Source organism: Scomber japonicus, chromosome 2 (genome assembly GCF_027409825.1).
Source record: "Scomber japonicus isolate fScoJap1 chromosome 2, fScoJap1.pri, whole genome shotgun sequence".
Lineage (NCBI taxonomy): Eukaryota > Metazoa > Chordata > Actinopteri > Scombriformes > Scombridae > Scomber > Scomber japonicus.
The window spans coordinates 4,762,446-4,825,556 of NC_070579.1; the positions used below are offsets into that span (position 1 = coordinate 4,762,446).

Genomic DNA, 63,111 nt, shown 5'->3' on the forward strand with positions numbered 1-63,111 from the left:
AGCTATTTAAGGTAGGTGGGACTACCTGTGGCGGACGGACACGTTCACCAGCCAATCAGGATTGGCGTAATGAGATAAATGCTTCTGAGGGCTGCAGCGAGGCGTGCATCCCATAGTGAGACATCTCACTCATATTACTCAGAGAACCGGGGTTATGTAAATAACCTAAAGTTTTTTTCTCTTTCAATTTGAAGTGCTGCTTTTGAATTTGATCTACAGAAGTTTTAAATGAACTCCTTGTACATTATATATTTCAGGTTGGGTTTTTCAGCACCATTCAGCCAGAGGCAATAAAGGCTCTGGACGGAGACACTGGGATCAACATGACTTTAATTTACAGCATCAGTTCAGGTAAATGACAGTTTAAAAAAATATTGAATTCAGCTCAAACTTTTGAGGCAAAACAAGTTTAAAGTTCAGTTTTATTGTCATTATTAGTATTTCACAATGCAATCCACTCTAAATATGTGTTAAAATGCTAACATATATACACCATGTTCCATGTTTGACCAGTGACTCCAGAAAAGTATCTTGCAAACTTCAACATTGACTCCATCAGTGGGGTTGTGTCTGTGGTGACTGTCATAGACAGAGAGGAGATGAACAGCAGCACAATCTCTGTTAACATCAAGGTACTGACAGTATGAATGGGACTTTTTTATTCTATTATGCTTTTCTTCATTTTCAGTCATATTAGTCAATGTTACTAGGTAGAATGTTCATTTTCAATGTGGCCAAAATGTCAAATAATAAGTAATCCCTGTCAGCAAAAGGCACCAGTTTTAGTCAGCTCTGAACGCTCAGTCTCCAACAGAAACCAAAGTGACTCTGATACAGCAGGTTTCCAGAAAGCTGGCCAATCAGAACAGAGTGGGCTCATCAGGAGGGGGGCCTTAAAGAGACAGGAGCAAAGACTGCCTGTTAAGAGATAGAGGCTGATTTGAGGGAGCTGCATAAAGGGCCAGTATGAGTCTTTCGAAGTGTGAAACATGCAAAGTAATTCTCGTAGAGTCTCAGAAATAAAATACAGTCGAAATTATCTGAGAGCAAAGGGTGAACAGAAATTTCACCCATTGCATCATATAGTGTCATTTTACATGTCAGTTGATGCTTGTCGCAGAATCTTAACATACAGACAAACTGGTGAAATATAAGCTGTTCTGGGGTCATAAGTGCATTCACACTGAGAAGTATGGAAAAATGCAGCACTATAAGTACCTGGGTGGTGCACTCAAAATGGTCAAAAAGTTGAGTGTGGAACTATGGACACTTCTCTCCCTCAATAGTCACCATCTTGGCTCCATAGCAGAAGGGGAGGGACCACTTTTCAAACAGCTGAAGACATTGTAACCATGGTAACATAGCATAACAAAGCACCACTATACTGTTGTCACATATAAGCCATCAGTAGATTCATTGGGTTAATTTAGCAGTCTGTAATGATTTGCTACCACAAACGATAATGCAAATGCTAACACTAGCTAATGCTAGGTTGCTAGCTATCTAATCATCACTATAATAACAGGTGCAGCAGGGTGCAGACAGCAGTATTTAAATGAGGGTTTTGCATGTCTTAATGGAGTAGAAAGCCTGCAAACACAAACATTTCCCATTCAAATTCCCTAATTTTCCCATGGCATTAGCAGACATCCCAACTCTCCCACATATTGATAATGGCTCCCATGTGGTATATTTTCTTCCTCCTCACAGGCGGCCCAGTCAGATGATCCCTTGAAGACGGCTGATGCTGTGGTGTCTGTTACTGTGGAGGACATCAACGATAACGCTCCCATGTTTGAAAAGTCTGAATACTCTGAAACTGTCCTGGAAAACTCTCCTGTTGGTACTGTTGTGTTAAATGTCACAGTCACCGACCTGGACCAGGTAAATTATCCTTAAAACTCCACTCACAGATTAATTACCTAGTGATGAACAAATCTCTACCCATGGCAGTGTCAATATCATGTCTACATATATAGATTAGTGGTGTAATCTAATTTCATTTCATTCATCTTTTTATGGTTTTCTTTCTTTCAGGGAGGATTTGTGGGAACCCTGCGGATCGTTCCAGAATCTGCTCCTTTCTCTATCAGCTCTGATGGGACAGTAATCGTGAAGAACTCCACAGCTCTGGACAGAGAGACCACAGAAAGCTTCACATTTCAGGTAAAAAAGAGATGAATATTAACCATCAACATCTGTTGCAACCCTACCATCTATAAATCACACTTCTGTCTTAGCTTTAATGTTTTGGGCAAATGAAATGTTGGTGAGAAACTGTCAGGGCCAATGCCGAAAGTGCTGTTGCAGCAAAAAAGGTGTTCTAGCTTTACTAGCTAGCATTTGAATCTAACTATCGGCAGAGTGCATCGTGTTATTTACATGCTGCATCTTCGTACATGAGACAAAAACAAAAAAAGTGACTAACAAAGCTGGAGAGAATAAATAAAACATTGCAAAAATAAATACACAAAACCAAATTATTGATGTATTTCAAACAGACTTTAAACTAATAGATTTAAAGACAGATAGATTTAGACTTTTAAATTAAAATGTAATAGATGAGTCATGTTTTAATATCCAGATTGGACCTTGGCACTGCTGCTTTATGATAATAGTGGTTTATTGGGACTGTAAAGGTACAATTTACAGATATTATTGGGATTACAGGTACAACCACTATTTTCCACAACATGACATTTTATCTCCTGGTTATTGATGATGTTCAGTTCTTGGAGGAAAAAACACACAATGATGTTGATCATCTGATACATACATACAATTCTTTTCACTTCTCGCTTCACATTTTGATCATTTTTATGAAAATCAAAAATAACCCTGAAAAAACAGTTAAACAGCTTAAACTGTGCAAGATGTAACATGTTGTCTTATGAAACAAACATAACTGCATAAAATAATATCTCAGAGACAAAATTGTGTTTTTGTTCAGCTGAGTTCACATATTTGTGTGTCTGTATCAAGGTTCTGGCGGTGGATCAGATGACAGACGGTCTGACAGCCACAGCTCAGGTTAGTATCACCATCCTGGATGTCAATGATAAAGCTCCACAGTTCCCAGATATCCCAGATCCCCTTCACATCTCTGAGGAAGTCTACTCAGAAGTAGTTTGGGGGAAATGAGCCTCAGTATTGGTACTGTGGGTACTAATGCAGTCTTGACCTGAAGACACTAAGGCCTTTCTAATGGTTTACTAATAATCTGTAATCAGTGAAGGGTTTATTCATCTTTTTTTAAAGCATTAATTAATGTCTATAAACCATTTTCAAAGAACAGCTTATTAGAAAGTGGCTCCCAAATTTCTGTTATCCTGTTAAAAAAATAAACAAATAAAACCGGACTGTGAACATACACTAGGGGAGAACAGGGTTGGTAGTCACACTTTCCTTTCCTTTGAATTCCTCATAAACTGTATACTGAATCGATTTCCTTTTTAATTGAAGTCTAAAGTGTCAGGTAGGAATAGAGAGGTCTTACTCTCCTTCAGCTGATTCTGTTCAAAAGATATGGGCTATGAAATATGTCATGTGCACTTGTGACAACCGTCCCCATCTTTGGGTTGGTAGTCCTTCTATGGGGTTGGCCCTATATATATGCATGTCATATATATATATATATATACATATATATATATATATATATATGACAAGCATCCCCAGCTGGGATTGTTTGCTACCAGCAAAGCTAACATGTTTTGGCGTCGCTCTCTCTTCACACTTTTTAATTGTAATAATTGTCCAGAAAGTGACGTCTCGCCAAAATTCTGAAACTTTCAGTGCCAAAACTTTTTAACTGCGCCCTCTAGGCACTGAGATCTGATGAATGTGACAACCAACCCCGTTCTCCCCTAAATCTGTTACTCTGCAGTTGGAACTGATCCAGATCTTCTCCTCTGTGTGTTCACCTACTTTTTCTTTCTGTCTCTCAGGTCAGAGTTCAGGTGGAGGACGTGAACGAGGCACCACAGTTTCCCCCTGAGGTTCACAAAGCCTCTGTCTTCAGCACCGACCCATATAAAACCCCTGTCATTCTAGTCAAGGTAAACACATCCAGTCATCTGCTCCCGTCTGTCAGAAAATGTCTGATGATGTTTGATGGTTCATCTAGTGTAATTTTTATTGACTTTACAGTTTTATTCAATAGACGTTTTTATCCAATGAGGCGTACATCTGAGAGCAAACAAACAGGAAATAGAAGTGTTCATAGAGGCATGTTTCTTCTCTGTAAATGTTACAACAAAACAGTCTTCCTCGGGTGATCCACAAATGTTGATGAAATGGGTGAAAAATACTCTAATGTGTAATTTGCAGGTAGAGGTCGAAACCATGCAGATTGCAGGTTTAAAGTCCAACGCTTAAAGCATTTTTAAATTAACATAATTTTTGCAAATTTAAAAATATAACACGTTATATTGTAACACATCCACAACAATATGTCCTCAATTCAAGGTGATAAAAGCCTTTTTAAATCATGTAGTTTATTTGTGCATGCATCCTCCCAGAACTACCTGCTTTCATTTCAAATAATAATAATATCAGTTTACATACAGTCGTTGAAATGGATCCTGAGGAGCTGACAAAAAGAAAAGCAAGTGGAGATTTTTTATGATATGCAAAGTAGTGGACTGACTTTTAAGTAGGGTGTGGGTCGGGTTTCGGTTCTATTTAAAGCGGGTCAGGTCAGGTACGGAATTTAATTATTGATGCTGTCAGAGAACGGCTCAGGTGCAGTTTTAAACACAGGGGTTATGGGCAGGGGCAGGTTTACAAAACAGGACCAGTGCAGGACTCTGCAACAAACATGTAACACAAACTTTATTTTTTCCCATAAACGAACAAAGTTAGAACATAGAAACTGAAACAGAGAATTAATACAGAAGGTTGATTGGATTTATGTCATTTGGATGATGAAACTAAACATTTTAATAATTTTGTCAAGCAGCAGATTTTCTAAACAGTTTTGTCATTTTGTTTTGACCTTTGTCCCATCCTCCTCTCTGCTCATCCAGGCGTCAGACCCTGATGTTGGAGATGAAGGTCAGCTGGAGTACAGTTTGGTTTCAGGCAGTCCTTATTTTGATGTGGATGCATCCTCTGGTCTGGTGTTCGTGGTGTCAGTGGTGGACCTGAGTGGACAGGCGGCTGCAGTGGAGGTGGAGGTCACAGACCCCAAAGGACTTAATGCTACAGCAAAGGTGGAGGTGAGTGTGGAGGAGCGATGGAGAACTTTAATGTGGTCATCAGCCAACAGACAAAATCAAATCAAGTCAAAATAAGCTTGTTTTCTTTTCATATGTAAAGTAATATATGTAAAATTACTGGAGATTGTTGCTTCAACTTGACACATAATGAGGTCCAGTTTATACTTTCTTTAGTCTGTGCTTTGAAAGGTACATAATAATAATAAATGAACAGTTGGACCTTGTTTAGGGGTTTGGCTATCAGAAATAATTAATGATTATCAAAGATGATTATTATGAAAATCAATAACATTATTAATAATTAATAAAAGTGGGGCACCATCCTGGATAACAGGGAAACGATTTAGTTTAGTCAGTTCATGATCTGTTCAGTCATTCATTTGGAAATCTAGTTAAAGTAGCTGTATGTAACAAATATATTCCAAGTAATCATAAAATTGCCCTAAATATCACCAGACATTAAGGAATCATGTTAATTTCAAACACTGATATCACTGACAGTCGTAGTCCAGCCAAAATATTCACATTTGAAAAGCTCAGTTGCAGCCCTCAAGTAATGTTTATGTTGTCATTCTGTGTTTTGGCCTGATGTGCCATCCACCACCTATCTACCAATCACCAAGTCAGTAGTGATGCGCCACCCACCACCTATCTACCAATCACAAAGTCAGTACTGATGCTCCACCCACCACCTAGCTACCAATCACCAAGTCAGTAGTGATGCTCCACCCACCACCTAGCTACCAATCACCAAGTCAGTAGTGTTTCAGCAGCCAGGTTGCCAGTTGACACTGAGCTGCAGCTAGGAACACTGCAGATAATGTCTGATGTTACAAAACCAAAAAAACTCATTATGACTCTCAAATACGTCGTGACAATTTGAGAAACAAAACAAGGGGATGTATATGAGACGCCTTTGAAACATGGAGACGGTTACAGTGTCATACATCACTCAGCTGCATCCGCTGATACGGAGGAGGATATGCAGGATCACTCTGGCAGGGAGGGGGCGAGGAGTAACAGCTCTCTCCAGTGTTTTGAACGTGGGCCACAGTACCATTTCTAAATACTTGGTGTCAGAGTTACATACTTCAACTTTAACTATTAACTAGATTTCAACAACTCGTTAACATTGAAGGAATGTAGAAAGCATGTATGTCATAAAGCAAAACACACAATCTGGAATCTTAAAAAAAGATAAAATTAAATATTTCAAATTAACTAAAGAGTATAACATACAATGAGTCTAACTAAGTGTATCTATGTACAGATGTGGATGTGTATGAATGGAAGACAACAGTAATGTGGCAGACAAAGAAGGTTACATATACAAAAGGCCAGACCATGTGGGTTAAAACCTCTTCAGGGTCTGTGTTTAAAGCCAGCTGGTCTGGTGTAAAGGTGACAGGTTAAGAAGATGTTAGTTACATGTAAGGCCTAGTCACTGGATGTAACATCTGTGAAGCATGCTAACATCAACTTAGCAGTGTGGCTGTACAATAGCTAACTATGAACAGACATTATAGTAATAACACTAAATGAACAATCTTAGATCAAATCAACACTTACATTGACACTGATCTAACTTAAACAGTCTTGTGCTTTAGCTATGTGCATTACTGAGTCCATGGAAGGAGAGGAAAGCTTTGTGTAGTGCTGCTTCTTAGCTGGTGAATCAGTGGTTCAGTCAGACTGAGAAGAGTTTGGCTCTGAGGCTGATTGATGCTGGCTTTGTTGGTAGTCAGTGTTCAGTCGTGCAGATCAGAGGTCCAGCTTACTGAAGAGGCCACTGATTGTCCCTTTGTTATAAAAGTTAGCAACTCAATGCTAACTTGCCTTTGCTGTTGAATCACACGCTAATTAATCTAAGTTGTCTATAAAATGTCAAAATTGCCAAAATGTTAAAATGTCAATCACTGTTTCCCAGAATCCCAAGATGCAACTTAAGATGTCCACAACATAAAGATATTCATGTTTACTGTATCAGAGGACAAAATAAACCATAAAATATTAGCTTAATCGATTAATCGACTGATCAATCTGGTCGAGTTATTGGTTTCATGCAGTGTAATTTTACTGTAGATGTATATTTACTGTAAATGTTATGTAATATGAATGTATTGCTTTTACGGTTTCCTGTTTACTGTGTGTTGTTTAGGACTTTCTGCCATTTGGATGTTCATAGGTTTATGTATTTGGTGTAATAAAGAAATGTTTAGTAATATGAGTGAAATTAAATCTGACGGACGGTCATTTGATCATGAAACAACATTTCAGGACAAAGAGCGACAAACGCAACAGTGATGACAGAAACAGATTTGCTCTTTAATCTCAACACAGCAGCTTTCAGCAAAACTGTACGGAGTCTTCAGTGTGCCTAAATTAAAAACCTTTATTTATGATAAATTCATTAAATTTAAGGAAAGACAAGTTTATTTGTATATATCTGTAGATCTTACAAGATTAGAACTGTGTGTTTTGTTAGGTTTTTTTAAACTTTTTTTATACTTAAAAAAAACAATCTTTTCTTGTAGCACCCCTAGCCGATTGCCGTTAGTGATTCAGACTTAAATAAAAAAAAACTAGTTTGTTTTTCTTAAGTGTCTTATTATATGGACAGTGAAAGAGGTTTTCCTCACTGTAATCATTCCTCCTGTTCATACTGACTATTAAAAGATCTCGTTCAAATGTTTAGTAATATGACTGAAATTAAATGGATAAATGTACCAAACATGGTGCTCCTCTGCCCCCAGGTGGCGGTTCTGGGAACTACAAGCAGCAGCGAGGTGGTGACCATCTCCCTCAACCAACCTGCCAACGTTGTGGAGAGAAAAGTTCCAGAAATGGAGAAGTATGAGTTCATCTGATGATTGAGATTAAGTCTTTCTCCTGTTTGTTGTTTTAATCCAGTTTTTCTCTCTTTCTCTCTCAGGTCTTTAGGGAAAGCTCTGGGCTGGACTGTGGACATCATTGAGGTGTCCAACTCTACCAGAGGATCACCCAAGTCCAGAACACTGACAGAGGCTGCAAAGAGTCTGGTCAACTTCATCGCTGTGGATAAAGCGGAGGTTGTTTCCTACGAGGAAGTCGTGAAGTAAGAGTTTGATTTGTGAACATGGTCTCATTCTGGTTGATGTCTCCACATTACTGTTGACTGCTGATGTCCCTAATAAATGATTAAAATGCTGACTTGATGATCAAAGCTGTTGTTAATCTTTGTCAGTCTGATTTAGAATCTGTAAATTATAGAAAAAAGCTACTTTTACAGCATTGTTCAGTGTCTATTTTTCCTTCAAACTGTCAAAAAGGTTCTAATTAAGACTGATAATGTCAGGGAGTCCCGGGTCACTTAATTTATACAGAGTCTGATCATTGTGTTTGATCCAACAGGAAGCTGCAGAGTGAATCAGCTGCAGTGACGGATGAGCTCACCAAAGTGTTTGGAGAGGATGTTCAGTGGGCTATCAAGGAATGGCCCAAAGACCCTGACTCCGATAACCTGGCTCTGATCATCTCTCCGAGCGTCATCGTGCCGGTTGTTCTTGTGGTATTGATTATCGTGTTGGTCAGGTGAGATGAGCGACTATAAACAGCAACACTTTGGAGTCAAAGTATTTTTTTTTGGTCATTTTAAATTCTACAAGTAAGTGAAGGGATTATGGAAGATCATTAAGGACAAATAAATTATTATAGCTGTGAGTAATTTTTTTTTTTTTAAATCATCAAACGAGCCTGTAGTTTTAAAAATGTCATAGAAATATTAGAAAAATCACATAACTGTCAAAACGCATGATATTTAGTTTTCAGATGGCAAATCCTTACAAAGAAGGTGGGGGGGGGGAAATAATTTTTGATCACTTTTCTCATAAAAGTTTTATGGAGGATGTTTTTGGTCATAACTAAAATTAAAAGCCCAAATAAAAAATTAACATATAAAATCAAAAAGATTATTTTTACTACACTACTATGAATAATCAGGTTATAATTGTACTTAAAAAAGGGAAGTTGAAAAATCTCATTTAAAAAGGCAAAAATGATATTGTATATTAAAATTATTTTAAACTATAAAGTAACATTGACAAAATTGTATGACGAAATGCAAAAGCTCAAACAGAATGCTACAATTTTAAAGATGAACTTAAAAATGGCAACAGAAATCTGAAAAGGGAAACATCAAATATGAAACTGAAAATTGGAATGAAAAAGCTTAAATTAAAAGCAAATATCTCCTCCATATATTTTGAGTCTCAGAATTTACTGTCATTATGTGTTTAGTATCTGGTACAAGAGGAAGGCCAAAAAGGGCTCCGACATGGAGCGTGTCAACATGGACGCAGTGTTGCCAACTTGGCGACTTTCTCGCTAAATCTGGTGACTTTCCAAACCCTCATAGCGACTTTTTTCCTCAAAAGCGACTAGCGACAAATCTAGCGACTTTTTCTGGTGTTATTGGAGACTCTGAAGTGGAAGCCCGTATCGTTACTGTCCTCAACGAGTAGTGGGTGCTGCCGTGAGCCCCTCCCCTATCCCAAAGCACTCACAGGCGGTCAGGTTCACAGTAGCCTCACACAGCTGCAGTCAGAGCAGAGAGGAGACCCACACCACTCCGCATCCACCCTGCATAACAGTCTTTTGATTCAATTTGATATTCTAACATTTAACAATACAGAACAAAATTGATTTACATTTAATACAAACAAACCAAGAATCAACATAAGAAAGCTCATTTGTAGTTCTTAACATATTTAGGGTTTTTTAACTCACTTTTTGTCTCTCCCAAGATGTTATTTCTCTCTCCTAAAGCGTCCATTACAATAACATGCAAATGGTAATTATGCAAATTAGGCGATGACGTCATTTAGCGACTTCTAGCGGCTTTTAGGACAGCCAATAGCTACTTTCCTTACTGAGGAGTTGGCAACACTGCATGGACGAATCTAATGAAGGTTACAGGTAAGTCCTCTTGATGAATTCTTCAAAGTGCATCACAGCATGTGAAGCTAATTTTAATTGAGACTCTGTTATGTTTCAGGAACCCTGCCTTGAATATCTCAGAAACCTCTGTAGATTTCGACAGACGGTTGCTTGATCATGAAACAACATTTCAGGATCCTGACAGACGGTCGCTTGATCATGAAACAACATTTCAGGATCCTGACAGACGGTCGCTTGATCATGAAACAACATTTCAGGATCCTGACAGACGGTCGCTTGATCATGAAACAACATTTCAGGATCCTGACAGACGGTCGCTTGATCATGAAACAACATTTCAGGATCCTGACAGACGGTCGCTTGATCATGAAACAACATTTCAGGAATTCGACGGACGGTCGCTTGATCATGAAACAACATCTTAGGATTTCGACCGACGGTCGCTTGATCATGATACAACATTTTCAGGACAAAGAGCGACAAACGCAACAGTGATGACAGAAACAGATTTGCTCTTTAATCTCAACACAGCAGCTTTCAGCAAAACTGTACGGAGTCTTCAATGTGCCTAAATTAAAAACCTTTATTTATGATAAATTAACGAAATTTAAGGAAAGACAAGTTTATTTGTATATATCTGTAGGTCTTACAAGATTAGAACTGTGTTTTGTTAGGTTTTTTTAAACTTTTTTTATACTTCAAAAAAAAAACTTTTCTTGTAGCACCCCTAGCCGATTGCCGTTAGTGATTCAGACTTAAATACCTCGGAGGATGAAAAACCAGTTCGTTTTTCTTAAGTGTCTTAAACTCGCAATAAGGTGTCCATATGGACAGTGAAAGAGGTTTTCCTCACTATAATCATTCCTCCTGTTCATACTGACTATTAAAAGATCTCGTTCAAATGTGCTTTCATTTGTGATGACTATGATTGCTTGTCAAGGGTTCAAAAATGTCTGTTGGTTTCGATAATGACCAGGCCCGTCCACACTGAGATCGATTACTATAACAACGATGTGAGCGTCCACACACAGAACAATAACGTCCTGTAAACAGCGGTGACCAGTACGCTCTGCGCACTCCAGCTGTGTCTGCAACTAATTATTGATGAGCTGTTACTGCTTTAGTTTGTTGTAAGGAGAAATAAAAAGAAAAGCAGAAGAGTTCAGAGATGGGTGCTGATTCAGTGTGTTGATCAGAAGTATTTCAGACACCAGTTGCTGTGATGTTTCAGTATTTACAGACCAAACTGACCTGCAGCACATGTTGAAGAGCACTGTGTAAAAGTGTAACGCCGCAGCAGTGACACACAGTATGAGCACAGATCCAATAACAAAGATCCACAAACTTTGTTTTAAAAAAAAAAAATTATAATAGAGAAAATAGTTCCAGCATCTTTGTAATAATAAAAACCTATCTAAATAAACCACCTCTATCTTCCTGCTCCAATTTACGACGTTTCAGTCCGTGGTGAGAGAGGAGGAAAAGTTGCATTCAAATAAATAAATAAAAAATAACATTTTGATTGACAGTCAGCGTTTTTATCATTCATCAAATCGCTCTGAAAGTGAATCCAATTATATTTTTCTTCTCTATCTTTATCGTTATAGTTGTGGTGCGAGACTGGCCACTGTTTGATTAAAAGGATGTTTTCGTTTTGTAAAGCTGTTCTTGTTCATTAGAAAGTCTGGTTACTGTGGAAGTGGGTGGAGCACCCACCCCATGTGATGAGGCTACAGTCCTTACTGCAGTTACCCCGGTTCGGATCCCGCACCGAGCGGTCCTATCCTGCGTGTTATTCTCTGCCTCTCTGCCTCCCACTTCCTGTCTCTCTCTGTACTAACCTATACATTAAAAATAGGCAAAAAGCCAAAAAAAAAAAAAACTTTAAAAAGCATCGGTATTGGGCCGAAATTGGAAAATTAAAAAATAATTATTTATTTATATTATTTTATTTATTGGCCGGAAAATAATAATGAATAAGTGTCTTCAACAAGAGTCAAAACGAGGTGGAATGGCACCTTTTACATGATGGAAAGCCTCATTGAGCAGAAACGGGCACAGCAATGTGTAGAGGGTGGGAACAAAGCCTCTTATTAGAAGTTATTAGAAACTGATATGCCTCCTTATTTTTTTGTAATTTTTAATTTATTTAAAAAACATGAATAATTAGTTACTTTCTAAATTAGACTCCCAAACATAACATATTGTTGTTATTCCCTTTTTTAACAATAGGTGGCACTTTGATACCTGTTTCAGTAAGAAACCTCTTAATCAAGCCCAGGCAGAATAAAGTGGCACTTGATTTAGTCGCACACTGCTGAAATCATGTTGTTTCCTACTGCTCCACAGCCTTCCATAACCCCTAGGTTTGAGGCCAGTAACAGTCACGACTCACATGTCACCATGGCAACGTATATTGGTCTCTGTAAAAGATGTTGTAATATATTTGGGGGTGGGACTCAAAAATCAGGCAGAGGATTGAAGTCAGAAACACATACTAACTTAGCAACTGCAGGAAATGTAGGGGTGTGACAATACACTCAGCTCATGAGATCGAGATGAGATTCACAAAATGGAAATTGAATTGAAATGTTTCAACTAATCATCTTGTAATGTATCACTTTAGTTCTACTTTCTAAATATATAATTATCATATGCAGTATGTAAAAGGTTTCCCCATATAGATATGTTATATGGAAATAACAACTATAAATACAAAAGTTAGATACAATCACAAATACTAAAAAGTAAATTATAAAAAATAGAAACAATTCTAATATATAAATTAAATAAAGAATCCAATTATCAAATTATAACATATTGCTAATAAAAAAACAGAAATAAAAGTAAATTGCACAAATCATGTATCACATAAATAAACAAGTAGAAAATCATATAAATTGTGTTATAATTTGGTAGTGTGACTCATTTTACTTTTGGCATCATTAGGCTTCCATAGGTGCTCCTACTACCTCAGGCTCTCAGCGTAGAGACCTGAGGTGAACTTACTTGTGCTCCTCACCTCATCTCATACTTCTGAGATCTTCTCAACATGTAGAAGCTGCAACAAGGTTAATGATCCACACTTGACATTATAAAAAGAAGACATGACGTGCAAATGAGCAATAGATAACAGATAGTCTTTTTTTGTGCACCCCTTAATTATAGCTTCGTGAGACAAAATTTACTTTGACGAGAAATATCGTGCCACAAGATCTCGTCACACCCCTACCATAGAGGTTTGAGGAAGGCGTGACAAAGCTATGTCATAGTTTTATGCCATGAAGATGAGAGCCCAGCGTTGCATCTGTAATGCTGCCAAAGTTGGAACTGATGATTTTGGCCCCAGTATGGCCAACAGAGGCTTGTGATTGGTGAATTTCCTGTCATACAAATATTTGTGGAATTTTTTAACTCCAAAGATGATGACAAGTGCCTCTTTTTCAATCTACATCCTTTCAGCATCAGTTAATGTTCTGGATGCAAAAAACCACAGGTCATTCCTCACCATTTTTCATGATGTGGGAAATTACAGCGCCTACCCCATAAGGTGAGGAATCACAAGCAATCTTTAGTGGCAAACCTGTCTTACAGTGTACAAACACTAACGCAATAATTGCTTAGCATCCTTCAGATCAGTTTAGTTCAGTTCAGTTCAGAGCTTTATTTTCCCTCGAGGGGAAATTTGGTTTGCAGTGACAGTAACAAAAAACAACTAACACAACAACCATAAATAGATAAATAAACAGTGACAAAACAAACATCATCTCATCATAGAGCACAACCAAACTTGATAAGAACAATCTCAATCCGAATAAAAATAAGAAATGTTGTTTAGGGGTTGTACAGGTTAACTGTGTTGATGCACGTGGGACAAAAGAAAATTTGAACCCGTTTGTTCGTGCTCGAGGTTTAAAGGTCTGTCCAGATGGCAGCAGGGGAATGAATTCCTCCAAAAGTGGATGATCAGTGCTAGACAAGATTAACCGTGCTTTTTTTAAGACAAGCCTGTCAAAGATCTCAGAGAGAACACTGCTGCATGCCAATCCTTAAATGCCTTGACGCAGTCATCAGTCCAAACCCATTTAGCATCTTTCCTCAGCAGGTTATGCAGAAGCTGGAGAACAGTTGATGGGTTTTACAGGAAGCAGCTGTAGTAGTTCAGGACCTAGAAAAGATTTCAGCTCTGTAACATTTATTGACCCGGGTGCATTTGTTATGGCTGTCACTTTTCCCCCATTATGGTCTACAGACCATCCTTGTAAATGCGATGTCCCAAATACTCCACACTGTTTTGCAGGAATTTGCATTTGGAGAGTTTTACTCTGACACCATGTTTCTCCAGACGTGTGAACACTTCATCCAGCCATTTTACATGCTCCTCCTGAGAGGATGCAGTGACGAGGACATCATACAAAAAACATGTCACATGATCCAACCCTTGGAGTATCTGGTCTGTAACAGACTGAAAGATTGCAGGAGCACTTGAAACCCCGTAGCTGAGACGCTGGTACTTGTAGAGCCCCTTGTGAGTGTTTATGGTCAAATATTTCTCTGACTCTTCATCTAACTACAGCTGCTGGTAGGCATGAGAAAGGTCAAGTTTGCTGAGTGATGTTCTCCCAGCTAAAGTAGCAAACACATCTTCAGTATTTGGTAGTGGGTGTGTCTCTTCTTCTATGCAATGGTTTACACTGACCTTATAGTCGCCACATATCCTGATTGTAAATCACTTTTGCTTCCTCCAATCTGTCTCTTTCTCTACAGCTTCCTTGAGTGCAAAAGGAACTGGATGAGCTTTGCAGAAGATTGGTGTGGTGTCAGGTTTTGTGCAGGTTTTGGCTTTGAAACCTTGGCCCCACAGAAAACACATAGTACTTTGAATGGCTGGAGAAACCAGACTTTTCAGGAGCTTTTAAGTGTCTGCCCCAATCACAGAAAAAAAAAAAACACACAGGCTTTTTTTTTGGTCATATTCAACATTTGCCAACATCCACTGTTTCAGACACTCCAAATGAGACACAAAATTCTCCTTTGAATCGTTGTATTCGTCAACATGACCTACCTGCATGGCCATGTTAGCTTGTCCGATGCTAGCTGGTAGTTCGACATGTAAAGCGTTCCTCACAGAAGCAGAAGGCAAGGAACAGCAATAGAGCAGAGAAGGATCAGCCAATGAGCGTACAGCTCCAATCCACTGGCAAAGAGTCATTCTAAAAAACAGCATTATGAAATGAAATATAATACAATTAACTATGTTATTGTGAAAATAAGGAAGATTAAAATATGATAGGATTATAATGGATAAATATCTAATAATAATAAATGTATATATTTCATAATAATAAACATATTTATTCATTGAATTTTGAATCAGTTGGGGCTCCATAGTAGGTATTACAACGTGATTGTAATTTGCAAAACTAAAAACAATGACTTTGTCTCACCTCTGCCATTGTGATCTCTGAATGTTGATTTTCATTTTTCTTTCATGTTTCTCTCTCCTCTCTATCCCAACTGGTCGAGGCAGATGTTCTCCCACTCTGAGTCTGGTTCTGTCTGAGGTTTCTTCCTGTTAAAAGGGAGTTTTTTCTTGCCACTGTTGCCAAGTGCTTGCTCATTAGGGAATGTTGGGTCTTTTTAAATTAAACTTAAAGTGTACAGTCAATGTTGACCTGCTCTATGTGTGAAGTGCCTTGAGATGACTTTTGTATCATTAGGACCAAAATCAAGCCCAAAGGTAGATCTTTTAATTTTAGTTCATGATCCAGGTCCCAATGCTGCTTGGGCTGTTGTTTACCTAGAAATCATCAAGGTCCAACATGGAGGAAACACAGAATCACTAAAGCAAACAGTCATCTGAATACGTCTGCCTATCTATCTAACCTGTGTGTGTGTGTAACAGGGTTATAGATTAATGAAGTTCGTCAAAGCAACATGGGTGTGTGTGAGGGAATAAAGGAGTCCAACAACGTTGTGGATTTTGCTCATAACTTTTAATGTGGTCTCAACACAAGTTAACATGCAGTCATTACGTTTTTCGTCTCTTCTTCGCCTGTCTCTCCTCTACTCCACATTACTCCCTGCAGTCTGAACAGCGCCGCCAAGTGGCTGACACTCACATGCAATAAAATCACAGTGAACAATAATTCAATAACACCACAGTATACCCATGTTTAACTGAAAAACATAACTATTACCCATAAATCTCATTATTTTCTTGTGAAACAACTTAATATGTTGTGTTTATCTATGCAAGGCTCCTTTTATTTATTGTAACTAAGCGCCCTCCTGTGGCCAGTGGTGGCAAATACAACGACCGGGAAAACGCTGTTCCTGACGTCAACGGCAACAGCGTCTGTTTGTCCCTGTTGCCGTTGACGACCGCAGGTGTGGTATGTACTGTAACAGCTCCGTGATCTTACCAGATATTAATCTATGAAACTGCCTTTATATAAGTTTTGAGTACATGTTATGTTATTTGAGTTGTTCTGTCACTTTTTTGACTATCAGTGTCACCGTTTTATTGTTTATTATTTCTGTCTTTTCTTTCTTTGAATGAAGCTGCGCTAGCTTGTTGAGTCATGTCAACCGTTGTGCCTCGCACAGTACTGTTGGAGATGTAAAATGTAACTCATGTAAAACAGCGACTTTTTCAGTGTGTTTATTTTAATTATATTTTAAAGTGTAGAGCAAGGAGCTGTACGGCAGATTGTCACCACCGGCCAGGTTGATGTATATTTTTTTTAAGTAATCAACAGATTGCTACACCGACAAATAAACGTGCTGTGAACCCAGAGAGAAAGGGGCGGACATCCTGTCTGGTTCATCAACCAAAAAGTCAGATAAAGCAACACGAACAGCCATCAGCAGGGGGCGCTAATACGATAATTTGTTTGCCAAGTGTAAAAAAAAACCAAAACAACTAACAAAGAAGAATAAATGATTAGTTGCTATGATAATGGCAAGCAGAAAACGTCAGGAGAAAGGTGGATGGGAGAAGTTAAAAGAAAAGAAAGTCTCTCCAGACTGATGCATCTAAATGTAAAAAGCTCACTGAGCTTTTTGGCTGCAGTAATACCAGCAGCAGTAGTAATATGGTCCTAGACGCCAAAACACTGAATCACCCAGCAGTAGTGTTGAGGATCAGGTAGAAGTTGAACCTGATGAACATGATGAGAGACAGACAGCAGAGGGACTGGTAAGTAACAGGGACACAAAACAGTAGACTACATTTATTCAGGTTACCATTGACTACGATTTCATGTCGTCGTTATAGTGAGCTCACTTCTGCAGGTAGATAGAAGAGCATGCTGTTGAATGAAACTGGAAAACCTAAAGCATCCTTTGGTATCACTGTTGACATGTGAGTGAGGAAAGGGGCTAAATAAAGCTCCACATTCAACCAAAAGTTTGGGGAGTTAAAATCTCACTGTCCTCCATCTGAGTAATGTTTGTTTCTCTGTTATTTGTGTGTTGAGCACAGTTATGAGCTGACACTTAGTCTAACAGAGACTACAAGCCTGGGGTTTGTTTATAGGCTACAGTTTCATTAATATAAGGAAGAAGTTGTCAGTAATTAATCACAGCAGAATTGTACAATGAATGAGTTATTTGTTTTCTCATTTGACAACCTTAATATGAAGCAAAAGTGTAATATGGCATTAAATTATTAAATAGGATGAACCAGGCTAATTCCTTTACACAAAATAACACATGTATTGTGAATAATAACCTACAACTTATCTTTTCACAGTGGAATCTGTAACACACAACATCACTGCTGGTAAATAGTGTGAGGTGAACTGTGGACACTTCTTAACAAGTGTTATTCAGGTGATTGATTCAGTGTTGGTTTTCAGGTTTGGGGAAAACATAACTGGGCCCACATGGACACTGGCGGTTTGATTTGGATTCATTTCTTCCTCATCTCTGTGTGTGCGTGTGCTGTTTCTGAAGGTCCTATAGGTGAGTGAAGCCAGAACGATAAGAAAATAATTACTGATTTTTTTGTCTTCATCTTCTACTGAACTTATTTCCATCCACCTAAAAAACATATGAACTTTAAATTATTCTGTTATATCTGTATAATCACAGCTCACTGAAAATCATTTAGATTACATTTTTGCTGTTCTAAAGTCCAACTTTAGTGCTGCATGCAATAAATAATAATGGTTGTTCCTTTGACTGCTCGTATTGGCCGACCTGGAAGAGTTTAACTGAGTTTGTTGGTTTTCTTACATGGACTCGTCTTTTCAGGGAAGTCCACATATTTTCAGTGGAACTTGTGAACTTGTGCTTGATGTAGTCATCCAAAAACAACTGTTGATGTGTTTTATATGATCACTGTCAGCTTGGGACATTCAGTAATGTCCAAGATTAAACTTTATTTTTAATTTATTTTTCGTGTTGTGAAGAATTGTGAGGTAATCTTCCTCCTTCCTTTTTCCGTCCACTCTCTAGAAATGTACCAGTTCCACACAATTCTCTCCTCCAGGAAGTGTATTGTTTGTCTGTGTGATCAGTAACACAGTCCAGCTTTAAAGTGAGCTTATATAACGTTTACTCAACAGCAATGACTTTGGCCACGAGTGGCAGTCAAACAGCTAACTGACTTTACTTTGTTACTCAGATATAACTACCTAAGGGTCACTAACATAACATTAGCCACAATACGCTACTGATCATACCAGACCGACCAAGGTTGTATCAGCAAAGCCATGGAGTGTACTGAATTGAGGAAGTGTTTGTTATTTTTGCTTATATTACATTTTTATATTATAAGAAAATGTATTATTTCTTCTTTTAAAAGTCTGAGTCTTGCTTTTAAAGAGCAAAGTGCATTTAGGCACAAGAGCTTCTTTTTAAGGGCAGCTCAACAGTTTTCCTCAGCCTCAAAATCACAGCAGGTCTGATTTTGGCCTGATGTGTATCAGAGTAATGTTGACCAGTCTTTCAGTCAGGTCCAGATGTAATGAACCTGTGTACAAACATTCATGGCCCCCAGAGGATGAATCATACTGATTTTGATGATTTTTCCTTGAGCACACCAATGTGTCAGATAGTTTGGTTTATGACCAAATACCTGCTAAACCAATGACATTCTCATCAACCATTGTTTTACTTTGTGTTTAATCCTTATTAGGAAGTGTTAACATGTCAACAAGCTAACAAGCTAGGTTTAGATGACATCTGACCATCTGGCCTAATTGTCAGTTGCACTTTGGGTTTTTTATGAACTTGGGATAGAGACCATAGTACTTTTGAACAACTGTTGTTCATTGATCTCAGGCTCAGAAGTTCACTATAGAGATAGACCCACATTTTTATTGAGCTCTGGTGACTTTCCAATTTTACTGTTTTTGCCAATCAAACCCCCCCAAAAAATAGAGAAAACTTCTTTTTTTGTTGCAAAGAAGTGCAAACATTCAAACAGTTGTATGTAAACATTTAACCTCAAATATATCTTAAAAAGTTGGCAAAAAACCTAAAACATCCTTCATGGGAAGATAACAGTTGTACTAAGAAAGAAAATAATTTTACTGTGAACCAGCTGTGATCTGTGTATTCTCTATTAAACTGTGTTTTTCTGTCCCTCAAGCTACTACAGTCATAAATTGTAATGAGGCAGGGAACGAAGAGTTTGGTCCAGTGGACGAAGGACTTTCAGGTAAAGTAGAAACAACAGGCAAATCTCGTTTGATTAAATAATATTGGAGAATTAATTGTGTTTTAATTTGAAATTGATTTCATGTTTAATCTAGTAAGTCTACCTTACTATACACACTGTACTCTGTTAATTACTGTTAAAATACAATTAGATATATAGATGTATAGTATATGGTAGATATGTTTATCTCTCCCTCTACATAAACAGGGGATGTGGAGTTGGTAACTGGCATCACAGCAGGAAGTAATGTGGAGCTGGTGCCCTACATCTTCCCCACACACCTGGAGTTTCTGGAGCTGAACTTCACTGCTGGAGAAACCAGTGCAACCGTTCGCACCAAGAAGCCGCTGGATGCAGACGTGCTGATAGACGTGAGTTTGGTTAATGCCATCTCTTCAAAATTGTTCATGAGCTACAAACTAAACTCTTTTTTTTCCACCTGCATTATGTTTTCTTTCAACATAAATAGGCTCTAATACAAGGTTTTAGCAGTCTTCTTTAAAGGTACAGTCTTCATTAGTACAAATACACTCTTTGTGTTTTGCCAGAGTTTGTCCACCTTACTGAGCTGCAGGGACAGAAACATTATCAGTCAAGGTCATCTTTATGAATACTTTAATTTAGTGGTGCAAAGTAAATAAGTACATTTATTTCAAGTACTGTACTTAAGTACACTTTTGAGATACTCTAACTTTATATAACTTTTATATAATGATATATCACTACTTTTACTGTAATGATGCATACTACATCACTCATAATACTGCAGTACTTTAACTGTAATACTGCATACTACATCACTCATAATACTGCAGTACTTTAACTATAGCAGGATTTTCCATTTAGGATTTTTATATGTAACAGAGTATTTTTACATTGATGTGTTGGTACTTTTATTTAGATAAATGATCTGAATACTTCTTTCATTCCTGCTTTAAATATAATAAAGATGTCCAAAATCACTGCACCAGTCCTGTACATCATCTCAGACCTAAAATCCACTGTGTTTTTGTCTTACAGTCTAACAGCACCTTGTATTATTCTATCATGTGTGATGGTGAAATTAAGGTGGGTGAATGTCAACATTTCTGTACAGTTTCAGTATCAACTAACATCTCAAAACTAAATATTTCAAGTTATGATTTTACCTTTGCAGTACAACAACACTCGGACGCTGAAAATCACCGACCTCAATGACAACAGTCCGATATTTGAACAGCCATCTTACAGCAAAACTGTGTCTGAGGTGAGAAAATCTATTAGGAAGGGAGACGCTTTTTTGGGATTTCATAAGCGTAGCACAAACCAGCAGCAAAACTGAGTAGCACATCAAGCCCTCTCAATCCATGATTGTTGTATTGTAATGTAGAGCTAGTTAGTCTTTATATAATAAGGAAGTACAATAAGGAAAAACACAAACTTAGACAAGCAAGGCAGAGATAACCATTTCTGCTTCATTGTTCAGATTTTCAAACGTTATGTTTCACTTTTATAGTTACAAGCATAAAAAGGAGAAGGACTGATGTGTTTGGTGAATGTAGAGCTATCATGGATAATGACTTTGGGTCAGACATATCATCCAGGAACATCTTTCACACAGTGGGGAAATACTACAAAAATGTGCTTGTGTAACCACTCTAACCAAACATAATAATGAAGTATGAAATGCCCCTGACCTTGGAAGTAATGCTTGGCTACTATAAGTAGATACATTAGAACAGTACATGTGCTCTTGTGTTTTTGATTTTGGAACATAAAAAACATGCACACCAGTAGCCTGCTGGAGGTCATTTTGTAGACTCTGTCAGTGCTCCTCCTGTTGCTCCTCACACAAAGGAGCAGATAAAGGTTCTGCTGCTGGGTTGATGCCGTTGTGTGGCCCTGTCCAGCTCCCCTCATGTAACAGCTGGTCTCCTGGTATCTCCTCTGTGCTCTTGAGACTGTACTGGGGACACAGTAAACTGTCTTGCAACCGCATGTGTCAATGTACCATCCTGGAGGAGCTGGACTACCTGTGCAACCTGATTGGGCTGAAGATAGCGCCTCGTGCTACCAGTAGTGACAAGGACACCAGCAGAACACCAAAGTAGAGAAGAATGAGAGAGGAAGGATCAGGAGAGGGCAATTGTCTGGACACCACATGTAAAACATTCCCTTTTAGGGGCTAGTCTTGATTTTGTCTCTCCATTGCACCTGTTGTCACTTTCATTTGCACCAAACCAGCTGAAATTATTCACAATCACTCGTGCTTCCTAAATGGAAAGCATGACATCCCTGAAGTTTAATTGACATGGTGTTATATATATATATATATATATATATATATAACTTGAAGAAACTAGACAGGCTTGCTTAACCAAAATGCTCATAAAAGCATTTGAAAAACATTCAGACAGAGGATAAACATGGTAACAAATTTTAACTTCAGGCTAAATGTTTGACTTGTGGAGAAACTGAAACTGCATCCATTCATTCAATTTATCTCCTTTCAGGCAGAACCTGTGAACACCATAATTCTTCAAGTGAAAGCGAAGGATGCTGACATCACTCCAGCGTATAATGAAGTCACATATTCCATGGTAAGAAGATCTAATTATCTCTGGAAAAGCTGCAATGAATATTTCCATTTACACCAATACTGAGAGTACTTCAAATGCTCACCTCCAAATCACGACAATAATATGTTAACATATCAAACGTTTGTTTCCATGTTCATATCTTATGTTTGTCCATCTGGACATAAATGATTATAGATCAGTGTTGGTGGTGATAATGAAAAGTAGCAATGAAAGTTGACCTTTTGTCATCCATATTTATACAGTCAATGGTCAGTACACTGTGACATCACTGTTTAGGGTGATAACATGTGCAACAGAGCACAGACCATAAAGTGTAGTAAAGGTTTTCAGCCTGGTGATTATTTACTCCCAATACAAATGTAATTGAATTCAATTGTGATAAAAGTAGGTGAATCACTTTTGCCACTCTAGGTTTCCATACGTTGAGTAACACTAACCTGTACAGAGATGTAATGGTAACTTTAGTGATGTCTGTCTTTCATAAGGAATCAGCCTCAGAAGACTTCATGATGACCAGCTCTGGAGCTCTTATTTTAAAGAGACCCTTGAACCACACTTTAGTTCAATCATACAGCTTCACTGTGAAGGCACAGGTAAGTGACACTGTAACACCAAACTATTGACTATTGAACATTCCACACACCATCCATTTAAAAATATCATTTTTCTGCAGTGGGGGGGGGGTTGTTCTCTGAAGTGAGATAGGTTGCCAAAGATATGTCATCCCACAAAGCGTTATTGTTTCAATGGAGAGGGAATCCTTCTACATACACGTCGCTCTTTCTGTTGCTCTGGTTTATTTAAGGAGTAAAAGGCGCTGCTCTGCCTGTCTTTGGGTTAATCACAGACCGGGAGTGATCATGATGCCACCAACATAAACAGCCTGTTTCATCACTTGTGTGTGAGGTGGGTTTGAACGTGCAGAAGAATGATCCAAATATTGGCCCACACTGAGCAGACAGATCTCTGTCCATACAGCTTGTTTTCTGCATCTCTATAACCGTACATGTTGTTGTACAGTAGTCTATGTGATGTGCAGAAACAGTCACAATAAGTTCTTCCATTGTTAAATGTGTTTCGGGCTATTGAAACACACTTAAACACGTCAGACGACTTCGGTGGCAACGAAGTGCGGCCACGAGCTTACATGGAGATTGCATGGCAGCTTGCCACAGAAAGTGACTCTGATACAGCAGGTTTCCAGAAAGCTGGCAAATGAAATGTTGGTAAGAACCTTCAGTGCCAATGCAGAAAGTGAAATATTTGTCATGACAAAAACAATTTAAAGCATTTTTAATCAAAATATATTTCTGAATTGTATTTTGTGCTTCAAAAATAACCCTTTAAAAACAGTTTTGGACAACAGCTTAAAATTTGAAAGATCTATTTTTTTATTTTATGGAACAAACATAACTGTACACAATAACATCTCAGAGACATGTGAAGCAATTAAAATTGCTGAGTTCATATATTTCTGTGTCTGTATCAAGGTTCTGGCGGTGGATCAGGTGACAGTCGGTCTGACAGCTACAGCTCAGGTTAGTATCACCATCCTGGATGTCAATGATAAAGCTCCACAGTTCCCAGATATCCCAGATCCTCTTCACATCTCTAAGGAAGTCTACTCAGAAGTAGTTTGGTACTGTGGGTACTAATGCAGTCTTGACCTGAAGACACTAAGGCCTTTCTAATGGTTTACTAATAATCAATAATTAGTAAAGGGTTTATACATTTTTTCCCTTAAAAAGCAATTAATTAATGCCTATAAAAGAGCAGCTTATTAGAAAGTGGCTCCCAAATTTCTGTCAATCTGTTAAAGAATAAATGAATAAAACAGGACTGTGGACATACAGTAAGTTTGTTACTCTGCATCCTGAACTGATCCAGATCTTCTCCTCTGTGTCTTCACCTACTTTTTCTTTCTGTCCCTCAGGTCAGAGTTCAGGTGGAGGACGTGAACGAGGCGCCACAGTTTCCCTCTGAGGTTTATAAAGCCTCTGTCTTCAGCACCGACCCGTATAAAACCCCCGTCATTCAAGTCAAGGTAAACACCTTTTTTTCAGATTATTGGATTGAAATCATTTTGGATGGTGAAACTAAATATTTTAATAATTGTGTTAAGCAGCAGATTTTCTAAACAGTTTCATGTAATTTAGTTTTGACCTTTGTCCCATCCTCCTCTCTGCTCCTCCAGGCATCAGACCCTGATGTTGGAGATGAAGATCAGCTGGAGTACAGTTTGGTTTCAGGCAGTCCTTATTTTGGTGTGGACGCATCCTCTGGTCTGGTGTTCGTGGTGTCAGTGGCGAACCTGAGCGGACAGGCGGCTACGGTGGAAGTGAAGATCTCAAACCCCAAAGGACTTAACGCTACAGCAAAGGTGGAGGTGAGTGTGGAGGAGCGATGGAGAACTTTTATACAACGGTCATCAGCCAACAGACAAAATCAAATCAAGTCAAAATAAGCTTGTTTTCTTTTCATATGTCACATGTAAAATAACCTTTAAACTTCACACATATTAGAAAGAAAGTTCAGTTTTCAGTTTCTTTATTCTGTGCTTTAACAGGAACAGAAAATAATAAATGACTAATTGGGCCTTGTTTAGAGGTTTGGCTCTCAGCAATAATTAATGATTATCAAAGATAATTATTATGAAAATCAATAAAATGAATAATAATTAATAAAATTGGGGCACCATCCTGGATAACAGGGTTTGGCTCAGTCTGTTAAGTGTACCAAGCTATCAATTTGGAACTCTAGTTAATAATTAACTCAATAACTAAATGACCATTTCAATAACTAGTTAACATTGAAGGAATTTGGAGTTCTTTGCAGAACAGAGGTTGATAAATCTCATTCTTGTGCAACATCAAACAGACAACATGTATGTTCTAAAGCAAAAAACAAAGTCTAACTAAGTGTATCTATGTACAGATGTGGATGTATATGAAGGAAAGACAATAGCAATATGGCTGACAAAGAAGACCACATAAACAAAAGGCCAGACCATGTGGGTTAAAACCTCTAACATCAACTTAGCAGTGTGGCTGTACAATAGCTATGAACAGACATTATAGTAATAACACTAAATGAACAATCTTAGATAATATCAACACGTGTACATTGACACTGATCTAACTTAAACAGTCTTGTGTTGTTCTAAGCTATGCCCAGTACATTACTGAGTCCATGGAAGGAGAGGAAAGCTTTGTGTAGTGCTGCTTCTTAGCTGGTGAATCAGTGGTTGAGTCAGACTGAGAAGAGTTTGGCTCTGAGGCTGATTGATGCCGGCTTTGTTGGTAGTCAGTGTTCAGTCGTGCAGATCAGAGGTCCAGGTCAGTGAGGAGGCCACTGATTGTCCCTTTGTTATAAAAGTTAGCAGCTCAATGCTAACTTGCCTTTGCTGTTGAATCACACGCTAATTCATCAAAGTTGTTTGTGTCTATAAAATGTCAGAATTGCCAAAATGTTAAAATGTCAATCACTGATACCAGAAGTCCAAGATGCAACTTAAGATGTCCACAACATAAAGATATTCAACAAAATCGATTAATCGACTGATCAATCTGGTCCGGTTATTGGTTTCATGTTGAATGTGTAATATTTTGGTACAATCCTACTGCAGTGTAATTTTACTGTAGATGTATATTTACTGTCAGTTGTATCATATATCAACGTGCTACTGTTAGCGTTTCCTGTTTACTGTGTGTTGTTTAGGACTTCCTGCCATTTTGATGTTTATAGGTTTATGTATTTGGTTTAATAAAGAAATGTTTAGTAATATGAGTGAAATTGAATAAATTAATGTACCAAACATGGTGCTCCTCTGCCCCCAGGTGGACGTTCAGTGTGTGAGCAGAAGCGACGTGGTGACCATCTCCCTCAACCAACCTGCCAACGTTGTGGAGAGAAAAGTTCCAGAAATGGAGAAGTATGAGTTCATCTGATGATTGAGATTCATTCTTTCTCCAGTTTGTTGTTTTAATCCAATTTCTCTCTTTCTCTCTCAGGTCTTTAGGGAAAGCTCTGGGCTGGACTGTGGACATCATCGAGGTGTCCAACTCTACCAGAGGATCACCCAAGTCCAGAACACTGAGAGAGGCTGCAGAGAGTCTGGTCAACTTCATCGCTGTGGATAAAGTGGAGGTTGTTTCCTATGAGGAAGTCGTGAGGTACGAGTTTGATTTCTGAACATGGTCTCATTCTGGGTGATGTCTCCACATTACTGTTGACTGCTGAAAATGAAAAATGAAACTGAAACTGAAAATGATTCAAATGTTGAATTATCAAAGTTATCGAAAAAGCTCCTTTTATGGGCACAGATTTGAACACTGAATAAACAAAAAGGTAGTATTAAATTATTTTTTCCCTCAAATTATGCAAACCATGCATTGCCATGCCACTTAATTTGCACAAGGTCTGATCACTGTGTTTAATCCAACAGGAAGCTGCAGAGTGAATCAGCTGCAGTGACGGATGAGCTCACCAAAGTGTTTGGAGAGGATGTTCAGTTTGCTGTGGTGCAGAGGCCTAAAAAGTTCAACTGGCAGTCTGTGACCATCCCTGTGAGCGTCATCGTACCGGTCATTATTGTGGTATTGACTATCTCGTTTAAAAGGTGAGATGAGCGACTGTAAACAGCGACATAATGTAGCGGTGTATGTTTCAAAATTCATTCTAGCATTGATTACCTGGTTTTTTCATACTGCAACACTTTGGACTTTTTAAATTCTTCAAGTAAGTGAGGGAGGTATGGAAGATCATTGAGGTCAAATAAATATATGATTAGAGTTGTGATTAATATGAAAACTTTTAGTGGTGAAATTGTTTTTTTAAATGATCAATCAAGCCTATGATTAATAAAATGTTATAAAATCTTAAGATATTCAGCTTTCAGAAAGCAAATCCTTAAAAGGGAGCTTGAAAAAAAATCATTTTCGATCATTTACTCACAAACATCTGGTTTCATGTCCTTCAACTATCAACTTATCAACAAATTGTTTGAGCACCGTCTGATATAAATAAGTCTATTTAAAAATTCAGATTTTGAGAACAAAATTGCTGTGTCCAAAATTCACTTCCCATTCCACTTTCAGAGCACGGTATGTTAACTCTAATTTTTAAATGGAAAAATGATGTAATGATGAAAATGTACATAAATAGAACTAAAAGTCATATTCAAAGCATGAACATGACTTTTAGTTTAAAAAAATCTGATAATGTTTCAATGCTCGTCCTATAATTTACAGTTACAGCACTTCTTTCGTTCAAATGTGCAGAATCAGTTTGCTGTTTCCTGTTCGTCGTGTCATCAGTAAACAAAAGAGCGACTTCAGATGCCGCTCTGAAGATTTTCTTTAAAATGATGGAATCTCTTTTCAGACGTCAGACTCCATTCTGATTACGTTCTTGAAGATACTTTGAGACATTTAAAGTATGTCGTAATTACACTTTTGTATCATAATCACATACAATAGTAGTTTTCAGTTTCATAAGTTGTTTTGGGGCTGTGATGATATCCAAATGGACTGGTTGTTTAATTGTAATGTTTTTAAGTAAATATGTAACCGAAGCCTGGAAAAAGCGTCAGGATGGTCTATATGTTCAGTTTCTATAATGCCTGTTATCTGGTTATCTCGTTATCATTTGTTATTATTTGTGCTTTTCTTCTTTTGTTTTAGTGTCTTGTAAGCTGGGCACTTCTGGCGCAAGACACGTAAATAAAAAATCAATCAATCAATAATCATAAGTAAGAGAAAGTAATCAGAAAAATAATCCTCAGTAGAATGCACAAATTGAAAAAGTTCATTTAAAATGCAAAAGCATTAAAAGGAAAAGCTCAAACTGAAAGCTAAAATTAAGGACCATTATTTATGATCCATTAATGAATCTGTAAATTTAGGCCTACGTAGAAAAATAAAATGCATTGTAATGACCTTAGCAACTGTGATGCTAATAGCTTCATAATTGATTACAACAACAACAAAAAAGTTCTCTTCCTGTTCCTGAGTTTGAGATGAAACTTTTCAATGGAACAGAAATAAGAAAAAGAAAAACATCAAATATGACAATTAAAATGCAAAATAGAAAATCTTAAATGGAAGTACTTACAAGCAGGAATGTCCTCCATATATTTGAGTGTCAAACTTTAATATGTCTTTGTGTGTTTGCTGTCAGGTTCAAGAGGAAGAATGAAAAGGACACTGACGAGGAAACTGTCGACATGGACAAACTGACTTATAAACAGAGGAAGTGCAGAAACTTGTTTGAATGTTATATCAATTTCAGAAAAGACCAAAGACCAGGCGGTGAAGATGGACGGCATGAAACAGGACAGACAAAGCAACGGTGATGACAGCCACACATCTACTCTTTAATCTCCACACAGCAGCTTTCAGTCAAACTGTACGGAGTCTTCACAGTGAAAAAGTTAAAAACCTTTATTTATGATCTATACATTTAGGCGTATGTAGTGAAATGCATTGTAATGATCTTGGCAATTGTAATGCATTGTGATGTGATGTAAACAGCTTCAGAGTTGATCAACAAAAACGTTCTCTTCCTGTTACTGGGTTTGTAATAATAGCAGGGCTTGAAATTAACACTCACCACTCGCCATTTGCGACCCAAATTCCTCAAGTGGCAAGACAGATTTTTAGCTGTCTCGCCACTTGGCTAGAAGACTGAATAGTAGGGGTGAGACGAGATCTCGTGAGACGAAAGCGCGACGATATTTCTCGTCGAAGTGAATTTTGTCTCGCAAAGCTATAATTAAGGGGTGCATCAAAGAAAAAAGACGATCGGCTTTCTATCGCTGATTTGCACGTCATGTCTTCTTTTTATAAAGTCACATGTGGATCATTAACCTTGTTACAGCTTCTACCTACTGAGAGGATCTCAGTCAGTAGTATGAGATGAGGAGAGGAGCAGGTTGACCTCAGGTCTCTACATTGAGAGCCTGAGGTAGTAGGAGCACCTATGGAAGCCTAATGATGCCAAAAATAAAATGAGTCACACTACCAAATTATAACACAATTTATATGTTGTTCTACTTGTGTATTTATGTGATACAGGATTTGTGCAATTTACTCTTATTTCTGTGTTTTTTTATTTATTTTATTTTATGTTATAGTTTGTGATAATTAGATTATTTATTTAATTTATATGTATATATTAGAATTGTTTCTACTCTTTATAATTTACTTTTTAGTATTTGTGATTGTATGTAACTTTTGTATTTATGGTTGTTATTTATATAAATACCAAAATGATCCATCTATAAAATGAAAATAAAAATAAAAAGTAAGTTAATTTCAAGCCCTGAATAATGGCAAAAAGCAGCTTATCATTTGTATATTTTTGTAGATTTGTTGTTGGTTTTTTAAAAATATTTCTATGGCACCTAATTCATGTCTTTAGGATGTTCTTGACTTCTGTTCAAAGCATTTTGTGCCTTTTTTTAAGCATCTTGTATATTTGTGTGTATTAATTACTTTATGCTTAAAGTAAGTTGTATGTATCAAGTTGGCACACTTTGCTAATTAAGAGGATTTAACATATTTATAAGAAGCATACAAACATTTAATAAATGGTTTATAACACTAATACTGGTCTGAAGACATTTAAGTGTTTGCCTAAGCAGGGAAGCCCAGAGAGGATGCGGTGACGAAGACATCATCCAAAAAACATGTCACATGATCCAACCCTTCAGTATCTGGTCTGTAACAGACTGAAAGATTGCAGGAGCACTTGAAACCCCGTAGCTGAGACGCTCTTCATCTAACTACAGCTGCTGGTAGGCATGAGAAAGGTCAAGTTTGCTGAGCGATGCTCCCCCTGCTAAAGTAGCACACAGTAACACATCTTCAGTATTTGGTGATGGGTGTGTCTCTTCTTCTATGCACTGGTTTACACTGACCTTATAGTCGCCACATATCCTGATTGTTTTGTCCACTTTGGGCACAGTGACGATGGGAGCTGCTCAATCACTTTTCTCAGTTTTTGAAATCACTTTTGCTTCCTCCAATCTGTCCAGCTCTTTCTCTACAGCTTCCTTGAGTGCAAAAGGAACTGGATGAGCTTTGCAGAAGATTTGTGTGGTAGTGTTGTGCAGGTTTTGGCTTTTAAACCTTGATTACAGCCTTGGCCCTCAGAAAACACATAGTACTTTGAATAGCCGGAGAAACCAGATTTTTCAGGAGCTTTTAAGTGTCTGCCCCAATCACAGAAAAAAACACAAGCCTTTTTTTTGTCATATTCAACATTTGTCAACATCCACTGTTTCAGACACTCCAAATAAGACACAAAATCCTCCTTTGAATTGTTGTATTCGTCAACATGACCTACCTGCATGGCCATGTTAGCTTGTCCGATGCTAGCTGGTAGCATGTAAAGCGTTCCTCGACAAAAAACCCCAAAACTCTTACCTTTTTTCTTGCACGTACGACCAGTGGACAGTCTCACACAGTCCTTTCACGCAGTTGAAACTTCTTAAATCCTCGTCGCCATTGTAATATATTTGGGGGACTCTAAAATGAGGCAGAGAGTTTAGGTAACTTCACCACATGTTGTAAATTGGCTAGATTGACAGAGGTTCAACCATGAAGCACCGTAACAACAGCAGTTTACCATTTAAAACCACAAGGTGGCATCAAAACCAATTTATCACAGACGTTACACACCGTCTCATGGCGCCTTCCTCCAAACAGTCACCGGAGTCAGATGATGTGAGGTGCCGGTGAAATAGTCCGAGACAGAGAGAGTTAGAGAGAAAGTTAGAGGAGCTTTTAGTCCCTCGTTCAACTCAATTCATTGTAAGCGACGGACGTTAACCGGAAGGATTAAACTCGACGTGAAAGAGTGACAGACCTGGCCGTTAGTCTCCTACTACTACTACTGCTGCCGCCGACTTGTTACCATAGTAACATTGGCTGAGTCTACTGCTGCTGACCGACTTGTTACCATGGTAACGCTGGTTAACCGCCGAAACGAGAGATACAGTTCTTCTGACTTCACATACTGTGGAGGTTCAAACATGACTATTTTATGTTTGCTGGTGAACTGGAAAAAGTTTGTTTTATGTTTTTTTTTGTCTGAGAAGTGACTTCAGAGACTGTTTAGTTTAGGAACTGGAAAATGGAAGTGCTGCTGCCACCTTGTAATAATACATTCACATTTATAATCAGGCAGTCTGTCATTCTACATTGGGAAATGAAAATACACATTATTTTTTTATCATCTTTCATTGCTGGTAACTTTTTATATTATTTTGATAGTTAAAATGAAATGAAGCATAATATTATTAAGCTTTCTCGTGTTGTCGGCTTCATTTTTTCCTTTAGTGGAAATTATGTTTCACAGTCAAGAGTTTTTCTATGGCGAGATTGGCAGTGTTGGGTTGATATCAGTATCGGCAGAGTTATGGTATCGGACCTGACAAAGTTTTGATAATGACCATTAAAACTAATAAAATAATAAAATACTTTAAATGCATTGCTAGATTTTCCTGCATCTGTTTTCATGTTGTGCTTTATATTTAATTACCAGTGCTTGTAATGTGATAGAATTATATATATGCTAATCATTTAGTGTATTTTCCAAACATCTTGTATTTCTGACTTTATGCTTACAATAAGTTTAAAGTAATAATTTAGTAGTTTTTAGTAACACTTTGTTAAGTAAGGGGAGTTTCAGTATTTGTAAGAAGTATACAAACATTTAATAAATGGTTTATAACACTAAACTGATATGTTATTAAGTTTATGTACAGTGTTTGTCAGCAGCAGTTTTATATTATCACAACTATGTTTTACTACACTGTCTTTCATTATCTGTTATATTGAATATAAATTCAGATTTAAAAACTTTGTCCAGACTTTCATGTTGTCTAAACATGACGAGCTGAACTGACCCTGCTCTCACACACTCACCAGCATTTTTAATCCTTGTGGCTTCCCGTAGGACTTCACAGCAGGAACGTTGCTCTGCAGCCTGCGGACGGACTGAACAGAGGGAGAGAAAAAAAACCCTCACAGCTCCAGATGGATTTCAGTTCATAATTCTTCATATTAAAACTGTTTTATTAATTTATTCTCTATTAAAATAAAATCAGAAGAAAATCATGACACAGCAGAAGAAGCGAAAATAAACAATAGATTATGGAATGTACTTCAGTAAAGAAAATAAAAGCTCCAACTGGTCCAACATGGGGGCTTTATTTTAACCACAGTCAAATAAAGCACCGCTTTTATATATTCATATATATATAAAGATATTTATATATATATTTATATAGTTTTCATATACACCTTCAGGCAATGACTAGAGAGGATTCTTTACAGAATCAAGTTTCTTGTGGTTCTCTTAATTTACAGGTAAACTTAGTTTCTGGATAATTAAACCACAGAAAAAGTCAAGGCAACTTTCTTTTGCCTCGTTCATAAAGTACAAAACTGGCACAGAGGACGACCATTTTTATACACAGTAAAAATGCAATAAAATTAAATTACATACAGAGGAGACAAAAGTTGTGTAAACCTTTCCCCGTTACAGCAAACCTAAAACAAATAAAATCACTTTCCAAAACAAATTATCAGTATAAAACACACACACAAAAAAAAAAACCAAAACAAACTTTTTTTGCCCTTTGAAAAAAATGTGCTATAGCTTGTACGACTTTTTCTGTTTTTCTTCTTTACTTGTCAAACGAAGGGTCGGCTGTGCGTGGAGTCAGTTTTATAGAGCGGAAACGACACGGCGGGAGCCACTGAAGCTGGAAAACCGACCGACTGAACATCAGCAGAAGGCAACGAACAGCAGCACACAAACAGCAGAAGAAGAAGAAGAAACTGAAACAGGAAAACGTTTTTTTTTCCTCTGAGCAGATTTCAGATTTTCAAAAAGAGAAAAAAAAAGTTTTTGTAAAAGATCTCATGGCGGCTATGAGTTGATGATGTCATGAAGAGGGCGGGCCTTTAACGGACAGTTTGGTAACTATGGCGATGGTGGCTTCCACCGTCCTGTACAGCATGTCCAGCATGTCAGGTGGGGGGCCGGCGCTCGGGAACACCTGGGAGGAGGGGGCGTGGCCTCCGCAGCCCTCTGACCCCTCCCCCCCCAGCCCCAGGGCTGATGGGAAGGCGGCGTCCTCTGAGAGGGGCGGGGCCGAGCTGCCGCCGGTCTTAGAGTCCGCCTCCTTCTCTTCCTTCACCTCCTCTAAGGAAGCAGACGCCGCCTCACCCGCCTGCGTCACGTGTCTCGGCGGCTCCGTTTCCTCCGCCTGCACGAACGCCGGCTCCGTCTCCTGCAGCAGGGAGGAGGAGGAGGAAAAAGAGGAGGATGATGATGAAGAGGCCTCCATCTTCTCCTCTTTGGGGGAGGAGTCCAGGTTTCCAGAGGAGGTGGGGGCGGGGTCAGGGGAGGGCGGGTCCTGCTCCGTGCCCGGGTCGATAAGCGAAGAGGAGTCACGAGTCTCTGTGTCTGATGTGCTGGTGGGCGTCAGCGCCTCCTGGTGGTCGGGCTTCGGCTCGCCGCACGGCGGGAGGGCCGAGGAGGAAGAGGAGGAGGAGGAAGAGGTGGAGGCCACGCAGAGCGACGCCGCCGCATCACCGGCTCTGTCGTCATCACTGCTCACCCTCCGCCGCTTCACAGGGGTCGCTCCTTCGTCCTCAGCTAACACACACACACACACACACACACACACACAGTTAATGGTTTTGAGTCATTTTTCAGCTTCTTAAATGTGCACTGTCCCTTTAAGAGTATCTAAAACACTAACATCTCTAACATGCATCGCTGACCAAGAAAAGCTATTTATCACAAAGTGTTTAAGTCTGGCCTGTGTGTTTGGTATCCCAGCATGCATCAGATGAACGCTGTTTATATATCTGTATGTGTGTGTGTGTGTGTGTGTGTGTGTGTGTGTGTGTGTGTTGTACCTTTGGCCTTGTGGTCCTTGGCCTCCAGCTCCAGAGCGCTACGCTGCTGGACACAAACACGACAGCGTCCCAGCAGCTCCTGCAGGGCGGGGCAGAGAGCGGGGTCGACGACCTGAGGCGGCTGGACGGACAGCAGCAACACCAACGCCCTCAAGTCCTGAGAGAGAGAGAGAGAGAGAGAGAGGGAGAGAGAGAGAGAGAGAGAGAGAGAGAGAGAGAGAGAGAGAGAGAGAGAGAGAGAGAGAGAGAGAGAGAGAGAGAGAGAGAGAGAGAGAGAGAGAGATGAAATATGATAAAAACATCTGGAAAACATGAGGATCGTTGTTTGTTCTGAGTTTTTTTAAAAGAAGTGTGTTCGTACAGCGTTGAGCAGGCCGCTGGTCTTGCTGAGCTCCAGCCGGTGAGCGGCCAGTTCAGGCTGCAGGCTGCTCTGCTCGCTCAGCAGGTTCGTCACCAAAACACCAATCAGGTTGGAGCAGCTGGGACCGGACAGCACCTGGACCTAAAACACACAGACACAGTTAAAGTTAGACCCAGGCGAGGAGTTTCAGAAGTCCTCGTAGAAGTAACTTAGAACTGCATTCTATCAAAAGGCCACCAGGGGGCGACCGTCTCTATACAAGTCAATGGAGAATTCACCAACTTCTCACTTGATTTCTAACCTCAGTAAACGTTTTCAAAATGTGTTTATGGTCTCAATCGCTAGTTTAAAGCCTTCTTCAATGCAGTATGATGTTCATTTGGGACATTTTGGCCTCCCTGATTTTATATGTGACGATAAAGCAGGGTATGCATTAGGGCGTGGCTACGTCCTGATTGACAGGTTGATTGACCAATGTCCTCGAGATCCAGCCCTCGCAACCATAGCAACCTCCCCGCTCCGCCCACGGCCCCGCCTCATGCCCATATAAGTAGAATCCGTGTTTTTATTTTTCCCAGCATGCACCTGAAATTTTCAAGATGGCGCTGCCTAGATTAGAAACTATTGGCTTCCGAGCAGCAGTCAAGAAACCAATGGGTGACGTCACGGATGTTACGTCCATTTCTTTTATACAGTCTATGATTAGACCTAAGAGACATTATCATTTCTTTAGAGTCGTGTTTCTGTCCACCTGCTGAACGTAAAGTCTAATATCCTCTCTCTCTTTTAGCTGTTTTTACTCTCTACCAACTCCTGAGGGAAACATCTAAATGCTCCACTATGTTCAGCAGCTAGTCTACAGATAACTGATTGACTCTCTGTAGATTCATCAAACATGTTACACACTAAAAACTGCAGGATTCAGGAGTGAAGGACTCAGTTTAAGCATCAGAAATGTTCTTCAGATGGTGGAACAGCTTTGGAAACTGTGTTATAGACACTTTAACACATTTCACACTGACCGCTCTTATTTTTAACTCTAAAAACAACGCTATGAGAGTGCTGAGAGTGAACAGACAGCTAAACAATGAACTGAAACTCAATGTTAGAGCCATTTTTTTGTGTCTATGTATATGAGTTTATTTCGTTATCCCTTGTTGCCACAGTAGGTGGTGTACGGGAAAGGTACAAATAGGAGGAACAGGTTATGACTCTGCAGGTGTGCTGCTTATCGGAAGAAGTACAGTTTTTTGACCGTCATGACGTGGCCGAGCATTGAGCCTTAGTTTGCTTTTTATGAATCATTACTGGAGATTGTAAATAATTTGTACCTTGTGCAGGAAGCAGGTGAGGAAGGAGTACGCCATGTTGTTGTTGAGGAACGTCCTCTCGTCCATCAGGATGCACTTGATGTACTCGCTGAAGGCCGGATCTTCACACAGCAGCTTCACACACGTTTTAGCCAGAACAGACTGAAAGAGGAGAGTACAATAAACCAAAAAATCTGACTCTGAATGGATGCACAGAAACGGTCTTTGTCTTTAGTTGAAATAAGAAAAAATTAAAAAGTCAAACCAACACAGTGACGTAAATGTACCTGCGACTGACAGAGCTCCGTCCACAGTTTGGGGAAAAGAGCGAGGTGAAGAGGAAGTCCTTCATATGCTATCAACACACCTGAGAGACAAAAGCAGAGTTTAGTGATGACAAGTATGAGGTATGTATGTATATATGGACATCTTCCATTGTTCTTATTGTCTTTTTTCTTAATGATTTGTCTTTCTAAAAATGTAGCATCTTATATATTTGCTTATTTGACAGTTTCTTAGATAAATATATTCAAATAAAACATGTTTGATGATGCGTACTTAGTTTGACGAGCGTGTCTGTGAATTTCTCGCAGTTGATGGCGACGCGACACAGCAGGTGGATGAACTGGTGGTAGGAAAGGAAATAATCCAGCAGCATCCGGTCGTACACCTCGTCTTTACCCTGAAGAGATGGAGACAAACGCAGAGTTAGATCGTATAGAGAGGAGACGACGGGAAGGTCAGAGCTACAACGTCATGTGACAGAGAGGCAGATGGATGTACCGCACCTTGCTGCTCTCCACCATCGAGGGCAGCAGACACATGTTGAGCTCCGGTCGAGGAGGTCGGATGTTGTTTTTGGCTCCCATCAGCTTGATGTTCTCTCTGCAGGGCAGGTAGGGGCCGAAAGACACTGTGGACGACACACAGGAAGCAGGAAGAATTAAATCTGACGTCAATATAAAGGATTGGTAATTTTAAAAAATGCTAAAAAAAATGTTTCTTTGGCTGTAGTTTCTATTTAATATGTCTGAGAGTCCGACTGAAACCACATTCAATCCTCCAGTTTTGCCTTAAAGGGTTAGGGTTAGTTAATGTCTACATAGCAGCAGATTTTGGGGAGTGTCAGTGTTCGTGTTTGATTGACAGCAGGAAGCAGGCTATTAGTGTTACGCCACATGAATAGAGACGTTAAGTGTCATTTTGCAGGTATGTTCACACGCTGTTCAATGTGTCATGGCAGCATAGCAACAAATTACATTGAAACTTTAGCTGGTAAAAAAGGGATGTGCCATTAAAACTGATTAACTGAATAATCATTTGTCTAAATTCAATCTTTTTGTGCTGTGGTTTTGTTTTTTTTTGCCACTGAAATACTTGAATCAAGAGTTGAGCTGTGTGGTTTAGTGTGAAGGGTCATTAACAGCTGCTGGGGAGTAATTCTCACTTTCAGCCACTAGGAGGAGCTGTAAGCTACTTTTATTTGGTAGCTCATTTGGTTCATGCTTGTAAGTTTGTAAGTGTAAGACTGTAGCGCTAATGGAGGTTAAATGAGGTTTCCCAAAGTGTGTGGCTCTAGTGTTGTAATAATAATAATAATAATAATAATAATAGTAACTTTATTTGTAGAGCACCTATTAAACAAGAAATTACATATATATTCATATTATAATAAAAGACCCTAAAAGAGGTATTAAAACAATATTAGAAAAGAACAAAAAACAAAGGGGAAAGAAACAGTAACACTGATGTAATATAAAATAGAAAAATAAAATAGTAAAAATAGTATAGAGTAAAAGCAGCTAAAAAATAAATGGTGATGAGTAGCAGGATGCAATCAGGCTCAGTGTGACCGTCTGCTCTGCCTGTGATAGAACGATACGTTATTGTTTTATAAAGAGTTAGGGTTAGGGTTAACTTTATCAAAATAAGAACTCCAGCTACGTAAGGGGATGGTAAGAGGAGTATTTTATCAATTTAAGGCAGAGGAACACAGAAAAGTGATTTACAGAGCAGTTAAAAGTAGTAAAAACAGAGCGAAACACACATTTTTGTACTTTTATCTGTTTCAAATGTAAAATTATGGAGAGCAGAAGAGCTGATGATGATGAAGATAAAGATGAAGAGACTCACTGGGGATGTTGCTGTGGTGGTAGGTGCAGTGGTTGTGCTGCAGGAAGGGGACCAGAGTGTGCAGGAAGTCATGTGGACTCAGGAGAACAAGTTCCTTCAGCACGTCTACGGGAAACAGGAAATAAAACAAACATCTCAACACACGACAATCGACCGTCATCAGTCAGGGAAAAACACATTTAATCTATTTAAATTCTCTTTTCATTGTAACTTTAACAGATACAGCAAGTAAAATAAACCTGCAAACTTCTGTAACAGGCACATGTAATAAAACACTGAAGATGTGTAGATGAGTGTTACCCAGGCAGGCGTTGCGGAGTTCAGGTGGGCTGTAGGAGTTGAGGAGGGTGAGCAGCTTGTGGGCGAAGTCGATCCTCTCCTGCCACTGAATCAGAGCCTGCTTCACATCTGCAGAAATTATATAAATCCAGTGTTACGTGTGAATTTTTTTTAGGTGTTGTCAATCATTTATTTACGGTTGAAAACGTCTGGTGATGTGACTTAGAGATGTGTCATTAAAACCCAACAACTAAATAATTGAATAATTGTTCGCAGGGTCTAATTTGTGCTATGGTTGAAAAGCTTTAATGAAGAGTTGAGCTGTGTGGTTTAGTATGAAGGGTTTATTAACAGCTGCTGGAGAGTAATTCTCCCTTTCAGCCACTAGGAGGAGCTGTAAGCTTGTGTAAACCACCTCCATCTTGTGTTGAAGTAAATCTGACACGGAGTGAATTTTTACTGCTGCCCTCAGCTACTTTGACTCGGTAGTAAGTTAGCCTGCTAGCTAGCTGACTGGATTGAACATGATGCAGACGAAGCCACACAAAAGTCCAGCGTGGTTTAAAAACTTCCAGAAAGTAAAGGATAATGTTGTCAGGTGTGTAATATTTGGAGCAGAGTTGAGCTATCGTGGTCTCACATGGACAAAAAGCTGATGTCTGTTGTGACGGTTACTAAGGGAGACGGACCTGACGCTAATCACCAAACTAGTACGTCAACGGCTCCTCGAAAGTTTGACAAAAGCCTCAGAGAGAAAACTAAAGTTACGTCATTGCTAACATGATTATAAAGGAAATGCTCAGCGTTGTTTATGAGCATATGTATAAAATGTACCCGTTATATTTTTAGGGGTCTGTAAGCCTGTAAAATGTGTTCTTTTAATGAATGTGTTTCTGTAAAGAAATGAAGGCTGATTATCATTTAATTAATACAAGTTTGTGCAGTTAAAGCTTGTTTGTTATGAATATTGAAACTTATTTTTTGATGCATTATCTATTTAGCCGTTGTAAATATCGGCATGCAGCGAACCCACCGGTTAGTCGACCATGAAAAAGTGGGTTCATGCATAACCCAGATGTGAATACAAACAATTTTAATGCTGTTCTGTCTATTCTCTTATCGTGTAATCCTGTGTGACTTGTTTTTTAATGACTTTCAGGTGTGGTGGAGAGGGGGACGGACCTTTGCGCTGCAGGTACGGTCGAGTGGCTTTGAGGACAGACAGGAAGATGGAGAGCAGCTCCACCAGGTCGCCGGTGACGTGGCACGCCGTCGCCTCGTGGTACATCATGTGCAGAGTGTTGAAGGACTGCAGAGGACAGACAGACAGACAGACAGAGAGCATGCTTTTATTAACCAGGTAAGAACTTCACAGTGATGAAGGAAGCAGCTGTTGCATCATCAATGTAACGTAATGTAAGTATTTTAGCTAAACATCAAAACCTTCTGAATATGCAACTCTGCTCTAAAGTTGACTAGGGATAATATGAGGCGTGATGCAATGAACAAAAATGATAAAAAACATATTTAAATTATATAAAGCCTTCCCCAGTTTTCTATTTTCATGTGGTATTAGATCCATCAAGATCTGTAGCTCAGGCTTGTGTGAGGTTTAATGAGAAACTTAAAGCCTAGTAATTAGCTGATAAATCATTGCACTCTGAATATATTGCAAAATAAACCAGATATATCTTCTTTTCTTCCTTAAGGCCAAAATGAAGCTTCGGTTTTGTCCAAATGAGTCAAATCTTCATCTTCTATGTTTCAGCGTTACAGTGTTTTTAGTACCAAAGTCTTTTTGTTACTATACTTCCACCACAGAGAAACAGGAAACACTAAGAGGGGATTTTATACATGTGTTACAAGTACGACATGTGTGACATCTTGATCTTACTTCAGTCATGAGGATGAGTCCTCTGTTGAAGACGACCAGCAGTCGGTCCTCGTCGTTCTCCAGCAGAACCCTGAAGGCACTGAGAGGAACAACAGAACCAGAGTGTAAGGACTCAAGATAATATGAACTCCTAAAAAAGGTAAATATTGTGTCATGTTCAGTTTTTAGTTAAATAAAAAAATCTTAGAATATTAAATCAGCTCTCTCGGATAGATTACAACCATCCTGAACAGTCAGATGATGATATAGTGTGTGTGTGTTCGTGTCCGGACCTGATCAGCGTGGTCCAGCAGGAGCGTCCGTCCAGGCAGCGCAGGTAGCAGCTGATGGTGGTTTTCTTGAACTGTTTGACGTCCTCCAGCTCTTCTTCTCTCATGTCGGCTCGCTGCGCCACGAACAGCTGCATCAAGTTAAACAGCTCCTCCACCGCCTGCCACACACACACACACACACAAATATAAAATCAGGGAGGCCAAAATGTCCCAAATGAACATCATACTGCATTGAAGAAGGCTTTAAACTAGCGATTGAGACCATAAACACATTTTGAAAACGTTTACTGAGGTTAGAAATCAAGTGAGAAGTTGGTGAATTCTCCATTGACTTGTATAGAGACGGTCGCCCCCTGGTGGCCTTTTGATAGAATGCAGCTCTAAGTTACTTCCTGGTTGGCCTCATTTCAGAGGACCAGAACTCCCCGCCTGGTTGTTTGGTGAAAAATGTTTCCATCCAAACTCTAAAATCTAACATTCAACACTGACACTTGAAAGTTTAAACCCCCAGCATTTCAAACTTTACCAACTCAACCCTTCATAAAAACCCTGATCTGATGAACCCGACCCTCCACTCACCCCGGGGTATTGGCTTGCGTGTGGCGTCAGGTTCTTGAAGGCCCACTGGATGTTCTGGTGCGACGCCAGCTGGCGGGTGAAGGTGGGCGACTGCTCGCAGCACATGCGCAGGATGCCGTAGTAGGCGGGCAGCATGCCGCGGTTGAACAGCACCACCTCCTGGTCGTCGTGGTCGGCCAGGATGTAGTTGAAGGCGATGTTCTTGGTCACCACGGGGTTCTGCACCACCAGACGGACGTTCTCCGGACAGTCCACGCACACGTTGTACCAGAAGGAGAGCAACGCCTGCTTGTTGTGGTTGGTCGCGATGGCTGGTTCGGACAGTTTGGGCTGAAAATGGAAAAGAGAGTTTAAGAGTCAACATGACTGAAAGGTGTCACACTAACAACGATAACTATAAAGATATTAACTTTTTATTCAGGAAAAACCACCTTAAAATCCATCCATCATCTATCCATCCATCCATCATCTATCCATCCATCCATCTATCCACCCATCCATCTATCCCTCTATCCATCCATCCATCCATCCGTCTATCCATCCATCCATCTATCTATCCATCCATCATCTATCCATCTATCCATCATCTATCCATCCATCCATCCATCTATCCATCTATCCATCATCTATCCATCTATCCATCATCTATCCATCCATCCATCCATCCATATATCCATCTATCCATCTATCCATCATCTATCCATCTATCATCTATCCATCCATCATCTAGCCACCCATCCATCCGTCTATCCATCCATCCATCTATCTATCTACCCATCCATCCATCCATCTATCCATCAATCCATCCGTCTATCCATCTATCCCTCCATCCATCCATCCATCCATCCATCCATCCATCTACCCATCTACCCAACAACTATAACTATAAAGATAACTTTCTATGCAGGAAAAAGCACCTTAAAACATTTCTTTAAGGTTTTAAGTCACATTTCCTTCATGGTTTAGTCTCTGCTGTGTGTTTGTGTCCCAGTGTAACCAGTCTAACCAGCATGATTCCCACCAGAGGAACAAAGTCTCTCAGGAACAGACTGGAGTCTCTGTAGCAAAGCTCACATTGAGTCAGATCATCGTCCTGCAGGACTTCTGACACAGAGTGAAGCTTGAAGCAGAGTTTATAACCCAGAGTTTGAATAATTTTTTGACTGTTCATTCTTTCCTCCCTTCCCTCCTTCTTTCTTCCTTCCCTCCTCCTCCCTTCCCTCCTTCTTTCTTTCTTCCTTCCTCCCTTCCATCCTTCCTCCCTCCCTCCTACCTACCTACCTACAGATTTTGTTTGTGCTGTGTGGTTTAAAGGAAGGATTTTAATTGACTGTCAGCTTTTATATCGCTCTGAAAGTGATCCGACAACATCGTTCACCACTGTCGATGTCGTCATAGTTGTGGTGTTTTTTTTCAAATAACTAGTCTAAATATGAGAAACAACCTAAAGTGATGTGTTCAAATACCTTTTTATGTGTTCTTAATGTAATAAACGTACCTGGAAGAGGTTCCAGAGGTCCATGAAGTATCCGGAGAACATGAGTTTCTCCGTCTTGGAGATGAGGCAGTAGGTCATGAAGCTGAAGTACTGCACCAGCTTGGTGGTCCCGTGCACGCTGGCGTCCACGTAGAGCTTGGCGCGTCCCAGCAGCCCCAGCAGCAGGTTGTAGACCTGGTGGAGGACGACGGTGGTGTCGGGGGACAGCGGCAGCTCGCGGGTCGGCAGGTGGAGGGAACGGGTGGAGCGGAACATCTGGCGGAAGGAGTTGCTGGGGATGAGAGAGACGAGGAGGTACGCCGCCGCTGGAGGGACGAGAGAGACACGGCTGCTGTTAGGATCCTGTTTCATTTCATCAAGATAAACGGTTCAAATCTGATCTATACATCCATCCATCCATCCATCCATCCATAAATCTATCCATCTATCTACCCATCCATCTATACATCCATCCATCCATCCATCTATTCATCCACCCATCCATCCATCTATCCATCCATGTATCTATCCATCATTCCATCCATCCATCCATCTATCCATCATTCCATCCGTCTATTCATCCACCCATCTATCTATCTATCCATCTGTCCGTCTATCCATCCATCTATCTATTCCTCTATCTATCTATCTATCCATCCACCCATCCATCCATCTATCTATCCACCCATCTATTCATCCACCCATCCATCTATCTATCCATCCATCTATCTATCCACCCATCCATCTATCCCTCCATCCATCTATCTATCTATCTATCTATCTATCCCTCCATCCATCCATCTATCCATTCCATCCATCTATCCATCTATCTATCTATCTATCTATCCATCCATCCATCTATTCATCCATCCATCTATCTATCCATTCCATCCATCCATCCATCATCCATCCATAAATCTATCCATCCATCCACCCATCCATAAATCTATCCATTCATCTATCTACCTATCTATCCATCCATTCCATCCATCCATCTATCCATCTATCTATTTATCCATTTATCCATCCATCTATCTATCCATCCCTCTATTCATCCACCCATCCATCCTTCTATACATCCATCCATCCATCTCTCCATCTATCCATCTATCCATCCCTCTATCTATCTATCCATCCATCTATCCATCCCTCTATCTATCCATCCCTCCCTCCATTCATCCATCCATCTATCCATCCATCTATCTATCCATCCATCTATCCATCCATCTATCCATCCATCCATTTATCATCCATCCATCTATCTATCCATCCCTCCATCATCCCTCCATCCATCCATCCGCTGTATCTCACATGTGCGGACTCGTGGGTAGTTGTGTGCCAGCAGGAACCGTTCCACCCAGTTCTCCATGTTCTGCAGGACCCAGCTGTGGGCCAGCTTGTTTCTGGGGGTCTGAACGGCGAGCCAGTCCAGACACTGAGACGGGTTGTACTCGATCACCTGACGGGAGACACAGCACCCAATGACATCATCAATATCAACGACATCATCAATACCAACGACATCATCAATATCAATGACATCATCAATATCAACGACATCATCAATACAAACACCTGATTCATGTTGACTTCCTCCCTCCCTCCCTACTTTCCTTCCTTTCTTTCCTCCTTTCTTCCTCCGTCCTTCTTTCTTTCCTTCCATCCTTCCTTCCATCAGTACTTCCTTCCTCCCTCCCTCCATCCTTCTTTCTTTCCTTCCCTCTGTCCTTCCTCCCTCCCTCTCTACTTTCCTTCCTTCCTCACTTCTTTCTTTTCTTTCCTTCCTTCCTTCCTTCCATCAGTACTTCCTTCCTCCCTCCCTCCTTCTGTCCTACCTCCCTCCCTCCCTACTTTCCTTCCTTCTTCCTCCTTCCTTGCTTCTGTCCTTCCTCCCTCCCTCCCTACTTTCCTTCCTTCTTCCTCCCTTCCTTCCTCCCTCTATTCCTTCCTTTCCTTCCTCCCTTCTTTTCTTTCCTCCCTTCTTTCCTTCCTCCCTTCCTTCTTTTCTTTCCTTCCTTCCTTGACTCGAGGACAACAAGAGGGTTAGGGTTACAGACACAAAGGACTCAAGAAAGGAGGAAAGAACTGTAGTGCTGCTCTTAGTGCCCAACACGTCCCAGCCTATCAGCGCATTGTTGCCATGGAGACCAAAATACACCCGGTGAAGGACTGGAGTCACACATCCATACCAGCGATAAAACAGATATTTCCGACTCGCGTGAACACTTGTATTTAATAATAATATTATGCAAGATTTTTTTCTTCCTTCCTCCCTCCTTTCCTTCCTTCCTTCCTTCCTTCCTCCCTCTCTCCTTTCCTTCCCTCCTTCATCCCCTCCCTTCTTTCCTTCCTCCCTCCTTCCTTGACTCGAGGGAGTTAAGATCTATAGGTTTCTAGACTTGAGCATCTTTCTTTCAGGAGAGGTCTGAATGAGTGGATGATGTGTATTTACCTCCCAGATCCTCTGCAGGATGTAGGAAGCGAAGGAAGGCATCCCCGGCGGTCCGCCAGCAAACTCCATCAGCATCGTCAGCAGCTTGAAGAACGGATTTGCAGCCTGATGCCATGAAAAGATTTAGTTTAACTTTGAAAGACGACAAACAGCAAACAGCATCGTCAGTGTTTCATCTCATGATTTAAAAAAGGAGCTAAATAGTTACAAAGGTTTTTATAAATGTCAAATAATCACTAAAGTAAGGCTGAGGGAAGGAAGGAAAGGAAGGAAGGAAGGAAGGAAGGAAGGAAGGAGTGAGGGAGGGAGAAATGAAGAAAGGAAAAGAGGAAAGGAGGAATGTAGGGGGGAGGAAAGAAAGAGAGGAGAAGGAGGGAGGAAGGAAGGAAGGAAAGGAGGGAGGAAGAAAGAAGGTAGGAAAGGAAGGAGGAAGGAAGGAAGGAAGGAAGGACGGAGGGAAGGAATGGAAGGAAGGAAGGAATGAAAGGAGGGAGGGAGGAAAGGAGGGAGGAAGGAAGGAAGGAAAGGAGGGAAGGAGGAATTAAGGAAGGACGGAGGAAAGGAAAGAAGGAAGGAAGGAAGGAATGATGGAGGACAGGAAATAAGGGAGGAAGGAAAGGAAGGAAGGAAGAAAGGAAAGGAGGAAGGAAGGGAGGGAGGAAGAAGGGAGGAAAGAAAGGAGGGAGGAAAGGAGGGAGGGAAGGAAGAAAGGAGGGAGGGAGGAAGGAAGGAAGGAAGGAAGGAAGGAAGGAAGGAAGGAAGGAAGGAAGGAAAGGACAGATCTGCTGCTACTTTGAATTAATCATGTTCAAACTTGAAGATGAAGAAGATGATGATGATGAAGATGATGATGATGAAGAGTTAATGTTTAGCTCAAGTGTTCGGAAAAACTTTATCCTCCCGTCACAATGCCGAAGATAAAGTTATTTAAAGAGCGTGTTTTATATAGAAAGACACAAAATGGAGGGAGGGAAGGAAGGAAAGGAGGGAGGAAGAAGGAGGAAGGAAGGAGAGAGGGAGGGAGAAAGGAAAAGAGGAAGGTAGGGGGGAGGAAAGAAAGAGGGAAGGAAGGAGGGAGGGAGGAAGGAAGGAAAGAAAGGAAGGAGGAAGGGAGGGAGGGAGGAAGAAGGGAGGAAGAAGGAAGGAAGGATAGAGGAAAGGAAATAAGGGAGGAAGGAAAGGAAGGAAGGAAGGAGAGAGGGAGGGAGAAAGGAAAAGAGGAAGGGAGGAAGGTAGGGGGAGGAAAGAAAGAGAGAAGGAGGGAGGGAGGAAGGAAGGAAGGATGGAAAGTAGGGAGGGAGGGAGGAAGGAAGGAAGGAAGGAAGGAAGGAAGGAAGGAAGGAAGGAAGGGAGGAAAGGAAGGAGGGAAGGAGAGAGGGAGGGAGAAATGAAAAGAGGAAGGGAGGAAGGTAGGGGGGAGGAAAGAAAGAGAGAAGGAGGGAGGGAGGGTGGGAGGGAGGAAGGAAGGAAGGAAGGAAGGGAGGAAAGGAAGGAAGGAAGGAAAGGACAGATCTGCTGCTATTTTTAATTCACCATGTTCAAACTTAAATATAAATAAAAGTAGATTACCTCTGGAAGGAAGGAACGAAAGAAAGGAAGGGAGGAAGGAAGGAAAGAAAGGAGGCAGGGAAGGAAGGAAGGAAGGAAAGGAGGAAGTAGTAGATTACCTCTGGAGTCAGTTTGGCGATAGAGGTGAAGAGCATGGACACAATCTGCAGAGAGAGAGGAAACACAACAGGAAGTTAATTATAGGCTCAGAAGACGCTTCACTCTTCACTCTTCACTCATCGTAACCCGACCCGTCTCCTCTGAACCTACGTGCTCGGCCAGGCGGTTGTTATAGCGACAGAGGCTGAAGATGAGGTTGCAGGTCTGTCTGATGTTGATGCCGTCTCTGATGTGCTGGAACAGGAAGGGGAATCCTTTGCCTCCGGTCAGAGCCGCCATGTCGCTCTGAGACAGCGTCAGATGTCTGGAGGAGAGAGATGATGAAGAAGATGATGAAGATGATGATGATGAAGATGATGATGATGAAGATGAAGAGTTAATGTTTAGCTCAAGTGCTCGGAAAAACTTTATCCTCCCGTCACGATGCCGAAGATAAAGTTATTTAAAGAGCGTATTTTATACATCTGTCCTTCCTCCCTCCCTCCTTCTCTCCTCCCTTCCTTCCTTCCTCCATCCTCCTTTCTTCTTTCCTTTCCTTCCTTCCATCTGTTCTTCCTCCCTCCCTCCTTCTTTCCTTCCTCCATCCCCCTTTCTTCTTCCTTCCTTCCTTCCTCCCTCCCTCCTTCTCTCCTCCCTTCCTTCTTTCCTTCCTCCATCCCCCTTTCTTCTTCCTTTCCTTCCTTCTTTCTTCCCTTCCTCCCTCCTCCTTCTCTCTTTCTTTCCTCCCCCCTACCTTCCTTCCTTCCTTCTTTCTTCCCTTCCTCCCTCCCTCCTTCTCTCCGCCCTTCCTTCTTTCCTTCCTCCATCCCCCTTTCTTCTTCCTTCCTTCTTTCTTCCCTTCCTCCCTCCATCCTTCTCTGTTTCTTTCCTCCCCCCTACCTTCCTTCCTTACTTCCTCCATCCCCCCTTCTCTCCTCCCTTCCTTCTTTCCTTCCTCCATCCCCCTTTCTTCTTCCTTCCTTCCTTCTTTCTTCCCTTCCTCCCTCCCTCCTTCTCTCTTTCTTTCTCCCCCTACCTTCCTTCCTTCCTTCTTTCCTTCCTCCACCCCCCTTTCTTCTTCCTTCCTTCCTTCCTTCTTCCCTTCCTGCCTCCCTCCTTCTCTGTTTTTTTCCTCCCCCCTACCTTCCTTCCTTCCTTCTTTCTTCCCTTCCTCCCTCCCTCCTTCTCTCCTCCCTTCCTTCCTCCATCCCCCTTTCTTCTTCCTTCCTTCCTTCTTTCTTCCCTTCCTCCCTCCCTCCTTCTCTGTTTCTTTCCTCCCCCCTACCTTCCTTCCTTCTTCCCTTCCTCCCTCCCTCCTTCTCTCCTCCCTTCCTTCTTTCCTTCCTCCATCCCCCTTTCTTCTTCCTTCCTTCCTTCTTTCTTCCTCCATCCTTCTCTGTTTCTTTCCTCCCCCCTACCTTCCTTCCTTCCTTCCTTCTTTCTTGCCTTCCTCCCTCCCACCTTCTCTCCTCCCTTCCTTCTTTCCTTCCTCCATCCCCCTTTCTTCTTCCTTCCTTCCTTCTTTCTTCCCTTCCTCCCTCCCTCCTTCTGTCTTTCTTTCCTCCCCCCTACCTTCCTTCCTTCCTCCATCCCCCTTTCTTCTTCCTTCCTTCCTTCTTTCTTCCCTCCCTCCTTCTCTGTTTCTTTCCTCCCCCCTACCTTCCTTCCTTCCTTCCTTCTTTCTTGCCTTCCTCCCTCCCTCCTTCTCTCCTCCCTTCCTTCTTTCCTTCCTCCATCCCCCTTTCTTCTTCCTTCCTTCCTTCTTTCTTCCCTTCCTCCCTCCCTCCTTCTGTCTTTCTTTCCTCCCCCCTACCTTCCTTCCTTCCTCCATCCCCCTTTCTTCTTCCTTCCTTCCTTCTTTCTTCCCTTCCTCCCTCCCTCCTTCTCTCCTCCCTTCCTTCCTCCATCCCCCTTTCTTCTTCCTTCCTTCCTTCTTTCTTCCCTTCCTCCCACCCTCCTTCTCTCTTTCTTTCCTCCCCCCTACCTTACTTCCTTCCTTTCCTTCCTCCATCCTTCCTTCCTTCCTCCCTTCCTTCCTTTCAATGAGTGTCCTATAAAGGGTTAACTGACTGAATAAAGCACATCAAAGGCTCCAGTATTTCGTACCTTTCGGAGCGAGACTGCTCCACCAGCAGAGCGATGAGAGCGATCATCTTCTCCAGAGCCGCCGGACGATACTTCTCCTCTGCCAGAGACAAGATGTCTTCCTCCTCGTCTTCCTCTTCTCCTTCCTCCTCCGACAACACTTCCACCTGAGGCTGAAGGAGAGGACGCTCGTCATTCACCAGGTTTCTTACTTTAGTATTATTATTATTATTAAGAGGAGAGAAAGAGAGAAGGAGGGAGGGAGGGAGGAAGGAAAGGTAGGAAGGCGGGAAGGAAAGGAGGGAGGAAGGAAGGAGTGAAGGAAGGAGGGAAGAAGGAAGGGAAGAAAGGAAAGGAAGGAGGGAGGAAGGAAAAGAGGAAGAAAGCAAAGGAAGGAAGGAGGGAAGGAAGGAAAGAAGGAAGGAGGGAGGAAGGAAGGAAGGAGGGAAGGAAGGGAGGGAGGAAGGAAAGGAAGGAACGAAGGAAGGAGGGATGGAGGAAGGAAGGAGGGAAGGAAAGGAGGGAAGGAAGGAAGGAAAGGAGGGAAGGAAGGAAGGAAAGGAAAGAAGGAAGGAGGGAAGGAAAGAAGGAGGGAGCGAGGGAGGGAGAAAGGAAAAGAGGAAGGGAGGAAGGAAGGGAGAAAAGGAAAGAAGGAAGGGAGAAAAGGAAAGAAGGAAGGGAGGAAGGAAGGAAAGAAGGAAGGAGGGAGAGAGGGAGGGAGGGAGAAAGGAAAAGAGGAAGGGAGGAAGGAAGGGAGGAAGGAAGGAAAGAAGGAAGGAGGGAGAGAGGGAGGGAGGGAGGGAGAAAGGAAAAGAGGAAGGGAGGAAAGAAAGGAAAGAAGGAAGGAGGGAGGAAGGAAGGAAAGAAGGACAGAGGAAAGAAGGAAGGAGGGAGCGAGGGAGAAAGGAAAAGAGTAGTATGAGTATTAACTTACATTCTCGGGTCCTTTGGTTCCCATGTAGAAATGCACCATGATGGAGATCGCTTGTAGAGACAACAGGAACTGACTCTGTGGAGGGAAAGAAAAGAAAATCAAATCAACCACTCTCAGTGACTAATAAAAAAAAAAGTTTTACAAGTTAAATAACTGAATATTACTTTCACATTAAATCAAAATGTTTTTTCCTTCTTTGTCTTTTATATTAATATAATTAAATTTAGTGTAGTTTACAGGTTCAGTGCAATATTAAGTATTAACTTATTAAGTAAGTTAAGAAAGAGAAGGAGGGAGAGAGGAAGGTAGGAAAGGGAGGAAAGGAAAGAAGGAAGGTAGGGGGGAGGAACGAAAGAGAGAAGGAGGAAGGAAAGAAGGGAGGAAGAAGGAAGGAAAGGAAGGAAGGAGGGAAGTAAAGAAGGAAGTGAGGAAAGAAGGAAGGAAAGGAAGAAAGGAAGGAAAGGAGGGAGGAAGGGGGAAAGGAAAAGAGGAAGGAAGGAAAGAAGGAAGGAGGGAGCGAGGGCGACAGGAAAGGAGGGAGGAAGGAAGGGAAGAAAGGAAAGAAGGAAGGAGGGAGGGAGAAAGGAAAAGAGGAAGGGAGGAAAGGAAAGAAGGAAGGGAGGAAGGAAGGAAAGAAGGACAGAGGAACGAAGAAAGGAAAAGAGGAAGGGAGGAATAAAAGGAAAGAAGAAAGGGAGGAAGGAAAGAGGGAGCGAGGGAGAAAGGAAAAGAGGAAGGAAGGAAGGTAGGGGGGAGGAAAGAAAGAGAGAAGGAGAGAGGGAGGAATGAAGGAAAGGAAGGAGGGAGGGAGGAAGGAAGGAAAGGAAAGAAAGAAGCAAGGAAAGAAGGAACAGTCAAAAAAAAGACAGGGTCAATTTGACCCGAGAGGAAACAGCAGGAAGCTTAAAGAAGTTTTTCGTCTCATCCAAAAATCTTCTTGAGTTTTAAAAGTTGATTTTTTTTCTCATAAAAATATAAAAACATCTTAAAACATAAAATCTATTTCTCTCCTTGGACACAAACGGAGTGATGAAGCTCGGACCGACCTCTTCCTCTCCCATCTTGGCGAACTCGTAGAGGAAGGCGAAGTACTCGGTGAGGTGTTTGCTGTGAGGTTTGACTCCGTGCTCCATGATGGACAGAAGAGTCTTCACGAAGCGAGTCACACACGACCGGCTGCCGATGTCTTCCACCGGTCCGTCCATGTCATCAGACCTGAGGGGCAGAGTAGAGTAGGTTAGGGTGAGAGTTAGATCAGAGGAGTCAAAATCATTAAAAAAATGGAGGGAAAGAAGGAAGGAAGGAAGGATGGAATGACAGAAGGTAGAAAGGAAGGAAGGACAGATGGAAGAAAGGAAGGAAGGACAGATGGTAGAAAGGAAGGAAGGAAGGAAGGAAGAACAGATGGAAGGAAGGAAGGACAGAAGGAAGGAACGGGGATGGAGGAAGGAAGGAAGGAAGGAAGGAGGGAGGGAAGGAAGGGGGATGGAGGAAGGAAGAAAGGAAGGAAGGACGGAAGGAAGAAAGGAAGGAAGGAAGGACGGAAGGAAGGACGGAAGGAAGGACAAAAGAAAGGAAGGAAGGACAGATGGTAGGAAGAAAGGAAGGACAGAAGAAAGAAAGGAAGGAAGGACAGATGGAAGGAAGGACAGAAGGAAGAAAGGAAGGACAGAAGGAAGGAAGGACAGATGGAAGGAAGGAAAAGAGCACTCGATGGCAAGTGGGCCGGATCACACCCCTCGGCGGGCCGCATGTTTGACACCCCTGAGTCACTTTTAAAAAACTTTCTACCAGGAAATATTCACATGGAAAGAAGGAAGGAGGGAAGGAAGGAAGGAAGAATGGAAGAATGGAGGGAGAAAGGAAAAGAGGAAGGAAGGCAAGAAGGACAGAGTAAAGAAGGAAGGGTAGACAATGAAGGAAGGAAAGAAAGAGAGAAGGAGGGAGGAAGGAAAGATGGAAGGAAGAAAGGACAGAAGGAAGAAAGGAAGGAAGGAAGAAAGGAAAAAAGGAAAAAAAGGAAGGTAGGTAGGAAGGACAGGTGGAAGGAAGAAAATGAAGGAAGGACAGATGGAAGCAAGGGCAGACGGAAGAAAGGAAGGAAGGAAGGAAGAAAGGAAAAAAAAGGAAGGTAGGGGGGAAGGACAGGTGGAAGGAAGAAAGGACAGAAGGAAGAAAGGAAGGAAGGAAGAAAGGAAAAAAGGAAAAAAAGGAAGGTAGGTAGGAAGGACAGGTGGAAGGAAGGAAAATGAAGGAAGGACAGATGGAAGCAAGGGCAGACGGAAGAAAGGAAGGAAGGAAGGAAGAAAGGAAAAAAAAGGAAGGTAGGGGGGAAGGACAGGTGGAAGGAAGAAAGGAAGGAAGGAAGAAAGGAAAAAAAAGGAAGGTAGGGAGGAAGAAAAGGAAGGAAGGACAGATGGAAGGAGGGGCAGAAGGAAGAAAGGAAGAAAGAAAGGAAAAAAGGAAACATTAATGTAATAAAAGATGATGTGGAGCAGCTTTGATCTTTCTCAGAGTCTGGAGAGAAACGGAGACGCTGAGTGACACGAAGCTCCTGATTGGATCTCTGTGGCCATCAGAGATCTCAGACACAACACGGTCGGGTTGTTCTGCTCTCGTTTCTAACGGCAACGAATCAGACGACGAGTTTAAAGGCTTATATGTTCGTACTTTACTTTGAAAAACTTTAATAAAGCTTTAGTTTTAGGATCTAGTTTTTTTTTTGAGGTTCAGGCTTATTCACCGTAGGATGGAAGAAGGAAGGATGGAAGGGAGGGAGGGAGGGAAGGGAGGAAGGAAGGAAGGAAGGAAGGAAGGAAGGAAGGAATGGAGAAAGGAAAAGAGGAAGGAAGGAAGGAAAGGAGGAAGGAAGGATGGAAGGGAGGGAAGGAAGGAATGAGGGAAGGGAGGAAGGAAAGAAGGAAGGCAGGAAGGAAAGGATAGGAGGAAGGAAGGATGGAAGGGAGAAAGGAAAAGAGGAAGGAAGAAAAGAAGGACAGAGGAAAGAAGGAAGGGAGGGAGAAAAGAAGGGTGGACAATGAAGGAAGGAAAGGAGGAAGAGAAGGAGGGAGTAAGGACAGATGGAAGGAAGGAAGGAAGGACAGATGGAAGGAAGGGGGATGAAGGAAGGAAGGAAGGAAGGAAGGAAGGAAGGAACGGGAATGAAGGAAGGACGGAAGGAAGGAAGGAAAGGGGATGGAGGGAGGGAGGAAGGAAGGAAGGAAGGAAGGAAGGAACAGTCAAAACAGACAGGGTCAATTTGACCCGGGATTTAAAGTCGGGGTGAAACATTTAACAACAATATTAGTTAAAATATAAAATATAGAATATAAAACGAGCACGTACCCGTCCTCCATGCCGGGCTGCAGGTAGAGGTGAGCGTGAACCGGTCTCAGCCGCTGGATGACGTGAATACACAACCTCTGGAACATCTGGGAGACAAGACGGAGAGCAGAGAGAATCAGACAGAGAGACGTTAAAAGGTGGGAAGACAATTAGGAAATGAAAATAGAATAAAAAAATGATAGTCCAAGTATTAAAAGAACAGGATTAAATATATTATTATTATTATTAACCTTTATTTCACCTCGAAACACCATTGAGGAGGAACTCTCATTTACAATGGTGTTAAGAAACATTAACAGCAACAAAACAATATTAGGTCAAATAAAATAAAATAAAATAAAATAAAATAATAGGAGAAATATGAGTTTTTCAAAATAAAAACACTGAATAAATCCAGTTAAACAGTTAAGATACTAATAAATATCCTTGTTTCCTTTCCTTGCTTCCCTCCTTTCTTTCCTCCCTCCTTCCTTCCTTTCATCCCTACCTCCGCCCTCCCTTCCTTTCCTCCCTCCTCCCTTTCTTTCCTCCATCCTTCCTCCCTCCCTTCCTTGTTTCCTTTCCTCCCTCCCTCCTTCCTTTTTTTCCTCCGCCCTTTCTTCCTGCCTCCCTTCTTTCTTTCCCTCCTTCCTTACTTCCTTTCTCCTTACATCTGTCCTTCCTTCCTTCTCTACCTCCCTTCCTTTTTTCCTCCATCCTTCCTTCCTTTCCTACCTTCCTTCCTTCCTTCCTTCTTTCCTCTGTCATTCCTTCCTTCCTTGTTTCCTTTCCTCCCTCCTTCTTTCTTTCTTTCTTTCCCTCCTTCCTTCCTTCCTCTCTCCCTCCTTTCCTTCTTTCTTTCCCTCCTCACTTCCTTCCTCTTTCCCTTCCTTCCTTCCTTTCCTCCCTCCCTCCTTTCCTTCCTTCCTCCTCCCTTCCTTTCCTCCCTCCTTCCTTTCCCTCCTTCCTTCCTTCCTTCCTTCCTCCCTCCTTTCCTTCCTTCCTCCCTCCTCTCCCTCCTATGCAGTAAAAGTATTGACACTCACCCGAAATAAAAGAAAAGAAAATAATAGGAAAAATATTTGTTTTTCAAAATAAAACACTGAATAAATCCAGTTAAACAGTTAAGATAGTAATAAATATAATGATATAATAAAAGAAAGGCTCATGTTGCCTGTGGAGGGGAAATAAAATATAATTATTGGGGAAAAAAGAAGTTTACCAAAATTAAACTAACTCACCTGTCTGACGATCTGATTGGGACATTTAATGAGGATCTGCATCGGCCACCAGTTATCATCCGCCATCCGATCCAAAAACCACTAAAAGAGAAAAAAGAGAAGCTTGTGTTAAAGATGAAGAGGTTAATAAAGTTTAACACCGAACAGCAGCAGATAGTTTTAGTTTTAATGTACGGACCTCGCAGGCGGCCTGACTGTTGTTGAACTGTTTAGTGAGGAGCTCGATCCACTGAAGCATCGTCGGCTGGAGACAAAGAAACACATCAGAGTTATATTTTATCTGACTGTTGGAGGAAGGATGAAAGGATGGAAGGAAAGGAGGAAGGAAGGAAAGGAGGAAGGGAGGAAAGGATGGAAGGGAGGAAGAAAGAATCTGACTGTTTAAAACATTTATGAACCCTCCTGCTGTCCTCCAGTCAAGGAAGAAGGAAGGAAAGGAGGGGGGAAGGAAAGGAGGAAAGAAAGGACAGAAGGAAGGAAGGATAGGATGGAAGGGAGGAAGGAAAGATGGAAGGAAGGAAGGGAGGAATAAGGAAGAAAGGGAGGAATAAGGAAGGAAGGGAGGAAGAAGGAAGGAAAGGAAGGAAGGAAGGAAGGAAGGGAGGAAAGGAGGAAGAAAGGAAGGATGGAAAGGAGGAAGGAAGGAAGGAAGGAATAAGGAAGGAAATGAGGGAAGGAAGGAGGGATGAAGGAAGGAAGGGAGGAAGGGAGGAAGAAAGGACAGAAGGAAGGAAAGAAGGGAAGGAAGGAAGGGAGGATGGAAAGAAAGAAAGAAGGAAGGAAGAAAGACGGAAGAAAGGACAGAAGGACGGAAGGAAGGATGGAAAGGATGGAAGGAAGGAATGAAACACATTTTACCTTTTCCTTGGAGTGAATGAAAGTTTCCAGGACGAACGACGTGCTCAGCTGTTAATAAATAAAACATAAAATCACATTAATGCCTCATGATAACAGAAAATAAGAGTTTCTCCTTTTAAGATGCAGTAAAATAATGTATTTAAACTACTAAACAGGAAACAGTTTATTTAAAATCACTTCTTCTGAGCTTGACTTTAAAGTTTAAAACAGTTCATTGTGTTAAGATCTGTAACGTAACACTCCTAACTCTGATATTTAGTTTTTAAAGTTTCATTTTCAGCTTTTTGTGTGTGAAGCTTTAACATTTCTTACCTTGGCCGTCATGAGGGAGACGGCTTTGGGGTCTGGCAGCGTGCTGGGGATGCAACTACAGAGCTGCCACATGAAACTACAGGGAGAGAGAGAGAGAGAGAGAGAGAGAGAGAGAGAGAGAGAGAGAGAGAGAGAGAGAGAGAGAGAGAGAGAGAAGAGAGAGAGAGAGAGAGAGAGAGAGAGAGGGAGAGGGAGAGGGAGAGGGAGAGGGAGAGAGAGAGAGAGAGAGAGGGAGAGAGAGAGAGAGGGAGGGAGGAAACTCAATTATAACAAAGCTTTGAGTGATTCAACTGTTTTAATACAGACGATCAGAAACTGGCTCGAAACTGCATCCTACAATATTACATACTACATACTTCTATGTAGCAAACTACACGATTACCCAGAATGCATTTCGTTCCTTTGTCCGAATAACACTTGTTTAACCTTCTTGTCGTTTCCTCCCGCCGTCTGTTTTGACTGTTCCTTCCTTCCTTCTTTCCTCTGTCATTCCTTCATTCCTTGTTTCCTTTCCTCCCTCCTTTCTTTCTTTCCCTCCTTCCTTCCTTTCCTACCTCCCTTCTCTCCTTCTTTCTTTCCTCCCTCCTTCCTTTCTTTCTTCCCTACCTCCCTTCATCCCTCCTTCCTTTCCTCCCTCCCTCCTGTCCTTCCTTCCTTCCTCCTCCCTTTCTTTCCTCCATCCTTCCTCCCTCCCTTCCTTATTTCCTTTCCTCCCTCCCTCCCTCCTTTCCTTCCTTCCTCGACACGAGGACAACAGGAGGTTTAAAGTTTTGTTCCTACGAATTCGGAGTCACTCAGTTAGCCGTAGTGAGTAACGCACTTCCTGTTTTATTTTCACAAAATAAAACACCCGTTGCCTTTTATTCTTAAGAAAACCATAATGATAGAATTGGTGCTTTTATTTTGAAAACAGGAAGCGAAGCCAACTCGCTGTAGCTAACTTTAAACCACAGAGGATTTTTTTTTTTTTTTCAGAAGTAGCGTTGCATCTTGGGTAATGTGAGTGTGTGTCTTGATGCATACTCTGCATTTCTGGAGAATCTAGTAAACCATCCAGGAACTTCTCACATACTCTAAATCACTACACAGAGTTCATACTAGTAGTAGGAAAGGATCGGTAACAGTATGGACACTCACCCAAAGTACGTGTGTTCGAAGATGTTCTTGTCCTGGAGGAACTGCATGTTGTCGTGCCAAATCCACTGAAACACACACGAGAGAGAGACAACGTTCAGAAATGTAACACTAGAGATTTAAAAGTTTAAAAAAGAAAAAAAAAGGCGATTCAGTCGTTCAGTTAGCAGCAGATCGACGTTACCTCGAGTAAATCAGGAGACACGTCGAAGCTGAAGTCCTTCCCGTTCTCCTCCTCCAGCTCCACTCGCTTATAGAAGAGCATGTAGGCGCTGTGAGTCTGCAGGTTGGATACAATACACTTTATTATTAGCATTAGCATTATTAGCATGATTAGCATTAGCATTATTATTAGCATTAGCATTATTAGCATTTTATATTTATATTCAATCATTATGAAACAGGAACAAACATTAAAAACAGCCTCGAAACTAAAAGCTGTTGATTGATTTCAAGTTAAAAGTCAGATTTTGTCCTAAAAACCAAATTATTTTCACTTTATGCTCAAATAAAGCTTTAAATCAGGGTCAGTGTCAAAGTCATCTTCATTCAAGGGCCACATACAGACCAATTTGATCTCATGTGGGCCAGATCATTAAAAAGATGGAAGGAAATAAGGAAGGAAGGAAAGACAGGCAAAAGGAAGGAGGAAAGAAAGGTAGGAAAGAGAGATAGTGAAGGGCGGACAGACAGAAGGAAGGAAGGGAGAAAAGAAAGGAAGGAAGGACAGATGGAAGGAAGGACAGAAGGAAGAAAGGAAAGAAGGAAGGAAGGAAGGACAGATGAAAGGAAAGACAGAAGGAAGAAAGGAAGGAAGGAAGGAAGGACAGATGAAAGGAAGGACAGAAGGAAGAAAGGACAGATGGAAGAAAGGAAGGAAGGACAGATGGAAGGAAAGACAGAAGGAAGAAAGGAAGGAAGGAAGGAAGGACAGAAGGAAGAAAGGAAGGAATGACAGATGGAAGGAAGGAAGGAATGACAGATGGAAGGACAAAAGGAAGGAAGGGCAGAAGGAAGGAAGGAAGAAAGGAAGGAAGGAAGGAAAAAGCACTGGATGGCCAAGTGGGCCGGATCGCACCCCTCAGCGGGCCGTATCTGGCCCGCGGGCCTCATGTTTGACACCCCTGCTTTAAATCATCATAATCAGAAGAGCGTTTTCCTTAAAGACTAAAACAAAGATTAAATAATATAAAAACAGCTGCTGATGATTGATGAAAGTTTCCTGGAAAGTTTCCTCACCTTCTCAAAGGAGAAATCCATGAACTTGGTCGGTGACGGAGTCGTAGGTTTTAGTCTGAAAACACAAAAGGAAAGATTCAGATTTAAAAAGTTTGATACATGAATATTTAAGAGGATGAAAGGTTGTGTGAAGTTTGAGTTAAAGGCTGCTCAATTAATCCAAATGTGCGATTTAGGGGCCAAACGATCTCAAAACTAATAAAATCGAGGGGGGAAACAATTTTTATAATAATAATGAGATAGCGCTCAATAACAAAGGTTTTATTTTGAAAAGCTTAGACAGGAAGTTAGTTTCACAGAAGCTGAAACACACGTTGAAATGTTTTAACTGTAAGTAAAAGTGCAGAGTTTCCAGCCTGAGTCAGACGATGCTGAGTTTACTGACTGATTATTAAAAACCCAGGAAGTGATGTGTGAACTGTCGTCATGGTAACCAGCTCAGCTCTAATATCTCTGCTCATGTTCTGCTGTGTGTTGCATTAGGATGAAATGACTAAAAAACTAAACTAAGCTAATTTTACCTGCAGTTCAGTTCAGTTTTAGTTTAGTTTTACTTTCCTCACTGCTAGTTTTAGTTTTAGGTAACTATAGCAACCCTGGACTGTCTCATAAACCTGTTTGAACGTCACACAATAAACCTTTAAACCAATCAGAGCAGCTCGTACCGTCATCTCTCCGCCGAAGCACTCGGAGGCGAGCTGAGCCGAGTCAAACGGCTTCACCTCGGCGTCGTTGAACAAATACCTGAAACAACATTTAAAATCCAAGTTTTAAAACCCGACAACATCCTGAATCTAGAGAGCTCAGAGCCTCTTCATCATCATCATCATCATCGTGCTTCTTCCTCTCACCACTTGTTGTTCTTGTAGGCGTGCGGGTTGACGATGTCTCTGATGAAACTGTAGTAATGGCCGCCGTCCGCCGTCCCCGTGTGAACCGTGACTCCGATGAGGTCGTACTCGTAGCTCTCCGTCACCTTCGACTCGCCTTCTTCCCGAAAACCTGAAACACAAGCCATCAAAACTTTATTTATATATATTAATAAAAGCTCCTTTCATAGAGACGAGAGTAGAGAGATAAGAAGACAGAATGAGAGACGACGTAAAGAAAAATAATTAAAAAAAAATAAAAATTAAAAGACAAAAAAATTGAGACCAAAGCACGCAATAGAAAATAAAAAAGATAAAAATGTTAAAATAATTCAAATAAATATAAATAAATAATTAAATTGATAAAAAATAATTTTCAAAAAATGAGGCAAATAAGAGATAATTATTTAAAGAATAAAAAACTAGGTTAAAATAGATTAAAAAGACAAAAGTTAAGTAAAATAAAAGATAAAAAACTTAAAGAATGATTATAATAAAATAGTTTAAAATAAAATAGACAAAATAAAATATTAAAAAAATAATTATAACATCAAAAACAAACACAATAAAATAAAATAAAAATACTAGGAGACCTTCTCTATCTGAATCTAATTAATAAAAAACACATAAAAAAATAATAAAATAATAATAAATAAAATAGATAATAATAAAATAATAATAAATAAAATAGATAATAATAAAATAATATAAACTATAATAATAAACAATATTAATAATAATAAATAAAAATAAATAAATAAAGTACAAAATAATAAATAATAAGGGTTAGGGTTAGGGTTAGGTAATAATAATAATAAATAAATAAAAATAACAAATAAAAAATAATAATAATAATAAAAAAAAATAATAATATAAATAATAATAATAATAAAAATACAATAAAAAATAATAAGTAATATAGATAATAAAAGAATCATAATAAATAAATCATAGAAATAACCAAAGACTGAAATTCTAATAAAATTTGACTCAATGATTTAAATTAAGTAACATCTTGACTCAGAGTGTTTTAAACGTACCCTCTTTGCGCTCTCCTTTCCCCATGAGGAAGTCCTCGGTGTACGGCGTCATGTCGAGGCGCAGAGGGAACGAGAAGTGTGTGTTGACCTTCTCCTTCATCATCGTCACCATGTTGAAGGTGTAACGCATCGTGTTGAAGCTCAGGATACGAGGAAGCTTCTTAAAACAGGCTCTGAGAGAAGAGAGAGAGAAATGAGTTTAAATGAGATTAAATGAGATTAAATGAGATTAAAGATTTAAACTAAATATAATAAAGGTTTATTTAGTGTCCATGTGGTTCAGTTTAAATTTAAAGGGTTAAAATGTGAAAATAAACGTATGAATAACTTCACACATTCTTTTATTTGTGGACCCAGCATCAAATTTCTGCTTTTAATCCATTTAGAGAGAATATATTAGAGGATTATGGCAAAAATGTCTAAGTGGTGTAACCATAAAAACTTTGGGAAGGAAGGAAGGAAGGGAGGAAGGGAGGGAGGGAGGAAGGAAGGAAGGAAAGAAGGAATGAAGGGAGGAAGGAAGGGAGGTAGGAAGGGAGGAAGGAAGGAAGGAAGGAAGGAAAGAAAGAAGGAAGGGAGGGAGGAAGGAAGGACGGAAGGAAGGAAGGAAGGAAAGAAAGAAGGAAGGGAGGGAGGGAGGAAGGAAGGACGGAAGGAAGGAAGGACAGAAGGAAGGAAGGACAGAAGGAAGGAATGACGGAAGGGAGGGAGGCAGGAAGGAAGGAGCAAAGGGAGGAAGGAAAGAAGGAAGGGAGGGAAGGAAGGAAAGAAGGAAGGGAGGGAGGAAGGTAGGAATGAAGGAAGGAAAGGAGGAAGGAAGGAAAGAAGGAAGGAAGGGAGGAAGGAAGGAAGGAAGGGAGGAAGGAAGGAGTGAATTAATTTCTTTCCTCATTCAACTTCTTATTCTTTCTTTCTAGGTGATAAAATATTTAATATGTATCATTCTTTTGTGGTTACACCATTTGACATTTTCAGTCTTACTTCATTTCAATATAATTTAAATATAAACGAACCTTTTCTCAGCGCGGACCTTCTTCCCACACTGAGAGCAGGTGTACATGTTGTCTCCCTCCAGAGTGTCTTTGATGGTCACCTCGTCCAGAGACTCCTGAGACAGACACAAACATCAGCTGTGAAGAGCGTCGTGATATCTGAGCCGTGATGAAGATTAAAGATTAAAAGCAGTTATTAACTCACGTAGATGTTCTTCATGTCGGCTACTTGACATCTGACCGTGTAAAACTCCTCCGCTGTCTGACTCACGTGATCACAGTCCTGGAAAATAACACCAAACAACACAACCTTTAAGAAAAGCATCTCAACCTTTAAATATAATACCTGAAGATCAACTCTGAAACACTTCTATCCTTCTTTCTTTCGTTCTTTTTCTTTCTCTTAGTTCTTTCTTCCTTCTTTCTTTCCGTATCCTACTTCTTATTGGTTATAATAATAGAATAATAAAAACTGTCAAAGTAAAACTTGATTCAACTAAACAAGCAGGTCATGTTTGCTTCCATTAGCTCTCAATAAAGAGTGAATGAGAAAGAAAAAAAGTAGCCCGAAAAACCAAGCAAGCATAAAAATAAATTTAAACAGAAAATAAATAAATTATTTGTGTGAATGCAATACGCTTCTGTAATTTTGAAATTCAGTTTATTATTTGTGACGTTAAAGTGACTAAAACTCACCAGAGAGACGACGTTGTTGGTGATGACGCCTCCAAACAAAGTCTTCACTGTGTTTTTCTACAAGAGACCAAAAATAATCACAGTTTAATACTTTATCACATGACTGTGTGTGTGTGTGTCTCTGTGTGTGTGTGTGTCTGTCTAGGTGTGTGTGTGTATGTGTGTGTGTGTATGTGTGTGTGTGTGTGTGTGTGTGTGTATATGTATGTGTGTGTATGTGTGTGTGTGTCTGTCTAGGTGTGTGTGTGTATGTGTGTGTGTGTGTGTGTCTGTGTCTCTGTGTGTGTGTGTGTGTTTCTCTGTGTGTATATATATGTGTCTCTGTGTGTGTGTGTGTGTGTGTCTCTGTGTGTGTGTCTCTCTGTGTGTGTGTGTGTATGTGTGTTTGTGTGTCTGTGTGTGTGTGTGTATGTCTCTCTCTGTGTGTGTATATGTGTATGTGTGTGTGTGTGTCTGTGTGTGTCTGTCTCTCTCTGTGTGTGTATATGTGTATGTGTGTGTCTGTGTGTGTGTCTGTGTCTATGTGTATGTCTGTGTGTGTGTGTGTGTGTGTGTGTGTGTGTGTCTGTGTGTGTCTGTGTGTCTGTGTGTGTGTCTGTGTCTATGTGTGTGTGTGTGTCTGTCTCTGTGTATGTCTGTGTGTGTGTGTGTGTGTGTGTGTGTGTGTGTGTGTGTGTGTGTGTGTGTGTGTGTGTGTGTGTGTGTGTGTGTGTGTGTGTGTGTGTGTGTACCAGCTCTTGAGACATCTCCTCTATCTTGGTGATGAGGTCGGTGAAGAACTCCGTCATGTCTTTCTGCTCTCCGGTGTTCAGCGGCTGTTTGTCCATCGTGTAGGTTTTACAGAACGGACGAGGGTTGTACGCTTTCCTCTCACTCTCCTGAACGAGGGATGGAGGGATGGAGGGAGAGAGGGAGAGAGAGAGAGAGAGAGAGAGGGAGTGGGAGAGGGGGGGAGATGGAGGGAGGGAGGAAGGGATGGATGGATGGTGGGAGGGAAGGAGGGAGGGATGGATGGATGGAGGGATGGATAGATAGATAGAGGGATGTAGGGAGAGAGAGAGAGATGGAGGAAGGGAGGGAGGGAGGGATGGATGGTGGGAGGAGGGATGCATGCATGGATGGATGGAGGGAAGGAGGGAAGGAGGGATGGAGGGATGGATGGAGGGTGGGTGAGAGGGATGGATGGATGGAGGGAGGGTGAGAGGGATGGATGGATGGAGGGAGGGAGGGAGGGATCGATGGATGGATGGATGGAGGGAGGGATCGATGGATGGATGGAAGGATGGTGGGAGGGAGGGTGGGAGAGAGGGATGGATGGAGGGAGGGAACGAGGGAGGGAGGGAGGGATGGTGGGAAGGAGGGAGGGATGGAAGGTGGGAGGGAGGGAGGGAGAGATGGAGGGAGGGAGGGAAGGAGGGAGGGATGGAAGGTGGGAGGGATGGATGGTGGGAGGGATGGAGGGAGGGATGGAAGGTGGGAGGGATGGAGGGAGGGATGGAAGGTGGGAGGGATGGAGGGAGGATGGAAGGTGGGAGGGATGGATGGTGGGAGGGATGGAGGGAAGGATGGATGGAGGGTGGGTGAGAGGGATGGAGGGAAGGAGGGAGGGAAGGAGGGAAGGATGGATGGATGGAGAGAGGACGG

General features: G+C 40.9%; 1 protein-coding gene across 1 annotated transcript; it reads right to left on the reverse strand.

The window, feature by feature from the left end:
* Nucleotides 1-32,465: 32,465 nt before the first annotated feature.
* On the reverse strand, nucleotides 32,466-58,781 carry usp34 (ubiquitin specific peptidase 34). Its single transcript, XM_053335096.1, has 31 exons — nucleotides 58,722-58,781; nucleotides 58,536-58,614; nucleotides 57,871-57,925; nucleotides 56,816-56,911; nucleotides 56,635-56,699; nucleotides 55,498-55,573; nucleotides 55,186-55,233; nucleotides 54,506-54,571; nucleotides 54,328-54,408; nucleotides 53,108-53,193; nucleotides 50,809-50,977; nucleotides 49,763-49,837; nucleotides 48,850-49,001; nucleotides 46,915-47,068; nucleotides 46,764-46,808; nucleotides 45,097-45,201; nucleotides 43,956-44,103; nucleotides 42,666-42,970; nucleotides 41,168-41,497; nucleotides 40,589-40,746; nucleotides 40,317-40,395; nucleotides 39,605-39,731; nucleotides 38,444-38,551; nucleotides 38,144-38,248; nucleotides 36,799-36,923; nucleotides 36,569-36,692; nucleotides 36,298-36,377; nucleotides 36,032-36,172; nucleotides 34,701-34,841; nucleotides 34,340-34,496; nucleotides 32,466-34,073 (listed from the first exon to the last, which is right to left on the reverse strand). Exons 3-31 carry the CDS (start codon nucleotides 57,889-57,891, stop codon nucleotides 33,358-33,360), a joined length of 4,083 nt encoding a protein of 1,360 aa, XP_053191071.1. The 5' UTR covers nucleotides 57,892-57,925; nucleotides 58,536-58,614; nucleotides 58,722-58,781; the 3' UTR covers nucleotides 32,466-33,357.
* Between the last annotated feature and the right edge of the window lie 4,330 nt (nucleotides 58,782-63,111).

Excerpts from the sequence above, each read along its gene's own strand:
- usp34 (XM_053335096.1), bottom strand. The coding sequence starts at position 57,891 with ATGGATTTCTCCTTTGAGAAG. Across the intron at positions 46,809-46,914 it reads ACAACCGCCTGGCCGAGCAC|ATTGTGTCCATGCTCTTCAC; the intron begins GTAGGTTCAGAG and ends CTCTCTCTGCAG. Across the intron at positions 40,396-40,588 it reads TGCTGGACCACGCTGATCAG|TGCCTTCAGGGTTCTGCTGG; the intron begins GTCCGGACACGA and ends TGTTCCTCTCAG.